The sequence below is a fragment of the Triticum urartu genome, chromosome 7 (genome assembly GCF_003073215.2).
Source record: "Triticum urartu cultivar G1812 chromosome 7, Tu2.1, whole genome shotgun sequence".
Taxonomy (NCBI): domain Eukaryota; kingdom Viridiplantae; phylum Streptophyta; class Magnoliopsida; order Poales; family Poaceae; genus Triticum; species Triticum urartu.
The window spans coordinates 235,720,129-235,792,217 of NC_053028.1; the positions used below are offsets into that span (position 1 = coordinate 235,720,129).

Below are 72,089 nucleotides of genomic sequence, written 5' to 3' on the forward strand. Positions count from 1 at the left end.
CAAGATATTTTTGTAATTTTTGGTTTATAGATCTAAAAATATATGATGGAAAAATAGACCCGGGGGCCATAGGTTCCACTAGAGGCGTCTCTCTTGAAGGCAAATAATACGGTGGGTGAACAAATTACTGTCAAGCAATTGGTAGAAAAGAGCAAAGTTATGATGATATCCAAAGCAATGATTATGCATATATGCATCACGTCCATGTCAAGTAGATCGAAATGATTCTGCATCTACTACTATTACTCCACACATAGCCCGCTATCCAGCATGCATCTAAAGTATTAAGTTCATAAGAACGGAGTAACGCCTTAAGTAAGATGACATGATGTAGAGGGATAAACTCAAGCAATATGATGAAAACTCATATTTTTACCCTTGATGACAACAATACAAATACGTGCCTCGCTACCCCTACTTTGTCACTAGGTGAGGACACCGCAAGATTGAACCCAAAACTAAGCACCTCTCCCATTGCAATAAGAACCAATCAAGTTGGCCAAACCAAACCAATAATTTGAAGAGAAATACGAAGATATCAAATCATGCATATAAGAATTCAGAGAAGATTCAAATAATATTCATAGATAATCTGATCATAAATCCACAATTCATCGGATCTCGACAAACACACCGCAAAAGAAGATTACATCCGGATAGATCTCCAAGAACATCGAGGAGAACATGGTATTGAGGATCAAAGAGAGAGAAGAAACCATCTAGCTACTTGTATGGACCCGTAGGTCTGTGGTAAACTACTCACGCTTCATCGGAAGGGCAATAGAGTTGATGTAGAAGCCTGACGTGATCGAATCCCCCTCCGGCAGGGTGCCGGAAAAGGTCCCAAGATGGGATCTCACGAGTACAGAAGGTTACAGCAGCAAAATAGTGTTTTGGTGGACGCTTCTGGTCGTTTGGGAATATTTCTGAATCTATAGGCCAAGAATTAGGGTTGGAGGACTCCCGGGGGGCCCACAAGCTAGGGGGCGCCCCCCTAGGGTGCACCCTGAGGGCTTGTGGAGTCCTCAGGACTCTTCTGACTTCCTCCTCAAGTCCTACGTGTGTCTTCTGGTCCAAGAAAAATCATCGTAAAGTTTTATTCCGTTTGGACTCCTTTTGATATTCCTTTTTGGTAGAACTCAAAAACAAGGAAAAATAGAAACTGGCACTGAGCTTTGGGTTAATAAGTTAGTCCCAAAAATAATATAAAATAGCATATTAATGCATATAAAACATCCAAAACAGATAATATAATAGCATGGAACAATAAAAAATTATAGATACGTTGGAGAGGTATCAAACGTCACCTCCTCGAACCCAGTTTGAGTCGGGGTAGGGGATTAGGCACCGACTCATAGGAGCTCAAGGCCAGTGAGGGCCTTGGAACACCCTTATCAGAGTCTTCCTTGCCCGGCAGATCATGTGGGACTCTACAAGAAATGAGGAATATGAAGTTTATGATTTAGTCGCCTTACTGATCGGAGTAAGTATGTAAAACTACTCACCTGTGGGCAGATGGATGGTCACGAGGACGAGTCCTCGAAGGATCCTGAGCTGATTTTCTCAACTGGTGCCGATGATTGGCCTGTCGGGGTCGCATGGGCTTTTCTCGGACGCTTGTAGATCCGAGGAGGAGCCAACTCCTCGACATCCTCGAATGTCACCCTCTCCCTCTTCCCACCTTGGGAGGAGTGGACCCCGCTGGATTCTTCCATTGGTCGGAGCTGGAGTTGGACTCCAAGTCCTGCTGGCTCTCTTGAAGAACATCCAAGGTACTACCTCGGATGGTTAGGTTCCTTGCCTGGTATTCTTTGTCCCCTTCTTCTTTTTGGTCATGACTGAGACCTCATAGGAGTCTTTGGCCAGCAACCCCTCTAGCATAATATTCACGGGTTCTTCCTATTGAGGTGTCGGGAACTTGATCGCCTTGGCGCGTTTGCGCCAATCCTACAAAATCGAAACATCTAAAGACGACCATTCCATTAAAGGATGTAATGGAAGCTTAAGTAGTAGATTAATGCGTTAAACATAAATTTTACTTCGGTGGTGAGGCGTTCTTGGCCGTAGCCGATGTCATCCTTCTCAGTCTGGAACCTGTTTTCCTTGGTTTTTAATAGGATCTTCAACATCCCGCCTAGGTCCTTTCCTCAGAAAAAGTTTCGGAATACCGTGTCCTCACCCCTTGGTGTATACCTCCATCATGGAGATGCACGGGCTTGAAGGGGATGGACCCCACAATGGAGCATCACGTGGATCATCCACCGGAGTAACGCCCCCATCGACGATGGCCTTCACTCGGTTCTGGAGCTCGACCACCTCCTCCTGGTTCCCCCAATCAAGGGCCTTAGAGGTCCAAGAGTGCAGCCTCCTCAGATGTGCGACTGAGAAAGCAGGGACCCCCTCCTGGCCCCCTAATGACATGTTGGTCACATAGAACCATTCTGATGCTGCCACAGCTTCACCATCTCGATGAATTTACCTTTCAGCCAGGAGATGGTGTTGAGCTTGCTAATCATGGCGCCTCTGCACTCCGTCAGTTTGAGGCTGTTGCTTTGCAGTTTGACGCAGAACAGCTTCAGCCAAAGCTCAAAGTGGGGCTCAATGCGGAGGAAGGCCTTGCAAAAAGTAATAAAGGTGGCTGGGGATGGAGTTCTGGGTAGATGGTGGAATTGGAGCTTGTAAAAATACAATAGGCCAAGGGTGGATGGAAAATCCCAGTCCTCAGATGAGGTGGGAGACAAACACAACCCACTCGCCCTCCTGAGGATCTCAAATCTGGGAGGCCGAGCAGATCTCACTACCAACAAGGGGGCGACATTTGACCACTCCCTGAGGAGGGAGGTAGCCGCTCGCCCGTAGCTCTGTAATGTTCCCCATCGTGATAATGCAAGGCATCCATAGCCCTCTATTGCTTGCTACCTTCTCCTCGGTCGCCTGAGCGGTGGTACCTTTCCCCATGCCGACCATCTTTGGAAGATGGTGGGGACGGGTTTTGGAGAGGGGAAGTGGTGTGAGTCATGGGTATCCTGGTGTTGGAGCTTGGGAGTTTGGAGCGATGGATCAAAGGAGGAAGCGTGCGGTGAATTGGATTCACCCATTCCCTTCTTATAGCCCTATAACAATACCAAGGGGAACCACACCACACAATTAATCCGCCAGTTCCTGATACAACATGTAGTCACGGCTCAAGGGATCTTGTTTATGATGTTGCCAAAAATCTGGAGCATGATCCCTTTATCGATGGGATGTGAATGGAAACGGCCTCGAGCCACGGTAAATTCGGCTTAATGACTATGGATGGGACCTCTCGGTTCTACAGTAAGAGGTGGTGGTTCAAATTTTGGCAAGTCGTGGTATAAACCAATTGGCCCACTACTCTCACATGACAATCATTTGTCATTAATATAAAGGTGTCTTTGGATCCAATAAAGAAATACAGTATTTTCATAAAGGGCCTTGTTAAAAGACACCATGATTACCTAGAGTATATCATTACTCGGGTTTACCCATGAATGCAGTAAAAGAGGAAGCCGAACATGGAAGGATAGAGAGGGCTTTGGATCCCGAGGATTCCTCAAATATGGAGTCTATTTGGAAGATCGAACTCGCCTATGAAACTGAAGACCCGAAGAATAAGTTGTATCGAGGAGTCATTCACGGTCCTCGGCTTGAAGACTAGTTCAAGGGCTATTGAAGGTGTCCTGAATGAGGAGATACTCACCACATCAGCCTGTCATTCATGGGTTGGGCCGAGGACCACCAACAACCGAAGAATGGGCCATGTAAGCTATGGCTCTTGGTGTACTCAAGATGGAATCCTTTGAAGACATAGCGTATACTTAAAGGCATATTCAAACATTTGGCATGTTTATCTGTAGATGCAACTGACCCATGTGTAACCCTAGGTACCCCTCGATCCCTATATAAGCCGATGGTTTTTGTCTATAGGGGCGAGGTTAGATTCATTCATATGATCTCCAGGTAGATCATCTTGTACTTTGTACCCATCCACAATCAATACAATACAAGCAGGACCTAGCGTTTACCTCTTCGGGCTCAAACCTGGGTAAATATTGTGTCTCTCTACTTCTTGTTACCATCAAGACAAGATCACCAGCTCGGGACCCCCTACCTGAGATCTGCCTGATTTAGCTCTGACACCAGGGCGGATTGCGGGCTTCGACATGGAGGAGACCATAGAAGAGTTCATGGTCGCCCAAGTAGCGGACATGTAGGAGTAGCAGGCCATTCTAGAGTCCATCCAGGATGAGGCCTATGTCGATACCAATCATCGATTCATCCGATAAGAATGGGCAGCAACCGACTAGACGCGGAGGCCGATGCGGAGGAGCCACGGGAGATGGAGTTACAACTGCCACCAGAGCCAGGAACGAAGATCGTGGGCATCTCCGATGAGGGCTAGGGTAATGTAGATTATATGATCTATGTAGTACGTAAGTTTTCCTATTTTGCATGATTTGTATGGATTTAAGGTTTCAAGTATAAGGTATCAAATTTCAGGTGTGGCCGGTCATTTTCACGAACACACCCAGGGCGGGTCCATGGGCGTTTGAGGGCCCGGATTTGCTGTTTGCGGATGTAGATGCCAATACTCAGTTTGTGTGTGTGCGTTACGTGACGTCCAATATTTGCCTAAAAACATGTTGTTGATAATCCCCAAGTGCAGGGAATCATCATAGCAATTCCCAAAGGTGATAGTGATAAGTATGGAGCATCGAACCCACAAGGAGCTAAAGGTAAGATCAATATTCTCTCAAGTCCTATCTGCCACTGATATGACTCTACGTACACCGAACGTTTGCTTCCAACTAGAAACGAGAAATAAAACTACATTGTGGGTATGAAGAGGATAACTTTGCATGATATCGGAGAGCAAAAATATGAAAGTAAGTGCTGTTATCATAAAGTTAGAATATATTACTAAATATTATAAATAGCGAGTGTGGAATAATGATGGGTCGGTGTGCGGAATTATCCTAGGCAATCGTTAACAAGACCGGTGGTCGTCATTGCAATTTCATATGAGGGAGAGGCATAAGCTAACATACTTGCTCTTCTTGGATCATATGCACTTATGATTGGAACTCTAGCAAGCATCCGCAACTACTAAAGATCATTAAGGTAAAACCCAACCATAGCATTAAAGCATCAAGTCGCATTTATCCCATACGCAACAACCCCCTTACTCGGGTTTATGATTTTGTCACTCAAGCAAACCACTATAAGCGAATCATGAACGTATTGCAACACCCTACAGTGGGAATCCCTCACGCTTGCGAGACATGGAGGGCACAATAGGAGAGCACCAAAAAAACATACAACTCATACCGATCTAGATCATCAATCCACCCAAAGACAAAGGATATCTACTCAAAACATCATAGGATGGCAACACATCATTGGATAATAATATGTGGCATAAAGAACCATGTTCAAGTAGGGATTACAGCGGGGCGCGGGAGAGTGGACCGCGTAAAAGAGATGAGGATGGTGATGATGACGGTAATGTTGATGAAGACGATCACCGCGGCGATGATTCCCCTCCTGATGGCACTCCGGTGCCATCGAGAGAGGAGGAGGAGAGGTTCTCCCCCTTGTGCTTCCTCCTCCATGGCCTCCCCCTGGATGGGGAGAGGTTCTCCCTCTGGTCATTGGCCTTCATGGTGATGATGGCCCCTCCGGGATCCTCCTCCATAGCCTCCGGTGATGATGGCCCCCTCCGGCAGGGTGCCAGAGAGGGCCTAGATTGATTTCTCGTGGCTACAGAGGCTTGCGGCGGCGGAACTTCCGATCTAGGTTATTTTCAGGACGTTTGGGCATTTATAGGAGAGGTTGGTGTCGAGGACAAGTCAGGGGCCCCCACGGGAAGTCCACGAGGCACAGGGGTGCGCCCCAGGGGGGTGGGCGTGACCCCCACCTCATGGGGCCCATGGGACTCCCCTCTGGTAGATTTTTGTTCCAGTATTTTTTATATTTTACAGAAAAATTCTTCGTTGATTTTCATCGCATTCCAAGAACTTTTATTTCTACAAAAAAACACCACGGTAGTTCTGCTGAAAAAAGCGTCAGTCCGGATTAGTTCTAATCAAATCATACCAAAATCATATAGAACTATTTTAAACTTGGCATGAATACTTCATAAATTATAGATACGTAGGAGATGCATCAGTTGTCGAATATGGGACACCATTCGCATCCCTCGATTCCTTCTTTTCTCAGCAGCCCGACCAAGATCTAACACTCCACAAGCATCTATTCTGGACAAATTGCCCTAAAAAATATTCCGGGAAAAACCAGCTTCCACTTAAATGCCCAAGCTGACAATATGTACTTTTTTTAATCACGACGACGATCTCGATCAATCTGATGCCTCTAGTAGCGCCACGTTGTCCTCTCCCCCTTATTTCACACCGTGGGCTCATTTCGTTCAATCTCATACAAATTTACTTCTAAGGTCCCACTATCAATGACTATTTGTTGGCTATAATTATTTGACACCTTCGTCCCCGAACCCCGTGTCGCTCCCCATGGGTGAGGGGCAGCAAACCTAACCCTAGCCGCCAGGCCTCCGCCACCACCACTTCCTTCTCACCGCCGCCTTGTCGGTGGGAAAGCCCACGTGGCCACCAAGGATGGCAGCGGAGGGACATCTTCCATTGGTTGCTTCTTCTAGTCGTTTGGGTGTGTATGTTCTAGCTGAGCGTGGTTGCCTTGTGTTGCTTCGATGGCTTTCCAGGGGTCATGTTTAGATGCAATGCATGCTGCATCAGGTCGATTCAGGTGTGCATATGTTTCCTCGCCCCTCCCCCTAGCCTATTGTCTCGGTCTTTACTTGCTAGATTTGGTGGAGGTTCTGTCAGATCTGGTGGGGATTCTACCAGATCTGGCGGAGGTTCTGCCAGATCTGGCAGTTCTTCCTCCTTGTGGCTCGTCTCCGGCCAGTAGTGAGTGGGATTCCGTCGTTTGATTTTCCTCCCCATTGATTCTGCCGCTGATTTGGTCATTAATTGTCAGCTCGTCTCCCGTCGCTAGTGAATTTTGGATTTGGTAATTGGTCACTTATGCTTGAAGGCTTCTTGTTTGTGATGGTGTAGACGCCATTTTCTGTTTGATATCTTCCTCAGATTGTGCGGCAATTCCCGATTCAGGTCATCGGCCGTGATGGTTTTCATCACTGGTACTTTCCTGTGCTCTTGCTCCCCACCATTTGGTTCTTGTCCACCTCCTCGGCCCCTCTTCTATGGCTTTGGTAAAGTCCGATCTTGTAGCATTGGAATGGCCATGGATTTTGCAAGAAGTGTTGTCTTATGGTTGGTTGTTGTTTGGTCCTTATGGTGCTTGTCTACCTAAGTCATTGTCGCCGTAGGTCATCGTGGGTGTTTAGGTCGTGTTGTAGTTGACCAGTGTTCAGGCTCTTGCATCAGATGTTTATCGCTTTTCATGTTGTATGGCATACTTTTGCTCTACCTTAGGTTGGGTTTGGTCATTCTTGCTTGTGGATCTTGATCCTTAGGTTGTTTAGATTCTTCCTTTTGGGTTGTGCCTCTTTGGTGTTGTATGGTACGCGCCTTCTTTGCCAATGTATCATTTTCCTCTCATAATGAATTGACATGTGGCTCTCCTGCTAGTTCAGGAAAAATGATTATGTGACTTAGCTTACTTCATTTTGGTATCAAAATAAAAGAATCATAGAATTCTGCAGTCTTCCATTAGAAGGATTCTTATAAACTTTTTTCATGGAACTCCCGGTCTAAAGTCTCAAATATGGTATAAGCAACTCTAGAGGGTGTTACAGCTTCAACAAGATCTATGTGGGCCTCGTTTGGAGCCACTCCTATAAATTCATATTTGTGTAGAATTAGGTTGTCTAGTTTCTAACCATATATTGTAAAACACATTGACACGCTCAATAAATTTGGAAATTTTAACCAGGTTTCTCTTCATATGGCATTATAGCCATTTGGCCAGGTTCCATTGCAAAAGATGTAACGGTACAAAGTTTAACCAATCAAGCAGTGGCCGACCCAAGATTGGGGCAAACAAGGGTTATTGTCAGGTTATTCAACGGAGCAAGCTACCTCACCTACTCATCACTAGCGACTGCAAAGCTATCAAGCATTGTCATCGTCCTCGCCCTGGCTAACCTCAATCTCTGAGTCCGCCATTAAAACCAAGTAAGTTCTTGCTTCAAACCACACCTTTGACAAGATTCCTTCTCTCAAATTACACTCAATCTATCACAATTATCTTAGCCAAGCCAAAGCATAGCTAAGAATTTTCCTGGGCTTAGATCTTAAAGGTAAATTCCAAATTGAGTTTTCTAGATTGCTAAAATCATGCGTTTTTTTAACTATGTCAGCCTTAATTAAACAATAGCCATGTTTGTTGCAAGAGATGGGATTAGAATGTCAGGAGGATGTTCACGTCGTTCCTTTGAAAGTTTCTCTTTATAACTTGCTCGAGCTAGTGAATGTGCAACAACATTGCTCTCTCGGGCACAATGTGCAATCGTTGCCTTGCCAAAAGAACTCAACAATGTAGGGAAATCATCGATCACCATTGACCCCGAAGCACGGCACTCTGAAGGATCTAGGATGGCATGCACAAACTCCATTCAGTCATATTCTACCACCACCGAGTAAAATCCTCAACTCATCTACCAAGCGCAGCCCCTCGAACAACATGAAAGCCTCCATCAAGGCATCCATGGAGAACTCCTAATGTAAACAATATGCAGTAATGAACTTCTCATTTGAGTCCCAAAGCAAAGCTCCCGCCGCACCAGACTCTGGATGGAAGCTAGCATCAACATTCAGTTTTATAGTTCGTGAAGTCGGTCCAATCCACTTCATTTGCCTCGTTGGTTCCTTTACCTATGTTGCTAACGCATTCACCACAATCCCCTTGATGCTTAAAGCCTATTGTACAGGGGGCATTTTTACCTCATGGGTGATTTGCAACAATCCCACTAGATGTACCATCATGCCACCATGATACTATGAATTACATTACAATTGGGATGCCCGTTCCTGCTGGGAGCTCAATACATACCAACTCTTCAAGGATCATTCCCCAGATAGCTCTTGAACAACAACTGATTCAGTATAGTCCCTAAGACCAGGTTCCTCCCACACCTCCGTAGCTCTGTCACAAATAAAAACCATGTGCCAGAGATCCTCCCGATCAGTACAATAGACTGTATAGGCAACTGGAGTTTAATACGTTGATTCGCCAACGTCCAACACCAGGGAACTATGTCGCGCAAAACCCTTCAGTTGAAAATATGAACTTTCGAGGATACATGTCTTCCCCAGAAAAACTTCCAAACCAGATGTGGACCCATCCTTCCTTCTCCCACATTAAGTATGGCCCTCGATCTATATTTTTTTCCTCCAAGCCACATGGTGAAGCATCTTGACTTGGTAAATTGCCATGCAATAAAGTTTGATTGACCATGTGAAGGTAGAGGGATTTGAAGAATTATCACAACGTCAACTGGCCAAAATTATCCTCGATCATTTGCTCATCCTAGTTCCCTAAAATTGGATCAATTAAGTCATGAATTGTCTGTAACAAACACCGCCCCCATGAGTAATTATCTTGTGATCATGGCTCATTGGGGTCCATCGTCCTTCCAAAAATTAATCGTCGCACCATCTCTAAGTCGCCATTAGCTCCATGCTTAAGAGTTTTCAAACCAAATAGAATGTTCCGCCATGTGTATGACGATTCGTTCTTCAACATAGCCTTACATAAGTCCTAATCCAGGTAATACTTAGCTTGAAGACCTGAGAACATGGTGATTATGGTTCAAACAATAATCTCCAACACTGTTTTGCTAGCATTGCTTTTTTGAAACAATGTAAGTCTTCAAACCCCATGCCACCTTTATTTTTTGGAACACACATTTTCCACCGCGCCTTCCAATGCAGTTTTCGTTTACCTTGAGTGCCACCCCCACCAGAATCTAGCAATAGCATCACACACAGCCTGACATGTATTCTTCAAGATATTAAAAACAGTTAGCATAGACTAGGATTGCCTATGCAACTACCTTCAGAAGTATCTCTTTCCAACTAAAAGATAACATCCCCCCCCACAGCGAAGAGATAACATCTTTGATAGCCAACCATTGTTAAGTGCCCAGACTCTATCAAAAAGATGTTGGAAGCAATCACTACGGTCAAAATGGTGGTAATCTCAAATACTTATCAGTCAATGCCTCTGAGCCGGTGTCAAGCTATGCACATACCTCATCTCTTAGGGCTGGAAAAAAAACAATGGTCTTTGCATTGCGGACCAACTACCCAAAGCTTGCACGATACATATCTAGAGCATTCGGGAGTGTCGTGGCATTCGACGCATCCGCTCTCATCAAGATTAGGAAGTCATAAGCAAATAACAAGCGTGAAACTGATGGTGCACTACGGCACACCCTAAGCCCTTGGATACCGCCAATCTCCTCCTCATGTGCTAGAAAACTAAATAAAACCCTCACCACAAAATCAAGAACAGGCAAGGCGACAAGGGATCCTCTTGCCTAAGCCCCCTCATAGGGGTAAATATATATGTTTTATTTGAATTGAACTAAACCCTGTAATGAGCCCATCATACTCTTCAATGATCATCGGCTGGTGCCTGAACAACCACTGTCCTCATGCATTGCAATATTCCACTTACCAAAGCATAGAAACTCAGTTATGATTGTGTAGTCATCCAAGGGCCTGAATTTGACCTGCTTTGAGCACCCCCCCAGCCACTTGCAAGGCGGTGAAAAGTATCGTATGGCTGAAGGAAGCTCAGACACAAACCCTAAGAATCATCGCCCAAAGCATCTCACATGTGGGCGTTCCGATTAGTCCCAAGAGATCCAGCACCTCCCTTTCCTCTTCCGTGATCTCCATCCTTTGGAGAAGAGCATCATCTTTGTTGCTGGGTTAGGTCCTATGTTCTTTGTCGAGGCTTCCGCTATCCTGCTACCCCTGAATTCGATGTTGCCGATAGAGATGCAGCCAAGGTGACGCACACTCGCCGTGTGCGAAGATTTTCTAACCCTAGGGCACTACTCCGACATAGGAGAGGGCGGGATGTCCTTCCCTAGATTGGCTATGGTGGATTCCTGCAAGGTCGCCACAACGCATGAGAAACCTAGGATGCTAGGGGGGGCAGCCATGATCATCACCTCCGCCACGGGATTGAACTTGCAATCGTGCGATTCTATTATCGGGATTGTTAAATCTCAATCCATGCTATATTCTCGAGATGTTACGTGGAGATCCATGCAAAAATTTCTTTGAATTTCTCTCTCTTTCTTTTTTATATCTTCTGTCACTTGACTGAGACTTGGTTAAATCTCAGTTGAGTTGACTCCACACCCTTCTAAATATTTGCCGCTCCTAACCGTTCACGCAACCTCCGCGGATGCTCTAAACTAATCTAAAAATGTTCTAAACTGCTTAACGTCGCACTTATACAGTAGAAAAGAAAATCAGAATACCACAAACCATTCAGACTTCAATACGACGAAAACCACCAGGGGTAAGGTACTAAGGTAACACTGCTACTGCTGCTAGTATAAACTGGGGCAACCATTCCTCCCAATAATCAGCCATGCAATTGCATCTTTAGCTACAAAATTACACATGTGACTGCATGCTTCGACTTCCTAGCTACATGTAACGGCACGGTTCCAACTCCAAAAAAAAAAGTATCCACGGTTTTGCGGAATTTCCTACTGTTGCGGCGGTCCTCCCGCGTTTTCCTCCTCCACGCCCTCCGGCGCGCGCGCGGCCACCGCCGCCGACACCGCGGCGTCGTACCCGTCCGCCGATGCCGCGGCGAACTCGGCCATGGCGCCGGTGACGGCTCCCAAGCCGGCGCACAGCACGCGCCCCGCCATGCCCTCCATGCCCGCGGCAGCTCCCGAGCACACCGACCCGACGCCGGCCACGAAGAAGTCCAGCCCGTCCATCACCCGCGCCTCCGACGCCGCTTCGACGGCGAGCCCCCACTCCATGCACACTAGGAATGCCGGCGGCACCGTGCGCGGCGTGGCGGCGTCCGCGCCAATGCCCAGGCAGCGTCGTGCCCAGGCGGCCAGGGCGCGCGCGTACGCGCGCTGCGCCGACAGCCAGGCGTCCAGGGCTCCGCGCCAGGCTCGCACCTCGCACTCGAGCGCGACGGCGGCGGGAGGCGGCGTCGTCGCCTCCGGAGGACCGAGAGCCACGGTGGTCGCCGCCGATGCGCGGTGTTGGAGAAAGAGAAGCTTGGCGTCGTCGATGGTCCGCTTCTGAGCCTCGTGGCGTTCAGCCATGGCTCGCCACATCCGCGACAGTCTGCACAATGCAACAACAGCTCTGTTATTATCGAAGGCTACGATCAGGCAAGATCCCTTAAATTCACGTGCATTCCTACATCAGCATGCCTACTATGATCAATAACCCAACAGCTATTCACCCTTTGTTTGCTGAAAATTTTAGCCATATCATATCATCAGTAAATTCCAAGTATAGGAACTGTGGCATTTTAAGTCGTGACTGCCTGGCTGGCCATCATCTACTCTTACTTGATTGGATTATGCCCATTGTTTGACCAATTAACATATTATTTATGAAATGTTGGCTTATAAAAATGGAGGGAGTACTAAAACTTCTCAATGGTGAGCAGAAGCATACCCTTGGATAAGCTCCATAAGTTGAGGGTGCAACTCCTCGTCTCTTAGAACTTCAATTCTTCTTGATATTGACTGAACAGTTTGTATTGACACCTTCATCCGAGTTTGTAAGCTTCTCAACGCTGAACGAGTCTTATCGACAGAAGAAGGCTCCTCCCCTTTCACATCCTGGTTCCGCAAATGTGCCATCCTCTTCTCATACTCAAGTCTTAACCGCTCACCCACCTACAAGTGACAAACGCAAGCATGACTTCCGCTAGTCGGTTCTACTGACCTGTTGGTATAGGTTCGTGACGGTGACAAAGACCATACCTTTACTTCTTTGTACAATTTCTTCTCCCATGTATACAGTCTATCCAGAGTGGAGTGATGACTTCCAGACATTGTGCTGCAAGATTCTTCAGAGTAACAGCTGCTTGTATCATTGTCAAAAAGATCATCTATTGAGCCAGAGGAAGCAAGAAGGAAGCGGGAAGATGATGATCGAATTGATGCAGATCGCAAAAGTGCGACTGGGTTTAGCATCTTTACTGCATTAAAAAAATCATGAGGAAGTTCAGCGACTGAAATCTGAAACATTTTAAATAATAACTTCAGTATTGGTTTATAAAAGTGGTACCAGAGAGATCATTTGAGGTTGAGTATTGAGCTCGACTTGCCTCCAGCATCCGTGAGACTTCCTGAGCAGCGCTACAGATCCCCAAAAACTGACTGTCAATATCTTTCATAGCCTCGACCAAACTCGTTGGCCTTCGGTTCAGATAAACAGTGAAACCTGGGGTTTCTTCTGCATTTGCTACTTTGTTCCTCATTAGTTCTTTCTTATGTGCCTTGATCTCATGATCTACTGCATTTCGGGGCTCGGATGAGCCTGCGCATTGAACACCTTTGGATTGATGTCCCTTTTGTTCTTGCTTGACATTGACTTCAGATTTTCCTGGGCGAGCCTCGTTAGAAGCCATACATCTTTGGTCATCTGAATGCTCACATTCATCAGATTCTTCTTCTTCATCATCATCCTCATCAGATTCTTCTTCATCATCATCATCCTCCCCCTCCCCCTCCCCCTCTTTGTTGTGCATTTGTTCATGTTTTTGACATTCATCATCTTCCTCTTCGAGTTCTGGGATTCCTTCCTCCTCTCTTACCCGCTGTAACCGTGCCAATTCATCGTCAGTGACCACATTGTCATAGCTACTCCGAGGGCGCGGGTACGGATAGCTGTCCAGCGACGAGAATGGATTCCAGAAGGAGTCCCACGGTGATGATTCTGGTTCCTGGGGTGATGAGGGTGGGTAGTTTGGCCTGTCATGAGATGCGTAAAAAGATGTCCTCCTTGGATCCTGGGGTGGAGCAGGTGGATAGCTTTGCCTGTCATAAGGTGGCGTGTAATAAGAGGAATTCCTCACTGGCTCCTGGGGTGATGGAGGTACGTAGTTTGGCCTCTCATAAGGTGGCATGTAATAAGAATTCCTCACTGGCTCCTGGGGTGATGGAGCATAAGGTGGCATGTAATAAGAAGAATTCTTCACTGGATCCTGGGGTGATGAAGGTACGTAGTTTGGCCTTTCATAAGGTGGCATGTAATGAGCATTCCTCACTGGTTCCTGCGGTGATGGAGCTACATAGCTTGGCCTGTCATAAGGTGGCATGTAATAAGCATTCCTCACTGGTTCCTGGGGTGATGGAGCTACATAGCTTGGCCTGTCATAAGGTGTATAGTGAGAAGATGGCCTCATCGGTGAGGAATTGGCTGGGAAGAATCTATCTGTGCCACCATAGCCATCCACAGGGTAATGTGACTCAACACGGATTGTTTCCACGGGCCGTGGAGCCTCTTCAACTGACACTGATGGGTTTGGTCCTGACATCAAGTACTTCGCGACATGAACAGTCCTCTTCTCATACGAACCATAAGGAAGGCCGAGCATCTCTGGCTTCTGTTGCTTGACAGGAGAAATGAATGGGTCAAAAATGAGCTCGTGCCGATCATCTCCAGCAACGAACCGCTGCAGGGCCATCGAGACACATTTCATGGATTCGATGTAGGCGATGTGAGAGGACGCAAAACGGTTGCGCTGATCCAGTGCCTGCTTGATGAAGTCCCTCCTGTCCCGGCACATCTTGACAGCCTCCTCATCTTCCAAACGGGAAGCAGCACATCCCATGTCTCCAGAGCCTTGTGTTTTCAGGAATATGTCATGCCCGGGCCAGAACTTCGGAGTCTTAACATGTCAAAACACAAGAAAGGAATGTGACAGGTAAGTTTCAGCTCCAATAAACCAAGTATCATGTGTACGTGCAGAAATTACCTGATACTGTACAGTGGTCAATTGTTGGCAACCTGTGCATTGCAGCTCAAGCCAATGAATTGGAAGATGATTCGTACCAACCTACAATCAGGCAAATTTCAGACATTTCAGAAGCGAATTCCATACATTTATTCAGTAGCAAATTCCAAACATTTCAGAAGCATGAGCGATCAAATTGTGTATCAAAAGGGAACTCAGAGACAGGCTAATCACCAGCAACAGGCAATCAATCAGGAGTGTTGAGATTGACTACTTGGGATCAAACATGAAATGCAGCTACTTCTCACAAGACCCAAAAAATTCTCTTCTCAAAAGACAGCGAGAGCTACAACACCACAGAAAGACGTCCCTTTGGAAATGAAATACCCCACTGACAAAACATACCCTACACATTTTTCGGTTAGCTAGCAGCGACATTCCTTCCTCCTAAACGAGGGCTAAAAAAGCAAGAAAGTTAGGAATGTAACCCTTGGCCCAGCAAGACATAAACGGTCCTACTGCCTACTTGCGTAATCATGGCCACGGGAAACTGGAATTCAGTCCAGTACACTGAAGATATAGGGATTCAGTTCAGTAAACTGGAATTCAGTTCAGTACACTGAAGGTAACAGAGTCAGGACGGTGCTGGGTAAAACTAATGAAACATTGGAATTCGAAACAGCATTTTTTTTCGTGCAGTGAAATCAGCACAGACAACAATCTTTTACCGTCCACAAATCACAAGCAGCCAGAAAAACACAATGCAAAGATATCTTGAAGGTGAAATGAGGGGTCAGCCTCCGAAGAAGTGCCCAACTGTACACCGCAGGCAAACAGAAGTGTTGGCCCTGGATGGACTAAATTCCCACAGCTCCATGGTGGGCTGATTTTCCGGTGCTTAAGCAGTTGGCAAAGGTAAAAAAAAAATGCTGTAACAAGAAGAAAATTACAAGAAAGCTCTGAAGATGATGATGGGTAATAATAACACTTGTCTCTTGGTAAACTGCCCACAAGGGAAAGAGTACTACTAGTAGTTCCAATCCCCCAACCAAATGCTCAATCGCTCTTGCCAACCTGCGAGTGGAACCACGGAAGGGAATGGAAAAATTAAGGATTTGCTGGACAGGACAAAGCACAGGCGCATCAGTGCTCGTTGCATCTTGCTTAACCAGGGCACGGAACAGATGGATAAATTACGGACCCCAACCAAAAACACAACGCTTGCAGAGGCAAGGCAGTTCTCGCTCTGAAACTTTCAGAACCAGATGAAGCAAGGAGAATTGAAGGGAAAATAAAAGTAAAAAACAGGGAAGTGCATTAGACTACCTCCGTTATCCGCTACAGAACCTAAAGAAACTAGAACACGGCATCTGATTCTGATGCAGGAGGGGAAGGCGGAGACGACGAAATCTCGCGTAGAAAAGAAGAGAACATCAAAACTGTCGCAGTAAAAAAAAGAAGAGAACAGAGCACCACAGCTGTAGCAGCAATAATCAAACAAGAAACGGCCGCTGAATTCCCGTCTGGCCACATTAAAGAGCAGGCGAAATAAAAATCGCATGGAAAAAGATCAGGCGCACAGTACAGGAACACATCATTCTGAAGTGTGGGTGAAGCAAAGACAGGGGAAAACAGAGAGAGGGATGCAGAGGGAGGGGGAGAGAGAGGAAACCAGGGGCATACGCATACTACTAGATAGATACGTACATGTTCTTGGAGCACTCAAAGAGGGGAATCACGAAATTCTCTCTCTAGGGACGAAGAACATCTCTCTCTCTCGAGCACACAAACACGCACGCAGCACTTTCTCTCTCTACTTTGGCCCCAGGACAGGAGAAACCTCTCATCCAACCGCATCAATGGCCAACATTAAACAAAACAAAAGGGAAGGTGGGGACAAAAGGAGGGGCAGGGCAATGCGAACCTACACAAGAAGAGATTAAATATAGGATCAGGTGAGGGAGGTCTATACCTGTTACCTGGGATTGAGGTTGAAGGAGGACCTTCTCAAACCCCTTGGGTGGGTGTGTACAAGAACAACAAGGGGTCGAAGGAAGATTTGTGGGGAGGGAGAGAGAGAGAGAGAGAGGAGTCTGGGTGGCAGTGGCAGAGGGGGGAAGAGAGAGAAGAGAGGCGAGGGGAGGGGCAACAACGGTCAAAAGACTCCAAAGGGGGGGAGGTCACCGAAGGAGGAGGGGAGAGAAAAGCGGGGGCGGACGGGTGGATGAATTGGGGTATGACCCTACGCTTGCTGTTATTTCCCAATAATGCCCTACTCATTCATTTTCCTCTTTTTTTAGCCCTACTGCTCATTTATTCTCTGCCATTTTATGGAAAAATTCGGGCTCAGTAGGTTGGTTTGTGCACTTGAGGAAACTTCCGGCTCGGAGAACTGTCTTTTCTCGCGCAGGAATTTTCACATTTTTGTTACTTGTTACAGAGAGAGGGGGGGGGGGGGGGGGGGGGGTGTTTTTTTTTTAGTGAAAACTTGTGACGAGTGCGAAAACTCATGGCGTTTGGAGGCATGCAATGCGACAGCACCTGTGGCGCTACGCAAATTAGGAACTGAAGTATGACCGTGACGATGGGTTTTGGATCCTTGCGAGGGAGTGGGGGTATCCGGATACCCCTGCGATATCTCCAGGCTTCAATTCAATGCATTAGTGGGAGATTTGGTGTCATGGGTGTAGGAAATTGGGTCGGGCATGCAAATTAAATTCCTGCAAATCGAAGAGTTCTGTGATTCATGCAAATTAAATTCTTGCGAATCGAAAAGTTCTATGATTCATGCAAATTAAATTCTTGCGAATCAAAGAGCTCTATGATTCATGCAAATTAAATTCTTGCGAATCAAAGAGTACCATGTTTTTTCCCTCAAAAAAAAAGAGTACCATGTTTTGGTTCATGCCAAACAAACGAAGCTTCTCGCTTAAGTATTAGTGTAGTAGTATATGGTGGTCAAGTCGGTTCATGCATGCATGCCGCTCTGCACGCCTCACGCTTCTCACGTTCCCTAGCTAACCAGCCGAGGATTCAGTTGTGGTTGTGCCAACAAAACAAAACAAAAACTCACAAGCGCCATCTTTTTTTTTTTTGAGAAAACTCACAAACGCCATCTAAGAGCATCTACAACCGGACTCGGCAAATCCGCCCCCTATATGCATGTGGGCGCGTCCGCCGGCCCCTCGTATGTTGCATCGCACATCCATATACCTCAAATTCCGATCCTCGCACGTAGATCATGCGATACAAATTGTTCGAATTCAAAAGTTCAAAACAAAGCAAATTTAATCGTAATTCAACAAAGCGGACATGTCAAAATGAAATCAATATCCGTGACGGATGGCCTCGAATGACTGGGCGAGCGTCTGCTCCAAGCGGAATGTGTCGTGCTGCAGGCGGAATGCGTCCTGCTCGTCTACTCCGCCTACATCCGTGCCTCAGCCGCCCTCGCTGCCTCGTACTCTCTATGTTCGTTGATCTCCTTCTTGTCCGCAAGCCACTCCTTCGTATGCTCATCCAAGAGGGTTTCGTCCGCCAACATAATTCTCGCATCCTTCGCGTCTCCTGCAAGTTGCAACCTCTCCTTCTTAAGCTCTATGTCACCAAATGTCTTGGCCTTCTCGAGTTCCCATTTGATGCCGCATGTTGCTTCTCCAACTCGCTCTTCTCCCTTTCAATATTGAGTTTCTTCTCCGCCCTATTTCGGTCCCACTCCATTCTTTCCTTTTGCGCACCCAACATGGGTTTGTACCTCTCCTCCTTGTTCTTCCTCGCCAAAAAAAATGCCCGACCATGTGGACGACATTTTTGTAGCCGCGACGTTATGGGAGGCACGTGCCTTCTCTCACTTGTTTCCCATGACTTAGCAGTTATCCTTTGGCACGTTGGCTTTTTCATTCGTCACGACAACATCGTCATTTCATCGTCCAACCCAATTGATTGGTTCATGGTTGGAGCTGCCGGTGCCCGTGCTCATCTGCGCCCAAACGAGCTGCGGCGAGTCACATACGTCGACCAGCGGCATCTGCGTGGGCGGAAAGCTCTTCGAGGTGGGCCAGTGGGCCATCGAATCCTCCTCTGTCCCAATGGGGGCGGAAGGCATAATCTGCGTCGGCGCTCGGATGGAAGGGGTTGGGGATACGGGCGCGGCGGGGGAGACAGCTGCTCCACCATGTCCGAACCTCCCTGCGTCGCTGCCTCCGTCTCTCGTTTCGGCGTCGTCGCAACTTTCGGGCAACGTTTTCCGCCTTGCAAGTCATAGCTGACAAAGGGACCCCGCCGACGGACGAGGCGGACCATGTCTTCGTCGCGGCTGTCTGGGTCGGGCTGGACAGCTTGGACAACATCTCCGACGATGGATCGGGACCGGTGGTGAGGATTGGGAGCAAGGGTGAAGGACGACGAGGCTCCGAGCGCGGGAAAGGTTGGAGGGCGGTTGGAGGAGGAGAAAGGGTTTGATGGATTTGATGCAATTTGCGATGGAGTCAAGCTGTCGGATCCGACGCGACGGGTAGGCCCGGATGGTCCATATCCGCCCAATATTTAAACTAGATATAAGAGGTGCCGGTCAGTCCGAACGTTTGATGCTCATTTAAAGAGCTTATCTGGATGAAAAAATCATGACCGATCAATGACCCGACGGTCCTCCCAAATGTGTAAAACATGTAAAACGGGTTTGCGGGCGCCCAGCTGTATGCCGTAAGGCTCTAACAAACACTTCGAAGTGCAAACCAAAAGAAACCGGCCTGATCATCTCCTCCTGCACGTCAATGGATTATTCTGACCAGGGAAAGAAAATAAAAAGTAATTAATGGATTATTCTGACCAGGGAGTAGTAGCACTGCATGTGCCACCTGGCAGCCATGCATGCATACGCATGCGTAAGGTACCCCACACGCAATTTTGGCCTTGGAAAAAATAAATTAAATTACGGTGGAAAAGCAAGACCGACCCAAGAGAATAGAATAGGATGCCCATCTTTCTTTTGTGGCTTACTCAATTTCAGATGAAGGTTCGTTTATGCCCATGCACTAACTGGTGGCTTGGCTTGCACCAGTATTTTTTTTTTCAGCATATAAAGGAATAATAATCTTCTAGTCCATGTGTTCGTTGTTCTACCATCTGCTACACCACGGTGCATCTATCTAACTATGCTTTGTAGCAATAACACCGAAAGTAAGAAAAGAATATCACGCCCTCTCCACGTACACGGTATCAGCTTATCAGGGCGACGGCGACGACAAGAAGGTTCCGTACGTGCACTCATGGTTAAAAACGAAGTTTGTTTTCTCAGCCGGGACGCTTGCGACATGACACAACACATGATATTTCTTCTGCCAAAGAAGAACATTTCCTCTCTTTTTTCACCCCCCAAACCGGCTTGGAAAGTCTCTTCCATCGTATGGACGGGGACGGAGATGGAGAAGGAGAAGAGCGTGCATGGGAATTTTCAAAAAAGATAAAGCACGGTTTGTTAGCATGCATCTGCATGCCTGTCGCAGAAGAGCAACCAAGAAAAGCAAAAGAGGTGAAAGATTCCTCCGCATGTCCTAGCTCCTTCCGAGCCTTTATCTTGCCCTAGCATGCTTTTAGATTGGTGCCTGCCCGTTCGTCCAAAACCCATGCCCCTGCCCATAGGTCGACAAGCAAACTGTGATCCTTATTTGTCTTTTACTATAATCTTTTTCCCAAAAGGAAACTTGGCAAGATGAAAATGCTGCTGGCTGAAAGATGGCCTTACTTTTCACCCGGTTTTCTCACTCAAAGACAGCCTTTTCGATCAGTTATTATTATCTCCCATGATCATTACAGAACTGTGCATGCAGATGAATGGCCATGCGTCTTCAGATAGTAGTAATATATAGATTATCCCAGCGCAAATTGAGAACGCAAGAAACAGAACAAATATAGTCTTTCAGAACTGTCCGTCTAATAACTCTGAAGCTGGAATTTTTAGGTGGTTATTAACTGAAGAGACGCCGCTATACATGGAAATGCCACAAAACGTGCATGCTAAGCCAGACAAATAAGGTCTTTACCTGGCATGAGAACCTTTTATTTTAATATGTTTGTGCCCATTTCTTGCTTGAAAAGAAAAGAGAACAAATAAGACAATATAACAGTTCTTCATCTCACACCAGCACTTGGCTAGATCACTCTGGCCAGTTTAGAGTAGAAGCTGAGAAATGACAAGCGCAACAAGCCACAGCAAGCTTTCCCCAAAGTCGCGTGGATCGCCCGAACAAGAAGACATGATTGCCAGAAACATGGCCAAATGTGTCCTCCCAGCTAGTTAACTAATCGATTTACTGCCGCTAGATCCACAGCACAACAGGGCAGAACCAACCCTTAATCAAATGCCCAGCCCCGAGGACGCAGCAAGAATCTCAGCCTGCTCTTTCCATCAGTGCAACGTGGGCCAATCCATCACAGTTGAAATATAAAAAGAGGAAAAGAAAGACTGGAATTATCTGCGAGGGCAACTAGTAGGAGTGGTAGTACTAAACTCCACCCGGCAGTGCAGTGTCCAATCCGCACACATGCGCCCCTGCTGTAGCCTCCTCGGCCCGCCGGTCAATTTGCCATCCATTGGATCGGGCTCGCTCGCCTTTTCCCCTAACAGCGGCTTTCGCGTTGAAAATGCAGTTTACCAGTGGGTGCAGTACTGTACTGGGCTGGACTGGGCATGCATTTTTGTGAGATCGGCTGGGGTAAATGATCAAGAAAACCCTGCAGAAGAGAAAAGCTGACGGTAAACTATTTTCTACTCCCCCCATCAGTGAGACCAGGGCTCGCACCTGCACGGGTTTATGATGGCCTTGTGTTGGCACTGTGCCTCCGGCGAGTAGAGTAGATCTGCTGCTCATGTTATACTGCGTGTACTGTTGCACACTGTATCTGTGTGTGTCGTACTGGCCTAGTTGGACTGCAAGCTGGACTGACTGGTGCACGCACAAGTCACTCACTGCCAGCCAGCCAGCCAGGAAGTCCAAGGCTTCAGGTACGGCTGCCCGTGGCATGGCTACAAGGACTACGATCCAAAATGAGTTCATCTGTACTTCTCCACTCCATGTCCTGTATTTGGTTTACTCCTTTTTTCTCATGCATGTTACCTACCAAAACGGTCGTTTTATGAAATCAAACCGCCTGCATTGCTTCCTTCCCTCTGAGGAGAAATAGAAACTGTGTTTGCTGCTCTGTCACTGGTGAAAACTGTAGAGCAACTAGTACTATAAGAAAGGATCGAACTAGTAAAGTGTCCCTACTCTTTCTGTCAGTCAGCACTCAGCACTGAAGAATGGCTACTCCTGCCTTCATCACATGACCTGTTGCGTCCAGTTGGTACGTGGGAGTACATGGCAAGCCCTGCATTACACCGAGGAATTCCATTAAGGCTACTGTTGGAAGATGCCATCGCCGTCAGATGCGGCTCTCGAGGAAAGTCTCAACAAAGTTTCCAAATGGGATCGGCAGGGAAAGAGTAATGCTAGTGTGACAGTGTCAATGTCAATGTGGTCCATGGAGGGAGAGAGAGAGATGTGAATCTGCACGCACAGTGAAGTTTTATGGCACATGAATCGCAGGGCACAGTGAAGGATCAGTTTGCTTACACTGCCTGCATGCATGCAGTGCAGCCAGGCACACACACACAGCCGCATTGATGACCCCCACCATTGAAGGCCGTGGCAGCAGGAATTTGGTGGTAGCCATTTGCTGCCTTCATGAGCTTTGGCTGATGCTGGTTCTGGCTGTGATGATGCGCGGCACATTTTAGCTTCGCTTGCAAAGGAGGCCCACCATTCAGCTGAGAAACTGGCTTGCGGGGGTCCAGCACAGCTCTGGTCCCAAGCCCCAACATGAGACAAGCCTTCTTCATGTGCCAATACCTGCATATGCAGCTGAATTTTTTTCCGTTCACAGCTTGCAACGGTGTCCGGAATTTACCAGATGTTTATTTCTGAATTTACCAGCTGGTTTCCATAGGCTGTTGCCATGCTGCATAAAAACCCCAAACTAATGCAGAGCAACACAACTGGATTGGAATGGAACACCAATCTCTTTTTAGGTGCTAGGGTACTACACTTGACTTTAGTATAAACATTCCAGCCTAAGATGTACATATATCGGCCCAGGAAGCAGCCATGCTTGCTTGCTCTGCGAAGGGGCCAAACGAACGAACACTAACTAGCATATGTCTGCCAAAGGAAATGCGTCAGCAGGGGAAGAGGATAGGGCATCCATCCCGCCGCAGCTTGTTGTCGGAGAGGTCCAGCTTGCTCATCTTCTCCTCGCACCACAGCAGCTGCTCCTTGCTCAGCTTGGCCATTCTCAGCACCCTCGACACCACTTTGATGTCCGTCAGGGCAAACAGCAGCTGCACTTCCTCCATTGTGGTCGGCCAGGTCTTGCTCTTCCATCCCTTTTTCTTCTTGAACAGCTCTTTCACCTTCATCTCCTTCTGCGGATTTGGAGATATATATATACGCATTAGAAAGGAAAAAACAGTATCACGTGAACGCTTCAACTGCCCATATGCTGACAGCAACTACCATACCCGCAAGGATATGCTTCAAAAGTTCATTTCATATTCAATGAACATCACAGGTGCGTTAGGAAAAATGCATTCTACTGATAGGTGGATTTTAATAGTATTATCATTCAACAAAGAGATCATATATTTAACCAACACAATGAAAGGTAGAGACAAGGAACTGAAAAAATACCCGGTAATAAACTGAACTGATTTTTAAAGCCTTATTAGGACGAGAGTTATTAAGTCTAAAACCTTATCCAGAGAGGATTGAACTTGCTGAATCGAACTTCCAGTATGGCCATGAACGCCCATGAGGACACTGCTCTTTTTCTTGTCCTTCTTCAGGAAAACACGAAAAGTTAAGATACACTCCTCTAATAATTTCATGAGGTCAGGTGCCAAGATTGGTTCCGTCTGGTCTTCAGCATTATCTTTCCCGTCTGCAACTGAATAGACAAAAAAGGAACAAAAAGCGATGACATATCAAAATGCGTATAGCAGCAAGTGTACAGAGAGATGCCAAAAGTATGTTATACAAGCAGTGGTAGGAGGGTACTGTGACAGTCAGGATGCAAAGATAGAAAAAATAGCTCTAAAATATAAGCACAACATAACAGACAAAAGCTTACTTCTCCATATCAAGGAAACGGAACTACGATGCAGCAAAAATAGAAACATTAAGAGTATTGCACTCAGGACTTGCCTTACTGGATGATCAAATTAAAATCAGATCAAAGGATTTTGCAACGGGATTTTACACACATTGCACATAAGCACATTACATCAGTAAGAATCTATCGCTCATTTAGCAAAAGCATTATATGGAAGTAAAATACTTTGTTCCAACTAACACATTAGCTGCAGCATCTACTTAATAGAACTTTTAACCAAGTCCTGCAGCCAGTCCAGACTGACAAAATTCTTGGAATTTATATGCAATCAATGAGGAAGTTCATGGGCATGGCAATTGACAAATCTTAAATTTGCAGGTACAGCTCCTAAACTTCTCTTGGCCACTTAGTCATACGCTGAGCATATATATGGATCTTAAAAGTAGGCAACATGTGGCTCTTAGGGTTCAAGTGTTTCCATCATCCAAGTTATTGAATGATGTTACAAAACTGACTGGCCACAGATGAATGCGAAACAGAAAAGAACCCAGATTCACCAACCGTACATTATCAACCATTAATGGTGCCAGTGTACAGAAGATTTAATTGGCTTGTAGCATGTGCATTATGTGTACGCCATTCAATGATAATCTACTTACTGTCCTATTCACCTAGTAGTAGCCAAAGAGAACCACACTCAAAATAACGCAAAGGGACCCAGTATGATCTCATTTGATATGACAAATACAATCCATGTGTGTATAAGTATAAACAAGATGTCTGAGATCTACCAACCATTCCCCTACAACATAGTAAAGCTTAACAATTTCCACCATGATTAAGACTGTAGGGAAGTAAGAATAACTGAAGCTGTTGCAAATTAGCTTGTACTTATGGGGGACATATTTCCATGTATAGAACAGCATACACATAGCAATTATCAACAGTAGGAATCATGCAGCCTCACAACAATATGAGAATTATCTCGCTACCCACATTGTCTCGTACAAGCATGAGCTTTATCACGCCATTTTTTCAGATACAACTTCCTGGATATCAACATGGCTCCCAAAGTGATCTTTGACCAGTAAATTCCACTGTACTATATTTATAACAAACGAAATTTTAGAGTTACTTCATAAGACCGAATTTACGCCTGTCGCAAACAATACCAAATGACAGTGTATGTTATTCATGTATCCAAACTAAACAGTTGAACAGATATTGGGAGCCAAATTTTGACTGAACGAAACCCCAAACTGCATCCATTTGGGCTAGAGGAAGTGCTAGGAAACAATTATAACCATATACCAATATTCTTATGGTGGTAAGGTGTCCCAAGGCAAGCACTGACCACCTTGATGCCTAAGCGCCTAAGGTGGTTAAAATTCTATGGTGTTGCCTAAGCGTCCAAAGCGGGATGCCTTAAAAACAATGCCATATGCACCTTCTTATTTGAAAATAAGTGGCATTTGAAACCGAAACTATTAGGCATGCTTTCACCGTAAGTGACATTTAAGATATGACCTATTCACTGAAACATCCAAGCTGTTACTCTAGTACCGACTATACCAACAAATGCACATCAGAACAGTGTTAGATCATATTGGACATCTGAGTTGTTCTCCGTCTTAGTTTACTTACTCATACCCAATGTATCCACAAACCATTGTGTGCATTCACTGCCGGTATTTTCAAAATACATCTTTCTGTTACATCTTAGTACCACGTTCATGTATGAAAGGGCAATACCAGCCTACATAATCAGATAGAATGTACTTACTAATGTACTCCCTTTGTAAAGAAATATAAGATCATTTAGATCACTAAGAAAAAAAACAATTTGATATAAGATGTATCGGTAAAAACAGAGTTCATCTTTCAGGTACATGACAAAATAAAAACCAATACAGCAAACAAGTAAAATTGCCATGATGTCACAACATACTATATATAGTATCTTCAATGCTATTCATTCCCAAGCCGTCAGGGTAGCTATCAAACTCCTTGGTGAAAGTGAAATGAATGACCTCGCTCTTGTCTCAGTCCAGAGCTCACAGGAGTCCCGTCGATGGCCTTATGAGATTCACATGGACCATTCGGTGGCTCCAAAACGTGCACAAAGTCAGCATGAAACAAGCTGGACCCAGTATGGAGATTGGGTGAGTCTGCAAAGCTGGTAGGCGGGGGACCTTACAAGTAGATTTGAAAGAGACAAAACAAACTGAGCTAACAAAGTGCAACGAGGGGAGAGGGTAACTGGCGCAACTAGAGCCATCGAATCGAGATTGTGGGCAGAGATTAGAAATTATAGATTGTCAACTTTGGCATTTAAGTGGAAGCTAGCTTTGATCGCCCCTGCAGCATTAGATCTTGGAGGGATGGCTGAGAAAAGGAAGGCTCGAAGGATATTAGTGTTGTCCCATATTGGAAGTTCCGTGTGCAGTATGAACCCTATAAGTCCAAATCCCGATGGTTTTGGACGTATCTATGGCGACATCCACCCCTGCAATAAGGAATCCTCAATCATACCCACCCCCGATCCAGATCCCAGTCGTCTAGTTTCGTCACACGGCCCCTGCCTCATGGACGGTTTAGGCCTTGTGTCAAGTAAACATAGGCAGTAGTACTTCTAAATCTGCAATGTACTTATGTCTTGTGATGTATTCCAATGGCAAACAATTATGTAATGCACATAGTCGATCATGATGTGTATTTACGACTGTTAGAGCTTGTCACTGCCCACTACATATCTCAGAACTCAGAAGGCTAAGTGTGGTTTGTTGGTTGTCACTGTATGATCCATCAGAACTAAGAATAAGACACTGATTCTTGACCAAGCAAAAAATGACAGCTATTACAACAAGTTGCAATGTGGCAATGCAAATAGATTAAATAACAAATCAAATAAGTTGCCACAAGGACTCAAGAGTTGATTGCACTAGCATCAGTAGTGAATTTCATTGTCAAATGATAGGATACATTTGTGTTAAAAAATGCAATAACTATAATCCAAGTGTCGTACCTTGAAAAGTGGGAACCTGAAGCAATTTCGACAAGGAGCTCCGAGAACGTGCATATATCTCAAAACGTGAACCTTGCTCAAATGGTTCATTCTCAACAAATCTCTGCAACAGAACCTGAAACTGCTGAAATGCTTGAGCAGCACAGCTATAGGTGGTGGGATTCTCCGGCTGTGCTGCCAGTATCAGACTCAGGTGCATGTAGGTACAGTGAATAGCCTCCCAGCTTAAAGAAACCTGTGCAACATAAGCAGTCTCGAGTATTTGGTAAGGGTCATCCTCGCTCTGCTGCTGCTGAAGATTCTCACAGTCCTCCTGAAGCTCATCCCTCCTTTTGAATGATAGACTGCGCAAGGTTGATGCCAATTTTGATGCTGATCTAGGCGACTTTTTTGAGATGTTGAATGACCCTGGGAAATTTGTTTATCAACCATTAGAAAGTTGAAAGGAACGGTTTGTGGATTATCTGCACTTACAGAATAGCAAACAAATTGTCTTATTTGATTTCACACGTGCATAAGAGAAGCATATTACACAAGAAAGAGGAGGTGCAACCCTCAAGTTTCCTCAAGTCCCAAATAACAATCACATAAGCAGCAACACATGCAGATAAGAAATAGTACACGCTTTAGTGACATTCCAAAGAGTTATGTGTACACGACATGTTTTTTTAAGTACAAGGAGAAAGACAACAAAAGTTTTATGGAGGCAACCTACACTCGGCACCAAAAGGTGAAAATCATGAAATTGCTCAAACAATAGAACTGTTGGAGATGACAACTGCTGTCATACCAAATGATAACCGTCGGCTAGCATAAGAATCTATATATGGTTGACCATCAAAGCTCGTAAGATGCTCAGTCACCATGTAGATTTTCAGAATCTATCATGTAAAGCAACAAAAAAAGAATGGTGCACAGTACTGGATGGGCTAATTAATGAAGTTATGTAAAAAATGAAGAGCAATAACTGACATGGTACTTCAAGACTAACGTGGCCAGCCAGATAGCAGCAACAAAATAGAACACATTGTGTGGGATTCTAAGGATAGAAGATGTCAATTCTGTCTGCTATTTCACATAGAGTGCAGATAGCAGATGCCAATTTGGGTGCTGATTTAGGCGACCTTGTCAAGATGTTGAGTGACCCTGAGAAGTTTGTTATCAACCATTTGAAAGTTGAAAGGTGTGGTTTATAGATTATCTGCACTCTAGAGAGCAGTAAACAAATCATCTAATTTCATAAGATTTTATACACACATAAGAGAAGCGTATTACGCAAGAAAGGGGACGTGTCATCCTCAAGTCCCAACTAACAATCTGATAAGCAGCAACACATGCAGAAAAGAAACGGTATGTGCTTTAGCGACGTTTGAAAGAGTTACTTATGAGTATGCAACAAATTTTTGGAGTGGAGAACGACGACAAAAGTTTTATGGAGGCACACACTCAGCACCAAAAAGTGAAAATCATGAAATTGTTCAAACAATAGATCTGTCGAAGATGACAACATACCAAATGATAACCATCAGTTAGCACAAGAATCTATCTGTGGCTGATCATCACAGCTCATATGATGCTCAGTCACCATGTAGATTTATAGCATCTATCATATACCCCCCAAAAAAACGATGGTGCGCACTTCTGGATGGGCTAAATAATGCAGTTGTGTGACAAAAATAGAGGGATAACTGAAATGTTGCTTTGAGACTAATATGGCAGACCAGATAGCAGCAAAGTAAAACACATTGTGTGGCATTCAACTCAACATGCAAAAACTATAAGCACCCATACAAAAGACTACAACGTGCTATATTTTTCACCGTGTAGATTTTTAGAACCTACCATATACCAAAAAGACAAAATCAATGGTGTGCACTTCTAGGTGGATAAAATAGTGCCGTTATGTAGGAAATGAAGACTGAAATGTTGCTTCGAAACTAATATGGTCAGTCAGATAGCAGCAACAAAGTAAAACACATTGCGTGGCAATGTGGCATTCAAGTCAACACGCAACAACTCTAAGCACCCATACAAGAAACTACAATGTGCTATATTTTTCACCTGAATCCTTAAAGATCTGTGTAATCGTCTTATCAAACGCCACCATTCTCTGAGAGTACTTATCATAGAGCGAGTCGAAGCCACATAGCGGGAACCCTTCGCCGACGTCGGACTCCATCCACTCCCTGGAGCTACTCCCTTCCTCTTCCTCCTCCCCGTCCTCATCCTCCTCCACCTCAGCATTCTCCTCCTCCGGGATGAGCACCATGAAGGTGTTCTTCCTCATCTCCTTGAGCCGCCGCTTCACCTCGTTGGTGATGAAATCGTCGTCCTCGTCCTCCTCTTCCTCACCAACCTCCTCTCCTCCATTGGCCACACCAGCCCCTCCCCCATTGGCCACACCAGCCCCTGCGGCCGCCTCAGGATTCTGCTCGGAGATGTCGCCCTCCGAAGCCACATTCCCTCCGTTGGCGTCCTCGTCGCACTCCAAGGCCTCTCCCTCACGCCTGGAGCCCTTCCGGGCCTTGCCGAACTTCTTGAGCTTGAAGAAATCCATGAGCCGGGAGCTCCTAAAGCCGAAACCCGAAGATTCTCCCTCCCCACTTCGCCTTTCCCCGGTTGGTCCAAAGGCCGCGCTCCCTTTCGCCTCCCCTGCAAGCAGCACGAGAATCGCCCGGTGCGTCAAAGGACCGACAGGGACCGGAGAATAAAACGAAAGGGACAGGACAGGAACAGGACAGGGGCGCCTCGCTAGAAGAACCCTAGCGGATCAGCGGCGCCGCCCGGAAATACCTCGCGGAATGGAACGATCTGCGGCCTGGGCTCGCGGGATCGGCCGGTGGAGAGCAGCGGGGACTGAGAAACGAGATCGACGGGCCGGACGGCGGAGAGAAAAACGGCTGCGCGGCGTCGCCGGGACGGACCTCCCTCACGCCGGCGACCTCTCCCCCGCGATTCAACCGCCGTCTGCTGCAGGGGCTGCGCCGCCTGCTGGTTCTGACTCCGCTGCTGCCGCTCCTCGTGAGCCTCGTCGTCACGCTCTCTCGCCTCGTGAGGGGAGGAGAGGGGAGGTTTAGGGGGGCGGCGGGTTTGGGGCTTGAACTGACACGGCGCGTCGCCGACCACTTTTTGGCCTCTCTCGGCCACGGAGTTTAACCACGGGGGGTTGGGAGGGGTTTAGGCGGCGCCGTTTGAATCAGGTGGGGGATTTTACCGCTTTACGGCTTGATTAGGATGGTCAAAGCGAGGGGTTCATCGGAGACCGAGCTGAATGGTACGATGCCTGTCGTCTCGTCCGCGCGATTATAACAGTGGATGGATGAGGACTACGGCAAAGTTTCTGATCGTGCAGATGGAACCCTGAACCTGCCTTTTTCTTTTTCATTCATGAAGGAGTCACGGGATCTTTTTTTTCTTTTTGAGGGATTTCACGGGGCCAATCTTATTCGGCCCTATACACGCTGGTTACAATTGTTTCTTGCAAACCGGCGCCTGCAGCGCGTTAGTTGAGCTCGGCCCATTATCTTTTTGTTAGCAATCCTGCACTGTTTGTGTTTCGATGAATTCCAGAAAAAGTTGCCGGGCATGGGATCGAACTCACGACCTCGTGGAATCTTTCTTCGTTTCCCTATTTACTTGTTCGTCACTTCGTTTTATTCTTTTTCTTGTTTTTCTACTTCTTTTCCTTTTTCTTTTTTTTCTTCCTAAAATGCATGGTTTTTCAGTTCGTGAACTTTTCTTCGAAACTGATGAACTTTTCTTTTCAAATATAATGATCTTTTTTCGAATTCGATGATTTTTTTTGCAAAATCGATACTTTTTTCAAATCGAATGAACCTTTTTCAAAATTGATGATTTATTATTTCAAAATCAGTAAAAAAATTCAAATTCGATGAACTTTTCTTCAAAAGCGGTGAGTTTTTTTAAATCCAATGATTTTTTTGAAAATCGATGAACTTTTTCAAATTGAATGAACTTTTTTTCAAAATTGATAACTATTTTTTTCAAAATCGGTGAACTCTTTTTAAATTTGATGAACTTTAAAACGGTGAATTTTTTTTCAAATCCGATGAACTTATTTCAGATTCATTTGGAGCTATTTTCTAACTGACTCATTGACATGAGAGATTGGATGCGATGCGCCAGTCACTCGTACTACAGCGGACAAAGGTCACCAGCAAACAGTCACAATGGAACCTGGCACTACCGTTTGCCCTAAGGGCCAACCCACCTTTTCAGACAAATAGACACATGACATCACTGTATTTTTTAAAAAATAAGAACTTTTTTCAAAATCAATGAACTTTTATGAAATTCATGAACATTTTTAGAAATTTAATGAACTGTTTTCATTAAATAAAATAGACATTTTCCAAATTGTTTTCAAATAACTTAAAAATCTAAGTGGTACAGTAAATGGTTGAGTAATAAATAGCGCGGTTGCATTAGTTCTAATACAATTCGTGTTGCTTTTGTTCACTAGCATTCTGGTGGTGTAGTGGTTTAGCTGAGCAGCGACAGGGTCGTGTGGTATGAGATCGATTTCCCATGGCGCAAATTTTTGTCGTGGTCTTTTCGCGAACCACGCTTAACAAGCCCACAGGTGATGCCTACAGCGCCGAATAGGTTCATGATGCTGGTGGCTTGGCTCGAAGGGTTTGTGTGCTGCTTTTTTTAGGCAAATGGTGTGTGTTGCTGGACCGCTAGAATAGGAGCCCGGCTCACTTGAGGGATAGAGTGTCATAAGTTCGACCTGTTTAAGCAAGATTCTTTAAGAAAACATTTTTTAACAACATCTGAAAATATATGACCCAAAACATATTTTTCAAAAATATGACCCGGTCTCCATTATTATCAACACTCGCATCATATGTTGGGGAACGTAGTAATTTAAAAAAATCCTACGCACACGCAAGATCATGGTGATGCATAGCAACGACAGGGGAGAGTATGTCTACGTACCCTCGTAGACCGAAAGCGGAAGCGTTTATCAACGCGGTTGATGTAGTCGTACACCTTCACGATCCGTCCCAATCAAGTACCGAACGTATGGCACCTCCGCGTTCAGCACACGTTCAGCTCGATGGTGTCCTCGCCTTCTTGATCCAGTAAGAGGGGCGAAGTAGTAGATGAGTTCGGGAAGCACGACGGCGTGATGACGGTGTTGGTGAAGAACAATTTCCGCAGGGCTTCGCCTAAGCACTACGAAAACTATGACGGAGGATAAACTAGAGGGGACGGGGTTGCCGGCACACGGCTTGGTGTTTCTTAACGTGTCTTAGGTGCTAGCCCTACCCCTCTATTTATATGTTGAGCCTTGGGGTCAAAACTTGGAGTAAAAGTCTCCACAAAGTCGGTTTAACCCGAAAGGCAAGAGTCCTTCTCGGACTCCAGGGCCAGACGCCAGGGTTCCCGGCGTCTGGACCCGGACCCTGGCGTCTGGACCCAGACGCCAGGGACCCTGGCGTCTGACCCCTGGACTCCGTAAAATTTCCTTTTGCTCTTTCCAAAAACCTTGTGGGCTTTCCCCTTTGGCTCAAATAAAGTGTTCTCGTACCCAAAAATTTAGGGAAACATTCGGAACCCCTTCCGGTGAATTCCGGAACCCTTTCGAAGACCAAACACTATTATCCCATATATCAAACTTTATCTCTGGACCATTCCGGAGTTCCTCGTCATGTCTGTGATCTTATCCGGAACTCCGAACAACATTCGGTCACCAACATACATAACTCATATAATACTATATCGTCAACGAACGTTTAAGCGTGCGGACCCTACGGGTTCGAGAACTATGTAGACATGACCGAGGCACTTCTCTGGTCAATAACCAATAGCGGAATCTGGATGCCCATATTGGCTCCTACATATTCTATGAAGATCTTTATCGGTCGAACCGCATAACAACATACCTTGTTTCCTTTGTCATCGGTATGTTACTTGCCTGCGATTCAATCGTCAGTATCTCAATACCTAGTTTAATCTCGTTACCGGCAAGTCTCTTTACTCGTTTTGTAATGCATCATCCCGTAACTAACTCATTAGTCACATTGCTTGCAAGGCTTATAGTGATGTGCATTACCGAGAGGGCCCAGAGTGACAAATCCTAATCTCGATCTATGCCAACTCAACAAGTACCATTGGAGACACCTGTAGAGCACCTTTATAATCACCTAGTTACGTTGTGACGTTTGGTAGCACACAAAGTGTTCCTCCGGTATTCGGGAGTTACATAATCTCATAGTCATAGGAACATGCATAAGTCATGAAGAAAGCAATAGCAGTAAACTAAACGATCAAGTGCTAAGCTAACGGAATGGGTCAAGTCAATCACATCATTCTCCTAATGATGTGACCCCGTTTATCAAATGACAACTCATGTCTATGGCTAGGAAACTTAACCATCTTTGATCAACGAGCTAGTCAAGTAGAGGCATACTAGTGACATTTAGTTTGTCTATATATTCACACATGTACTAATTTTTTGGTTAATACAATTCTAGCATGAATAATAAACATTTATCATGATATAAGGAAATATAAATAACAACTTTATTATTGCCTCTAGGGCATATTTCCTTCAGTCTCCCACTTGCACTAGAGTCAATAATCTAGTTCACATCGCCATGTGATTTAACACCAATAGTTCACATCACCATGTGATTAACACCCATAGTTCACATCGCCATGTGACCAACACTCAAAGGGTTTACTAGAGTCAGTAATCTAGTTCACATCGCCATGTGATTAACACCCAAAGAGTACTAAGGTGTGATCATGTTTTGCTTGTGAGAGAAGTTTAGTCAACGGGTCTGCCAAATTCAGATCCGTATGTATTTTGCAAATTTCTATGTCTACAATACTCTGCACGGAGCAACTTTAGCTAATTGCTCCCACTTTCAATATGTTTCTAGATCGAGACTTAGAGTCATCTAGATCGGTGTCAAAGCTTCCATCGATGTAACTCTTTACGACGAACTCTTTGTCACCTCCATAACCGAGAAACATTTCCTTATTCCACTAAGGATAATTTTGACTGTCGTCCAGTGAACTACTCCTAGATCACTATTGTACTCCCTTGCTAAACTTAGTGTAGGGCATACAATATATCTGGTACACAGCATGGCATACTTTATGGAACCTATGGTTGAGGCATAGAGAATGACTTTCATTCTCTTTCTATCTTCTGCCGTGGTCGGGCTTTGAGTCTTACTCAATTTCACACCTTGTAACACAGGTAAGAACTCTTTCTTTGACTGTTCCATTTTGGACTACTTCAAAATCTTGTCAAGGTTTGTACTCATTGAAAAAATTTATCAAGCGTCTTGATCTATCTCTATAGATCTTGATGCTCAATATGTAAGAAACTTTATCGAGGTCTTTCTTTGAAAAAACTCCTTTCAAACACTCCTTTATGCTTTCTAGAAAATTCTACATTATTTCCGATCAAGAATGTCATTCACATATACTTATCAGAAATGTTGTAGTGCTCCCACTCACTTTCTTGTAAATACAGGCTTCATCGCAAGTCTGTATAAAACTCTATGCTTTGATCACACTATCAAAACATTTATTCCAACTCCGAGAGGCTTGCACCAGTCCATAAATGGATCGCTGAAGCTTGCACACTTTGTTAGCTCCCTTTGGATCGACAAAACCTTCTGGTTGCATCATATACAACTTTTCTTCTAGAAATCCATTCAGGAATGCAGTTTTTACATCCATTTGCCAAATTTCATAATCATAAAATGCAGCAATTGCTAACATGATTCAGACAGACTTAAGCATCGCTGCGGGTGAGAAAGTCTCATCGTAGTCAACCCCTTGAACTTGTCAAAAACCTTTCGCAACAAGTCGAGCTTTGTAGACAGTAACATTACCGTCAGCGTCAGTCTTCTTCTTGAAGATCCATTTATTCTCTATGGATTGCCGATCATCAGGCAAGTCAACCAAAGTCCACACTTTGTTCTCATACATGGATCCCATCTCAGATTTCATGGCCTCAAGCCATTTTGCAGAATCTGGGCTCACCATCGCTTCTTCATAGTTCGTAGGTTCGCCTTGGTCAAGTAACATGACCTCCAGAATAGGATTACCGTACCACTCTGGTGCGGATCTTATTCTGGTTGACCTACGAGGTTCGGTAGTAACTTGATCTGAAGTTTCATTATCAACATCATTAGCTTCCTCACTAATTGGTGTAGGTGTCACAGGAACTGGTTTCTGTGATGAACTACTTACCAATAAGGGAGCAGGTACAGTTACCTCATCAAGTTCTACTTTCCTCCCACTCACTTCTTTCGAGAGAAACTCCTTCTCTAGAAAGGATCCATTATTAGCAACGAATGTTTTGCCTTCGGATCTGTGATAGAAGGTGTACCCAACAGTTTCCTTTGGGTATCCTATGAAGACACATTTCTCCGATTTGGGTTCGAGCTTATCAGGTTAAAGCTTTTTCACATAAGCATCGCAACCCCAAACTTTAAGAAACGACAACTTTGGTTTCTTGCCAAACCAAAGTTCATACGGTGTCGTCTCAATGGATTTAGATGGTGCCCCTTTTAACGTGAATGCAGCTGTCTCTAATGCATAACCCCAAAACAATAGTGGTAAATCGGTAAGAAACATCATAGATTGCACTATATCCAATAAAGTACGGTTATGACGTTCGGACACACCATTATGCTGTGGTGTTCCAGGTGGTGCGAATTTGTGAAACTATTCCACATTGTTTTAATTGAAGACCAAACTCGTAACTCAAATATTTGTCTCCGCGATCAGATCGTAGAAACTTTATTTTCTTTTCACGATGATTTTCCACTTCACTATGAAATTCTTTGAACTTTTCAAATGTTTCAGACTTATGTTTCATCAAGTAGATATACTCATATCTGCTCAAATCATCTGTGAAGGTCAGAAAATAACGATACTCGCCGTGAGCCTCAACACTCATCGGAACGCACACATCAGTATGTATTATTTCCAATAAGTCAGTTGCTCGCTCCATTGTTTCGGAGAACAGAGTCTTAGTCATCTTGCCCATGAGGCATGGTTCGCAAGCATCAAGTGATTCATAATCAAGTGATTCCAAAAGCCCATCAGCATGGAGTTTCTTCATGCACTTTACACCAATATGACCTAAACGGCAGTGCCACAAATAAGTTGCACTATCATTATTAACTTTGCATCTTTTGGTTTCAATATTATGAATATGTGTATCACTACAATCGAGATCCAACAAACCATTTTCATTGGGTGTATGACCATAGAAGGTTTTATTCATGTAAACAGAACAACAATTATTCTCTAATTTAAATGAATAACCGTATTGCAATAAACATGATCAAATCATATTCATGCTCAACGCAAACACCAAATAACATTTATTTAGGTTCAACACTAATCCCGAAAGTATAGGGAGCGTGCGATGATGATCATATCATTCTTGGAACCGCTTCCAACACACATCGTCACTTTACCCTTAACTAGTTTCTGTTCATTCTGTAACTCCCGTTTCGAGTTACTACTCTTAGCAACTGAACTAGTATCAAATACCGCGGGGTTGTTATAAACACTAGTAAAGTATACATCAATAACATGTATATCAAATATAGCTTTGTTCACTTTACCATCCTTTTTATCCACCAAGTATCCAGGGTAGTTCCACTTCCAGTGACCATTTCCATTGCAGTAGAAGCACTCAGTCTCAGGCTTAGGTCCAGACTTGGGCTTCTTCACTTGAGAAGCAACTTGCTTGCCATTCTTCTTGAAGTTCCCCTTTCTATCCCTTTACCCTTTTCTTGAAACTAGTGGTATTGTTAACCATCAACACTTGATGCTCTTTCTTGATTTCTACCTTCGTCGATTTCAGCATCGTGAAGAGCTTGGGAATTAGTTTCGTCATCCCTTGCATATTATAGTTCATCACTAAGTTCTATAACTTGGTGATAGTGACTAGAGAACTTTGTCAATTACTATCTTATCTGGAAGATTAACTCCCACTTGATTCAAGCAATTGTAGTACCCAGACAATCTGAGCACATGCTCACTGGTTGAGCAATTCTCCTTCATCTTGTAGGCAAAGTACTGTCTGTCAGAGGTCTCATACCTCTCGACACGGGCATGAGTATGAAATACTAATTTCAACTCTTAGAACATCTTATATGCTCCGTGGCGTTCAAAGCGTTTTTGAAATCCCGGTTCTAAGCCGTAAAGAATGGTGCACTAAACTATCAAGTAGTCATCATACCGAGCTTTGTCAAACGTTCATAAACGTCTGTATATGCTCCTGCAATAGGTTCGTGTAGGATCGAAAGTATGTCTAGAGGGGGGGTGATTAGACTACTTGACCAAATAAAACTTATCCTTTTCCCAATTTTAGTTCTTGGCAGATTTTAACAACTTCGGACAAGTCAAGCAGTCTTAACACAATTCAAGCAAGCATGCAAAGAGTATATGAGCAACGGAAAGTAAAGCATGCAACTTGCAAGAATGTAAAGGGAAGAGTTTGGAGGATTCAAACGCAATAGGAGACATGGATGTTTTTGTCGTGTTTCCTATAGGTGGTGCTATCGTACATCCACATTGATGGAGACTTCAACCCACGAAGGGTAATGGATGCGCGAGTCCACGGAGGGCTCCACCCACGAAGGGTCCACGAAGAAGCAACCTTGTCTATCCCACCATGGTCGTCGCCCACGAAGGACTTGCCTCACTAGCGGTAGATCTTCACGAAGTAGGCGATCTCCTTGCCCTTACAAACTCCTTGGTTCAACTCCACAATCTTGTCGGAGGCTCCCAAGTGACACCTAGCCAATCTAGGAGACACCACTCTCCAAGAAGTAACAAATGGTGTGTTGATGATGAACTCCTTGCTCTTGTGCTTCAAATGATAGTCTCCCCAACACTCAACTCTCTCTCTCACAGGATATGGATTTGGTGGAAAGAAGATTTGAGTGAAAAGCAACTTGGGGAAGGCTAGAGATCAAGATTCATATGGTAAGAATGGAATATCTTGGCCTCAACACAAGTGTAGGTGGTTCTCTCTCAGAAAAAGGTAAGTTGGAAGTGTAGGTCCATTCTGATGGCTCTCTCCACGAATGAAGAGGAGGTGGAGGGATATATATAGCCTCCACACAAAATCTAACTGTTACACACAACTTGCCAATCTCGGTGGGATCGAATTGATAAACTCGGTCGGACCGTTTTAGCAAATCTAGTGACCGTTAGGATTTTCGGTGGGACCGACATGCAACTCGGTAGGACCGATATGGTTAGGGTTAGGGCATAACGTAATCTCGGTGAGACCGATTACACAAACTCGGTGATACCGATTTTGGTAATAAGCTAACCAGAGAGTTGAACAGGTAAACTCGGTGGGACCGATTCGCTCATTTCGGTGAGACCGAAATGTTACGAAAGGGAAATAGAGAGTTTACATTGCAATCTCGGTGGGACTGATCGCTCATCTTGGTGGGACCGAAACGTTACGAAGGGAAACAGAGAGATTACAATCCCATCTCGGTGAGACCGAGATCCCTATCGGTGAGATCGATTTGCCTAGGGTTTGTAGCAGTGGCTATGACATCTGAACTCGGTGGCGCCGGATAGAAAGAATCGGTGGGGCCGAGTTTGACTTTTGGTTTAGGTCATATGTGGATGTGAGAAAGTAGTTGAGGGCTTTGGAGCATATCACTAAGCATTTTGAGCAAGAGCCTCATTAAGCAACACCTCATCCCTCCTTGATAGTATTGGCTTTCCTATAGACTCAATGTGATCTTGGATCACTAAAATAGAAAATGTAGAGTCTTGAGCTTTGAGCTTGAGCTAATCCTTTTGTCCTTAGCATTTTGAGGGGTCCACTTTTCTCATCCATGCCATGCCAATCATTGAGCTTTCCTGAAATATTAATCTTGAAATAGCATTAGCTCAATGAGCTATATGTTGTTAGGAATTACCAAAACCACCTAGGGATAGTTGCACTTTCAATCTCCCCCTTTTTGGTAATTGATGACAACATATAGATCAAAGCTTCGACAAATGATAATAAGAATGAAAAACATTGTCGCTTTGAGAAGTATGTGAAAAGCAAGAGCTCCCCCTAAATTTGTGCATAGTTTAAGATTTGCTTTGGACTGCAAATGCACAATGAGTTAGGATCATGGGTTACTCTTCCATGTCACATACATCTTGGTGGAGCGCTCAAAATGATAATAATTAAATACATGCACTCATCACCAAGCAAAGTGAATGATCATATGGGGATATAAAAGGATAATGTCATCCAACAAGCATTAAGGTAGCATATGATCAAACACATGATCATCCAAGTATCACACAAAAGCATAAAGTATCTCAAACAAGCAAATAACAAAGTTCAACCACCAAAAAAACAAGAGAGAACAAAGAGCAACACTCTCTCTCGAAGCCTATGATCTATACATTTTCTCCCCCTTTGGCAACAAGTTACCAAAAAGTTCATAAAAATGCATAGTGCTAGATCGACTCTCAGGTTTGGTCTTCAGGTGGTGGTGTAGATAAGACTCCAAGGACGAAGGCATCAGTTGAGTATATGGAGCTGGTGGAGTGGGTGCTGGAGCTAGTGGCACTGAAGCTATAGCTGGTGTAGATGAAGTTTCTTTGGTGTCTGTAACTGTCACTGCAGCAGATCTCTGTCCTCTGGGCACTCTAGAAAAAGCATTAGTGGTAGACTTGCCCTTCTTCTCCTGCACTTCATCCTGAAGTTGCTCAACAACTGACTGTATCTCAGTGACCTTCACATCTAAATCATAGAACTTCTCCTCCATGATCCTCTCCAAGCTCTCCTGGTTTTGAGTCAGGGTGGCCAATCCCTTCTCAATCCTCAGAGTGGAGGCAATCAAGTAGCCAAGCTGATCTTGCTTGCTCTTCAGAAGATACTGAGATGCCTCATCAATGGTTGGCATCTTTGCAGCCTTTTCAGTCCTTGCCTTCTCCCTCTTTGCTTGTGCTTGCACAGAAGATGGTTCATTCTCATCCATTACCACAGTGTTGTCTTCAAAGTCTGGGTAGATGGGCATATGTTCCTTGTCCAAGAGATATGTGCCAGTGCCCATCTTGGAGTTGATTAGCTCCTGGATCTGTGGGGCATACCCTCAACTTCTCTTCTGATCTGCAACTGTTCTCTTTATAGTTTCCACAATTAGGCTCATGACTTTGAACTTTTGAGGCACATCAAATATGTGAAGCAGGTTAATTGCATGGCCTCTGATCATCTTGTGATCACCTGACTTTGGCAATAGAGTGTGCCTGAGGATCCAGTTGATTGTTGGCAAACCTTACAGAAGGTAATGTACTGATCCAAATTTGTGTGTCTCAAGAGCGGCATCTGGGATCTCTTTGTACATATGTGCCATGGTGTTGTGATCCTTCTTCTTCTTGGCATAGACATCCAAGTCATCTTCATTCTCCTCAAGAGCATTGATCAATTTTGCCCATTCTTCAACTGTTGACTGGTACCTAGTACCTCCAGACATCCAGACAATCCTTCCATCTGGGTAGAAATGAGCTATGGAGTAGAACTGCATAATAAGCTCATCATTCCACTTTGTGAGCTTCTGCCCAACAAAGTCCTCTACTCCACAAGACTTGAAACTAGCATAGACTCCAGGATAGTGTTCTTCATTTTCCCTGATGTACTCCCAGTCCACCCATCTCATATCACAGACTATAGGCTTCTTGTCAAGCAACACTGTCTCATAGAAGTCCTGTTGTTCCTTTGTATGGAACCTGTAGTCCACAACAGTTCTTCTCCTGACTGCATAGGGATCAGTCAATCTCCACTGTCTGAGTCCTGCACCCTTCCTGAGCTTCATGTCCTCAGCTACTGGATGAGCATCATTGTGATCTGGAATTTTGGGCTTCAACTTCCTCAAGACATGTGACTCATCATCATCTTCTTCTATAGCAGCTTCAGGTATTGGGGCCTTGTTCTTCTCTGCAGCTGGAATATTCCTTGTACTCCTCTTGGGTGCAGCTTTGGGTTTTGGAGCAGCTGCCTTGGGAGCTTATTTGGGCTTAGATGGAGCAGCAGTTGTGCCATATTCCTTTTTCAGAACTTTCTTCTTTGAGGTGGCCTCTTCCTCAACAGCCACATAGTCCTCATCCTCAGAATCTGAGGTTCTCTTCTTTCTGGCCCTGGTGGCTGCCTTAGGCAAGTTGCTGGGTGTACTCCTGCTTCCCTCATCATAACTGCTAGAGGGACTAGTGCCCTCACTCATGTGAACTTGCTCCTCAGACTTGTTCTAACTGTCACTCTGATCTGACATGATGCAAACACTGACAGCAGACCCTGTGAATAGATATAGATGAGATAGATTGGATGAGCATCACAAAGTACAAAGGTTTTTGCAAAAGAATGAGTTAAAAACTTAGTTTTAGTTTTCCAGAGAAAGCATTTCGGATCTACCGATTTGAAAACTCGATGATACCGAAGCAGCTTTTGGACCTAAACTAGTGAACTCGGTCAGACCGAGTCACAGTTCGGTGGCACCGAGACTGCTAGGGTTTCACAAAGAATTGAACTCGGTCACACCAATTTGCAATTCTCGGTTAGACCAAGAATCACATGTGCAATGGCCTTAGCCAAACCGGTGGAACCGATTTCAACAACTCGGTTGGTCCGAGATGATTTCGGCGGAAACCTAACCCTAAATTTTCAATCCACAACTAAACTGCAGAGTGATTTCGCTGGATAGAGTGATCTCAATTGTGGCAAGATACATGGCAAAAAAATGTGCTAGGAATCGGAGTGAGATTAGCACAAGGATCAAGTCCATACCCTAGGTGCGGCGATGGACCTGCTACGGCGGCAACGGCAGAGACCAGCGGCGGGAGGCAGCTGGCGATGAGGAGGACGATCCGGAGACCAGGGAGGCAGAGCAGGCTGAGCGCGGGCGAAGGGGTTCGAAGAATTTTCCAGAATATATATAGCCTGACCCTGTCGGTATGACCGAGTGGAACAACTCGGTGGCACCGAGATGCATAACTGCAAGCAGTTACTGCAACTCGGTGTGACCGAAAAGTTCAAATCGGTTGCACTGAGATTGAAAACCTAGATCAACTTAGTGATCTCGGTATGACCAAAATGGATGAACCGGTCAGACCGAAACGCACAAAGAAGTTTTGGAAGTTTAAGTCTATGATGAATCGGGGACTCCGAGTGCTCCTCACACAGAGTGGTTCGAATCTGACTTGATCAAACTTTGTGATGTGGCATGAATAGAGTTTGAGACGAGAAAAGCATAGATAGCTAGAGAAGGTTCTTAGGCATTTTTGTCCATCCACTTGGCAAAAGAAAAAGGAACCAAACAATCAAAACAACAAGTGGATGTCCTCGAATGAGTAAATTATGCAACCAACATGCTCACACAATAAAATGGCAAATGAAATATGTGGCAAAGCATGCACAACCAATTCTAGCATCTATCAAGCAATTGGCGATGACTAGGTCATCTATATATGAGTATATTGACTTAGGAGTCAAATGAAAACATTTGATCATAGGTCATACTCATCGTTTAAGCACAAGTGGGGTTACCACTTTTACATAAAGCATTGTTGTGTTCACACCATTAGAGTTACTTTAGCTCAATTCTTATAGTAAAGCTCCCCTAGATGTGAGATCCCCCCTAAGAGGGATGAACTAACCTTGGGTTTTGTCGATGATGACTTCATGTAGGTGTTGAAGATGTGGATGCTCAATGTTGATGTAGATCATTTGGAGCAATCCTTTGGAGTGAGTTGCACTTTCAATACCTACACGGGTTAGTCCCACAAGGAACAAACAAGGATATCCATAGACATAGAGTGATGCACACACAGGATGATGTCTATGATAGCATTAGGTTACCTTGTCCCTTGTCTTGCCAACAAGAGGGTTTGTGACTCCTTGAACTAGTGCAAGATGTGGAAGTTGATTGCACTTGTTCTTGCCAAAACGATAAGAGTGAAGTATGTTGGCGGAGTCACCCTCAAGAACTCTTTAGTTCTTCTTCTTTTGGATCCACATCATCTTGATGGGAATCCTTGGAGTTGTAGTCGTACTTGATGAAGTAGAACTTGATGTAGTCTTGGGAACCCACTTGACCAAGGCCTTGGGTGCTTCTTCAAATGCATCAATTTCCTCTTGAAGCTTATCCTTGCCTTTTTGCTCGTGGTCTTGTGGTGGAAGATCATATTGAGCTTGTGTCCCTTTGAAGTAAGTAGGATCATACTTCTTTTGTTGAGGAACAAACTTAGTCTTGGGTTATTGATCTTCTTCCCACTCAACTCCATTGGCATTGAACTTTTGTTCAGAACCAACACCTTGGTTCTTCCGATGCCTTCCTTGCTTGCATACAATTTCCTCGAATTGCTTACTCCCGGCAAGGCTCTTGTAAACACCTTTCTCTATAATTCCCTTCAATAAGCTATTTTCTTGCTCAAGTGTAACTTGGCTAAGAGAATCATTAGTGGAATCAAGAGAACTATTAGAAGCAGCAACATTGGATTTGGCATGATTATTGTTACTACTAGAGGAAGAATCTTTCTTGTTCTTATTACTAGACTTGACTTGAGGCATGTAAGTGGATAAGAGTAAATGCTTGGCAATGTAAGAAGAACTTTTCTTGCGAAGATCATCACTAATTGCCTTTAAGAACTCATGCTCTTGCTCAAGGTTGAGCTTTTCAAAACGTAATTTCTCATGAGTCCTTAAAAGTTCTCGATGATCTCCTAAGATAGTTTCATGAGATAACTTAAGAGTGTTTAGTTCTTTAGTTAGAATCTCAATCTTCTCCTTATCATTGTCATTCGTTTTATCTTGATTAGCATGATTAATTGAAGTTTCATCATAGTATTCATCACTAGAGTTGTCAACAAGTAAATCATCATCACCTAACAAGTCATCTTCATCACTATTGAAATCAACATACTCGGGGTGTGATACCTTTGGGCCTTTAGCCATGAAGCATCTTCCAAGTCCTTCATTTGGTGAATCAAATATGTCGTAGGAGTTGGTTGACACAAGTGCTAGACCGGCAACACCTTCATCTTGAGTATATTCGGAGTCGGAGTGATAGCTTCTCTTGGAGTGATTGTCGGAGTCGGAGCCGGATACCCATTCACCAACATGAGCTTGATGTCTTCGTTTTGTGTAGCTCCTTGATGACTTGTCCTTCCTTTCCGAATCCTTGCTTCTCTGGGATGTTTTTCGTTCATAACGACCATCTCTACTCCTTCTCTCTCTTGATGGTGATTCTTCTCTTGTACTTCTTCTTTTTGGAGAATCTTCTCTTCTCTTGTAGGGTGTCGTACACTCATTGGAATAGTGTTTGGGTCTTCCACAATTGTAGCAATTTTGCTCTCGACTAGAAGATCTTTTGTCATTGTAGGACCTTGACTTGGGACTTCTCTCGTTGCTTCTACTCTTGTAGAACTTGTTGAAGTTCTTCACCATTAGGCTCAATTCTTCATTGAAGGTTTGTTTCTCACTTGATGATGTGGGAGCTTCACATGAGGCTTTGTAAGCACCACTTGACTTGTTATGGATCTCCTCCTTATCCTTGAGTGACATCTCATGAGCAACAATTCTTCCAATGACTTCCGTTGGCTTGAGATCTTTGTAATTGGGCATCATTTGGATCAATGTGCATACGATATCATATTTTCCGTCCAAAGCTCTTAGGATCTTCTTGATGATGAATTTGTCGGTCATCTCTTCACTTCCTAAGCCGGCGATCTCATTTGTGATAAGAGCAAGCCTAGAGTACATTTCAGCGACACCTTCACCATCCTTCATTTTGAACTTGTCAAGATGACTTTGAAGCACATCCAACTTGGATTCCTTGACGGAGTTGGTACCTTCGTGCATATCAATCAAAGTATCCTAAATTTCCTTTGCATTCTCAAGACGGCTGATTTTGTTGAATTCTTCGGGGCACAATCCGTTGAAGAGGATATCACAAGCTTGAGCATTGTATTGCAGCATCTTCAACTCTTCCGCGGTAGCTTCACGGTTCGGTTCTCTCACATCAAAGAATTCACCTTGCAAGCTGATGTCTACTACACAACCTTCTTCTTGTAGACGTTGTTGGGCCTCCAAGTGCAGAGGTTTGTAGGACAGTAGCAAATTTCCCTCAACTGGATGACCTAAGGTTTATCAATCCGTAGGAGGCGTAGGATGAAGATGGTCTCTCTCAAGCAACCCTGCAACCAAATAACAAGGAGTCTCTTGTGTCCCCAACACACCCAATACAATGGTAAATTGTATAGGTGCACTAGTTTGGCGAAGAGATGGTGATACAAGTGGTATATGGATAGTAGATAAAGGTATTTGTAATCTGAAATTATAAAAACAGCAAGGTAACTAATGATAGAAGTGAGCGTAAACGGTATTGCAATGTGTTGAAACAAGGCCTAGGGTTCATACTTTCGCTAGTGCAAGTTCCCTCAACAATAATAGCATAATTGGATCACATAACTATCCCTCAACATTCAACAAAGAGTCACTCCAAAGTTACTAATAGCGGAGAACAAACGAAGAGATTATGGTAGGGTGCGAAACCACCTCAAAGTTATTCTTTCCAATCAATTCGTTGGGCTATCCCTATAAGTGTCACAAACAACCCTAGAGTTCGTACTAGAATAACACCTTAAGACACAAATCAACCAAAACCCTAATGTCACCTAGATACTCCAATGTCACCTCAAGTATCCGTGGGTATGATTATACGATATGCGTCACACAATCTCAGATTCATCTATTCAACCAACACATAGGACCTCAAAGAGTGCCCCAAAGTTCTACCGGAGAATCACGACGAAAACGTGTGCCAACCCCTATGCATAGGTTCATGGGCGGAACCCGCAAGTTGATCACCAAAACATACATCAAGTGAATCACGTGATATCCCATTGTCACCGCAGATACACACGACAAGACATACATCAAGTGTTCTCAAATCTTTAAAGACTCAATCCGATAAGATAACTTCAAAGGGGAAACCCAATCCATTACAAGAGAGTAGAGGGGGAGAAGAAACATAAGATCCAACTATAATAGCAAAGCTCGCGATACATCAAGATCGTACCACCTCAAGAACACAAGAGAGAGAGAGAGAGATCAAACACATAGCTACTGGTACATACCCTCAGCCCCGAGGGAGAACTACTCCCTCCTCGTCATGGAGAGCACCGGGATGATGAAGATGGCCACCGGAGAGGGATTGCCCCCTCCGGCAGGGTGCCGGAACGGGTCTAGATTGGTTTTCGGTGGCTACGGAGACTTCTGGCGGCGGAACTCCTGATCTATTGTGCTCTCGGATGTTTTTAGGGTATATGGAGATATATAGGCGGAAGAAGTACGCCAGGGGGGCCACGAGGGGCCCACGAGGGTGGAGGGTGCACCCAGGGGGGTGGGCACCCCCTACCTCGTGGCCTCCTCGAAGCTTCCCTTACGTGCACTTCAAGTCTTCTGGGCTTCTATCCTTCCAAAAATGGGTTCTGTGAAGTTTCAGGTCAATTGGACTCCGTTTGTTTTTCCTTTTCTTAAAACCCAAAAACAAGGTAAAAACAGAAACTGGCACTTGGCTCTGGGTTAATAGGTTAGTCCCAAAAAATGATATAAAAGTGTATAATAAAGCCCATAAACATCCAAAACAGTAGATAATATAACATGGAGCAATCAAAAATTATAGATACGTTGGAGACGTATCAGCATCCCCAAGCTTAATTCTTGCTCGTACTCGAGTAGGTAAATGATAAAAACAGAATTTTTGATGCGGAGTGCTACTTGGCATAATTTCAATGTAATTCTTCTTAATTGCGACATGAATATTCAGATCCATAAGATTCAAGACAAAAGTTTAATATTGACATAAAAATGATAATACTTCAAGCATACTAACTAAGCAATTATGTCTTCTCAAAATAACATGGCCAAAGAAAGTTCATCCCTACAAAATCATATAGTTTAGTCATGCTCCATTTTCGTCACACAAGAATGCTCTCATCATGCACAACCCCGATGACAAGCCAAGCAATTGTTTCATACTTTAGTGATCTCAAACCTATAAAATTTCACGCAATACATGAGTGCGAGCCATGGATATAACACTATGGGTGGAATAGAATAATGAGGGGGTTATGTGAAGAAGACAAAAAGGAGAAAGTCTCACATCAACGAGGCTAATCAATGAGCTATGGAGATGCCCATCGATTGATGTTAATGTAAGGAGTAGGGATTGCCATGCAACGGATGCACTAGAGCTATAAATGTACGAAAGCTCAACAAAAGAAACTAAGTGGGTGTGCATCCAACTTGCTTGCTCACGAAGACCTAGGGCACTTGAGGAGGCCCATTGTTGGAATATACAAGCCAAGTTCTATAATGAAAATTCCCACTAGTATATGAAAGTTACAAAACAAGAGACTCTCTATCATGAGGATTATGGTGCTACTTTGAAGCACAAGTGTGGCAAAGGATAGTAGCATTGTCTCTTCTCTCTTTTTCTCTCATTATTTTTTATTTGGCCTTTCTTTTTTTATGGCCTTTCTCTTTTCTCTTTTTTTGGGCCTTCTCTTTTTTTATGGCCTTTCTCTTTTTTTATAATTCCTCACTTGGGACAATGCTCTAGAAAATGATGATCATCACACTTCTATTTATTTACAACTCAATGATTACAACTCGATACTAGAACAAGATATGACTCTATATGAATGCCTCCGGCGGTGTACCGGGATTGCGATGAATCAAGTGTGACATGTATGAAAAATTATGAACGATGGCTTTGCCACAAATACGATGTCAACTACATGATCATGCAAAGCAATATGACAATGATGAATGTGTCATGATAAACTGAATGGTGGAAAGTTGCATGGCAATATATCTCGGAATGGCTATGAAATGCCATAATAGGTAGGTATGGTGGCTGTTTTGAGGAAGATATAAGGAGGTTTATGTGTGATAGAGCGTATCATATCACGGGGTTTGGATGCACCGGCGAAGTTTGCGCCAACTCTCAATGTGAGAAAGGGCAATGCGCGGTACCGAAGAGGCTAGCAAGGATGGAAGGGTGAGAGTGCGTATAATCCATGGACTCAACATTAGTCATAAAGAACTCACATACTTATTGCAAAAATCCACAAGTCATCAAAAACCTCGGCACTACGCGCATGCTCCTAGGGGGATAGATTGGTAGGAAAAGACCAGCGCTCGTCCCCGACCGCCACTCTTAAGGAAGACAATCAAATAACACCCCATGTTTCACATTTGTTACATAACATTTACCATACGTGCATGCTACGGGACTTGCAAACTTCAACACAAGCATTTCTCAAATTCACAACTACTCAACTAGCATGACTTTGATATTATTACCTCCATATCTCAAAACTATCATCAATCATCAAACTTTTCTTAGTATTCAACACACTCATAAGAAAGTTTCTGTTTTCAATCCATTATAAGAGAGTAGAGGGGGAGAAGAAACATAAGATCCAACTATAATAGCAAAGCTCGCGATACATCAAGATCGTACCACCTTAAGAACACGAGAGAGAGATCAAACACATAGCTACTGGTACATACCCTCAGCCCTGAGGGAGAACTACTCCCTCCTCGCCATGGAGAGCACCGGGATGATGAAGATGGCCACCGGAGAGGGATTGCCCCCCTCCGACAGGGTGCCGGAACGGGTCTAGATTGGTTTTCAGTGGCTACAGAGACTTCTGGCGGCGAAACTCCCGATCTTTTGTGCTCTCGGATGTTTTTAGGGTACATGGAGATATATAGGCGGAAGAAGTACGTCAGGGGGGCCACGAGGGGCCGATGAGGGTGGAGGGCGCGCCCAGGGGGGGTGGTCGTGCCCCCTACCACGTGGCCTCCTCGAAGCTTCCCTTACGTGCACTTCAAGTCTTCTGGGCTTCTTTCATTCCAAAAATGGGTTCCGTGAAGTTTCAGGTCAATTGGACTCCGTTTGGTTTTCCTTTTCTTCGAAACCCTAAAACAAGGTAAAAACAGAAACTGGCACTGGGCTCTGGGTTAATAGGTTAGTCCCAAAAAATGATATAAAAGTGTATAATAAAGCCCATAAACATCCAAAATAGTAGATAATATAGCATGGAGCAATCAAAAATTATAGATACGTTGGAGACGTATCACAAGCCAATACACACAATAGCCCATACGGCGGGGTTATGTCCAAGAATATGCATTTTCATCTTATGCTTCCAACTAGCAAAATTAGTACCATCAAAGTAAGGACCTCTACGGTGGTAATTTCCCTTGCTAGACGCCATACTCTCCTAGGTTGTGAAACCAAGGCTATGACTACCAAAAGCTATGGAAATCAAAGCAAATGGAGACCAAAGCTCTGATACCACTTGTAGGATCGAAAGTATGTCTAGAGGGGGGGGGGGTGATTAGATTACTTGATCAAATAAAACTTATCCTTTTCCCAATTTTAGTTCTTGGCAGATTTTAGCAACTTTGGACAAGTTAAGCAATCTTAACACAATTCAAGCAAGCATGCAAAGAGTATATGAGCAGCAAAAGTAAAGCATGCAACTTGCAAGAATGTAAAGGGAAGAGTTTGGAGGATTCAAACACAATAGGATACACAGATGTTTTTGTCGTGGTTCCGATAGGTGGTGCTATCGTACATCCACGTTGATGGAGACTTCAACCCACGAAGGGTAACGGCGGCGTGAGTCCACGGAGGGCTCCACCCACGAAGGGTCCACGAAGAAGCAACCTTGTCTATCCCACCATGGCCGTCGCCCACGAAGGACTTGCCTCACTAGCGGTAGATCTTCACGAAGTAGGCGATCTCCTTGCCCTTACAAAATCCTTGGTTCAACTCCACAATATTGTCAGAGTCTCCCAAGTGACACCTAGCCAATCTAGGAGACACCACTCTCCAAGAAGTAACAAATGGTGTGTTGATGATGAACTCCTTGCTCTTGTGCTTCAAATGATAGTCTCCCCAACACTCAACTCTCTCTCATAGGATATGGATTTGGTGGAAAGAAGATTTGAGTGGAAAGCAACTTGGGGAAGGCTAGAGATCAAGATTCATATGGTAAGAATGGAATATCTTGGCCTCAACACAAGTGTAGGTGGTTCTCTCTCAGAAAAAGGTAAGTTGGAAGTGTAGGTTCGTTCTGATGGCTCTCTTCACGAATGAAGAGGAGGTGGAGGGGTATATATAGCCTCCACACAAAATCTAACCGTTACACACAACTTTCCAATCTCGGTGGGATCGAATTGATAAACTCGGTCGGACCGATTCAGCAAATCTAGTGACCGTTAGGATTTTCGGTGGGACCAACATGCAACTCGGTAGGACCGATATGTTTAGGGTTAGGGCATAACGTAATCTCGGTGAGACCAATTACACAAACTCGGTGAGACCGATTTTGCTAATAAGCTAACTAGAGAGTTGGTCAGGTAAACTCGGTGGGACTGATTCGCTCATTTTGGTGAGACCGAAATGTTACGAAAGGGAAACATAGAGTTTACATTGCAATCTCGGTGGGACCGACCGCTCATCTCGGTGGGACCGAAACGTTACGAAGGGAAACAGAGAGATTACAATCACATCTCGGTGAGACCGATTTGCCTAGGGTTTGTAGCAGTGGCTATGACATCTGAACTCGGTGGCGCCGGATAGAAAGAATCGGTGGGGCTGAGTTTGACTTTTGGTTTAGGTCATATGTGGATGTGAGAAAGTAGTTGAGGGCTTTGGAGCATATCACTAAGCATTTTGAGCAAGTGCCTCATTAAGCAACACCTCATCCCTCCTTGATAGTATTGGCTTTTCCTATAGACTCAATGTGATCTTGGATCACTAAAATAGAAAATGTAGAGTCTTGAGATTTGAGCTTGAGCCAATCCTTTTGTCCTTAGCATTTTGAGGGGTCCACTTTTCTCATCCATGCCATGCCAATCATTGAGCTTTCCTGAAATATTAATCTTGAAATAGCATTAGCTCAATGAGCTATATGTTGTTAGGAATTACCAAAACCACATAGGGATAGTTGCACTTTCAGTCCGTCACCTAGCGGTGCATCAAGGACATAATACTTCTGTGCAGCAATGAGGAAAATCCTCAGATCACAGACCAAGTCCGCATTATTGCTACTATTATCTTTCAACTTATATTTCTCTAGGAACATATAAAAAATAAACGGGGAGCTACATTGCGAGCTATTGATCTACAACATAGATATGCAAATTGATCTACAACATAGATATGCTAATACTACCAGGACTAAGTTCATGATAAATTAAGGTTCAGTTAATCAAATTATTAAAGAACTCCCACTTAGATAGACATCCCTCTAATCATCTAAGTGATCACGTGATCCATATCAACTAAACCACGTTCGATCATCACGTGAGATGGAGTAGTTTTCAATGGTGAACATCAATATGTTGATCATATCTTCTATATGATTCATGCTCGACCTTTCGGTCTCCAGTGTTCCGAGGCCATATCTGCACATGCTAGGCTCGTCAAGTTTAACCCGAGTATTCTGCATGTGCAAAACTGGCTTGCACCCGTTGTATGTGAACGTAGAGCTTATCACACCCGATCATCACGTGGTGTCTCGGCACAACGAACTTTCGCAACGGTGCATACTCAGGGAGAACACTTGTACCTTGAAATTTAGTGAGAGATCATCTTATAATGCTACCGTCGATCTAAGCAAAATAAGATACATAAAAGATAAACATCACATGCAATCAATATAAGTGATATGATATGACCATCATCATCTTGTGCTTGTGATCTCCATCTCCAAAGCACCGTCATGATCACCATCGTCACCAGCGCGACACCTTGATCTCCATCGTAGCATCGTTGTCGTCTCGCCAACTATTGCTTCTATCTATCTCTACCGCTTAGTGATAAAGTAAAACAATTACAGGGCGATTGCATTGCATACAATAAAGCGACAACCATATGGCTCCTGCTAGTTGCCGATAACTCGGTTACAAAACATGATCATCTCATACAATAAAATATAGCATCATGTCTTGACCATATCACATCACAACATGCCTTGCAAAAACAAGTTAGACATCCTCTTTGTTGTTGCAAGTTTTACGTGGCTGCTACGGGCTTCTAGCAAGAACCGTTCTTACCTATGCATCAAAACCACAACGTGGTATAGTGATTGCTTTTTGATCTTCAGATGTAGCGACCCGACCCGAATGGGTCAAGTCTCTATGCTTACGTGTCATCCCTGGATCGGTATGCTGACACACACAGTACTCGAAGTATTTATAACAGAGGTAAATCACATGTATAAAGTAACGTAAATACTATTACCTCAATCCAAATAGCGGAAGCAACAAGGTTGTGGATTCCCATCAACACCAACGGCAAAGTTGAGTGTAGAAATCGTAACCCTAACATATCACTTACTCGTCGTAAGAAACCTGCAACATAAGACGTTGCAGCCCGAAACGGGTCAGTACATTGAATGTACTGGCAAATTCACACCATAGAGAATGATGAACAATGGCTATCACTACATGCATATTTGGCTGGTGGAAAAGCTCTATGGTTATAAGGTTTTTGCGTAAAGCCAATTTTTCCCTACTGCAAAGGAATAAATTTATTTAACTATCATGGTGGTTGTTGAACATTGAGAATGGTTGACAGCATCCTCAATCCCAATTAAGTAACATCATTAAACCCAACAATATTCATTAGAAGTAACATGATGAGATTCACATGATATTCAAGTACTAGATACTCAAGATGTCCATGACCGGGGACACGGCTAATCATGATTAGTTTGTACACTCTGCAGAGGTTTGCGCACTTTTCCCCACAAGACTCGGTCGCCTCCGTTGGATTTCTCGCACTACACGGTGTTTGAGAAACGGATGACCGAGACATAGTCTTTCAGAGGCGCTAGCACCTTACGATCGGGTAGACCGGTACACCTACATCCCCTACATCTGCTAGTCTACCACTGTAAGAGTTCGCACAACTTAGTCAACTATGCCAGAGCCCATAATGGCTTGTGGCTGCACACGGAAGTTTCTAGCATGAAAGATCTTATGATCCCTTTGAGCCTGGGTGGCGGTCCAAAATAAAACAGGCAAGTCCCGATAGACATCAGGTGCCTCAATCCACCCAGATGTGTGTTTAAGTTGCCACCTTAGATAAACCATTAAAATTATCAACTCACATCTGTCATGGAATATCACTCACCCAATCCACGTCTACTAGCATAGCATGGCATAATAAGCAAACGCAGAGGTAACTCCCAAAGGTTTGATAATAAACAGGTAATAGGTACTACCTCATCTACTTCCCATCCCACAGTTTAATTAGATCCTAATCATGCAATGTGTGAGGATTGATCTAATGCAATAAAACTGGGTTGTAGAAAAGGTATGATCAAAGTGTGAACTTGCCTGCAATGTTGATGAAGATGATTCACACTCAAAACTCTTGATAGCTCTACTCGTCACACTCCGGTCAATCTATCGTAAGCAAACAATAGTAACCACACAATAAGTACTCATCTAATGCACAAGTAAAACTCGAACGAGAGAACGAACCAGAAAGTTCAACTTAAGAACTCCGATTGCAAAGAAAGAACGAACCGAACAAACGACGGAAAACAAACGGCGGAAGAAAACAACTCGGTTCTAGCAAGTTGAAACTAGGTCAAATTTTACCATAGCAAAAACTTGTTCAAGTTGATTAGACGGAACGGGCGGTTTCGAGACGAAACTCCAGGCGCTTGAATCACCTGATTCCGATAAACGAGCGAGAAGATAAGACTAGAAAGAAGATCGGATCTGAGATCGCGATCGCGGAATAAATCCGACGAAAAGAAAGAGACGAACGGTTAAACGAACGGGCGTCGTTAACCGGGATAATCGGTGATCACGTTCGTTGAGACGAACGGTCCGAAAGAAGAACGAAAACCGATCTAGGGTTTTCGGAAAAGAAACCGAAAAGAAAACGGAAAACCGATCTAGGGTTTCGGAAAAGAAAACCGAAACAAAAAACCGATCTAGAAAACAAATCCGAAGAGAAGAAAAGAATCGGAACGATTAGAAGAAAACGATCCGAGGAAAAGAGACGCGGGGCAACCTCCGGCGAGGTCTCTGGCGAGGGGCTCCGGCGGCGTGGCGTAGGGCGGCGGTGTGGGCAAGGTGCGGCGGCGGTGCTAGGGTGCGGGCGTGGGGTGGCGCGGCGGTGGTGTAGGGCGCGGGGTGCGGTGGAGGGCTTGGGGCTTGGGGTTTGATTTGATGGGTTTAGAGGGGGGGTGTTGGGGTATTTAGATTGGGGAGGGGGGGTTTACTTGGGGTAGGGGACAAGAAATAGAGTAGGAAAAGGAAAACGAAACGAAGGAAAAGGGGCTAACCGGCCAGAGTCCAAGCCGGACTCGGCTTAGAGCGAGGCAGCGGCCTGGCTGGCGCCTGGCGCTAGCACGCGGGAGGCTGGGGTGGCCGGCCGGCTGGGCCTTTGGCCCAGGCGGGGCGCTGCTCCTTTTTTTTCTTTAAACGGTTTCGCGCGCAGAAAAACAAAAGAAAAGAAAACTAAACGGGCTCCAAAAAAAATCTAAAGTAAATTTTCCCCGACTCCTAAAAATGAGTCGAACAAAATGAACTTTTCTCCGGACCTAAAATGCAATTTTCGAAAACGCGCATTTTTCCCTATCCAAAGAAAAACAAACAAACACCGGAAAACGAAATTTGATCTATTTATTAAATCTTCATTTTTCCTATATTTTGGGAAAGTCATATTATTCCCTCTCTCATATTTTGATATCGGAAAAATAATTGAAGATGAAATAAATAAATCAAATGATCCTCTTTTCAAATTCGAGAAAACTCTCAAATATGAAAAAAAACGAAATCTCCAACTCTCTCCGAAGGTCCTTGAGTTGCGTGAAATTTCTAGGATCGACCAAAATGCAAGAAAATAAGATATGCATGATGATCTAATGTATAACATTCCAAATTGAAAATTTGGGATGTTACATCAGAAAGAACCCTCTTCATTGAAACCGGTTCAACTAAAGTTGAAGAAACAGACACCCACTAGCCATCTGTGTGCCAAGCACGTCGGTAGAACCAGTCTCGCGTAAGCATACGCGTAATGTCGGTCTGAGCCGCTTCATCCAATGATGCCGCTAAACCAAGTAACAACTAGTAACGACAAGCAATATGTATATACACACACCCACAACTCCTTTGTGTTCTACTCGTGCAAATAACATCTATGCATAAACTTGGCTCGGATGCCACTGTTGGGGAACGTACTAATTTCAAAAAAATTCCTACGCACACGCAAGATCATGGTGATGCATAGCAAGGAGAGGGGAGAGTATGTCTACGTATCCTCGTAGACCAAAAGCGGAAGCGTTTATCAACGCGGTTGATGTAGTCGTACACCTTCACGATCCGTCCCGATCAAGTACCGAACATACGACACCTCCGCGTTCAGCACACGTTCAGCTCGATGACGTCCTCGCCTTCTTGATCTAGCAAGAGGGGCGAAGTAGTAGATGAGTTCCGGTAGCACGACGGCATGATGACGGTGTTGGTGAAGAACAATTTCCGTAGGGCTTCACCTAAGCACTACGAAAACTATGATGGAGGATAAACTAGAGGAGATGGGGTTGCCGGCACACAGATTGGTGTTTCTTAATGTGTCTTAGGTGCTAGCCCTACCCCTCTATTTATATGTTGAGCCTTGGGGTCGAAACATGGAGTAAAAGCCTCCACAAAGTCGGTTTAACCCGAAAGGCAAGAGTCCTTCTCGGACTCCAGGGCCAGACGCTAGGGTTCCCGGCGTCTGGACCCAGACGTCAGGGACCCTGGCGTGTGGCCCCTGGACTCCGCAAAACTTCCTTTTGCGCTTTCCAAAAACCTTGTGGGCTTTCGCCTTTAGCCCAAATAAAGTGTTCTCGTACCCAAACATTTCGGGAAACATCCGGAACCCCTTCCGGAGACCAAACACTATTATCCCATATATCAAACTTTATCTCCTTACCATTCCGGAGTTCCTCGTCATGTCCGTTATCTTATCCAGAACTCCGAACAACATTTGGTCACCAACATACATAACTCATATAATACTATATCGTCAACGAACATTTAAGCATGCGGACCCTACGGGTTCGAGAACTATGTAGACATGACCGAGACACTTCTCTGGTCAATAACCAATAGCAGAACTTGGATGCCCATATTGGCTCCTACATATTCTACGAAGATCTTTATCGGTCGAACCGCATAACAACATACGTTGTTCCCTTTGTCATCGGTATGTTACTTGCCCGAGATTCGATCGTCGGTATCTCAATACCTAGTTCAATCTCGTTACCGGCAAGTCTCTTTACTCGTTCCGTAATGCATCATCCCGTAACTAACTCATTAGTCACATTGCTTGCAAGGCTTATAGTGATGTGCATTACCGAGAGAGCCCAGAGATACCTTTCCGATAATCAGAGTGACAAATCCTAATCTCGATCTATGCCAACTCAACAAGTACCATTGGAGACACCTGTAGAGAAACTTTATAATCACCTAGTTATGTTTTGATGTTTGGTAGCACACAAAGTGTTCCGCCGGTATTCGGGAGTTGCATAATCTCATAGTCATAGGAACATGTATAAGTCGTGAAGAAAGCAATAATAGTAAACTAAACGATCAAGTGCTAAGCTAACGGAATGGGTCAAGTCAATCACATCATTCTCCTAATGATGTGACCCCGTTTATCAAATGACAACTCATGTCTATGGCTAGGAAACTTAACCATCTTTGATCAACGAGCTAGTCAAGTAGAGGCATACTAGTGACATTTAGTTTGTCTATATATTCACACATGTACTAAGTTTCCGGTTAGTACAATTCTAGCATGAATAATAAACATTTATCATGATATAAGGAAATGTAAATAATGTAACATCCCAAAATTCTAAATTTTTGAATGTTATATTAAATAGATAGATTTGATTGATTGTGTGAAATTGAGTGGATTCAAAACTTTTGAAAGTTAAATGAGAGGGAATAAAAAGACTGTCCCAAACTTTCATTTTTGCATTTATGACCTCCATGAATTCAAATTCTTTTCAAATACAAAACCCTAGAGAGAAGATGACATGACTTCTTCCATTGAATTAAATGAAAACGACATTTTAAAATATTTGAATTTCATTTGGAACTATTTCCAATTCAGAAACTTTATGCAACTCAATGATTTTCACGAGAGAAGATAAAATGACTTCTTCAAATAATATGAAATATGAGTTGGAAGTTTCAAAGAAACCAAATTTAAAGTCCTTTGAAATTATTTTCAATTTGGAGTTATTTGGGTTTTATTCAAATTATTTTTCTCCAAAAATAAAATATATGGAAATTAGGGTAAAATGATTCCCTACAATAGAAAATTGGAGAGAAATAAATTTGAGATCATTTTGGTATTTTTAAAATGTTTTTATTGGATTTTATTAGAGTAGTAGCACTCTTTGCTTTATTTAAATTTGTGTTGATTTTATTTGACGTTATAAAAATGTTCAGCTTGTAGGAATTATTTTTCTGAAAATTTTGATATATAATATGCCTATACTATATTTTGCTTCTATTTTCTTTTGTTTTATTTTTCCCTTGTCCGTGTTTAAAAAAAAAGAAAGGTTCCCTCCGCCGGACCGGGCCGGCCCAGCCCACCTCCTCGCCGTCCCCGAGCACCCGAGCGGGAGAACAGCGCCGCCACGACAGCGCTGTCGCCGCCGTGTCCGTCGCGGACACCGCGCCCCGCCGCCTTTGCCCTTGCCCCCTCCTCCACGCCTCTCGAGGCCTCTCCTCCCCTTAAATACCGCGCCCCCGGGCCCCCTTCTCTCTGCTAGTGCCGCCGCCCGCTCCCGCATCTCGCGCCGCCGCCACCGTTGCTTCACCGTCGGAGCTCGCCGCGCCGCACCCTCGCCCCGCGTCGCTCCTCGCCGCCGCCGTGCTGCCGTTTCCACTCGTCGTTGGAGCCGCCGCCTGAGCCCCTCGCTGCCCTTGCTGGAGACGCCGCTCCACTGATCGAAACCACCGCCGCCGGTTTTTTGCCGAAAACCTCCCCGAAACGGTACAAAACCGTCCCGGTTTTCCTTTTTGTTTTTCCGGTTTTTCCCGATTTGGTTATTTAGTGAATGCTTCGTTAGTTAGGATTCGTAGCGAATGGTTTTCGTGCGTTAGTGTTCTGTAGCGAGCGTTCGCTCGATAGATTTTTCCTTTTTCTTTTTAATTTCCGACCAGGGACTTAGATGCAATTACTTTATTTTACAAATTAACCCCTAGACTTCAAACCTTCACAACTTTTCGCTCATTTGTCCAAATCCAACGAAACCAACGCCCACTTCTTCGATATGATCCCCTCTAGCCAGTAAAACAACTTAAACATGTTTTTGAAAGTTTTAAAATTTGTATTAGAACAGATTTGAATTCAAACTTCTTTTGTTCACAACCTGAGTTTCGTAACTCCGATTTAGTTGATTCTTTTTGCAAATTAAAGCTCTTGACCTAAACTTTCTGATAAGGACAAATTCACATAATTTTGGTACTATTAGAAATTTTTTTATGTTGCAAGAGTTATTTGCTTGGTTTTGATGTTTTCCGAATTGTCTTCTTCGTTCTTTCCGTTCTTTTGAGTGATTGCTTATGTGTGGTTACTATTGCTTGCTTACGATAGATTGACCGGAGTGTGACAAGTAGAACTATCAAGAGTTTTGAGTGCAAATCATCTTCATCAATAGTACATGCAAGTTCACACTTTGATCATACTTTTTATTACCTAGTTTTTATGCATTAGTTTCAACCCTCAAACACTGCATGGTTAGGACGTGATAACATGTGGGTATTGGGAAGTAGTTGATGAGGTAGGAACCTATTGTCCTGCATTCAAACCTTGGGAGTTACCTCTATGTTATGCTTATACTGCTATGCTATGCTCGTAGATGTGGTTTGGGTTTGAGAGTATTCATTACAGATGTGAGTTATTAATTAATGGTTCAACTTAAGGTGGCAACTTGAATACACATCTGGGTGGATTGCTTGTGGGCACCTGGAGAATCCAGTGTTGTCCTAGGATATTCCAGAGGACCCGTGTGATCATCCTATGGCCCGCCACCCAGGCTCAAAGGGATCATAAGATTATTCATGCTAGGAACTTCCGTGTGCAGCCACAAGCCATTATGGGCTCTGGCATAGTTGAGTAAGTTGCGTGAAGCTCTCGAAGAGGTAGACTAGCAGGTGTAGTGGGTTGTAGGTGGTACGGTCTATCCAGAGTAGAGAGTTACCGCTTCAGAAAGACCGTGTCTCGAATCTCTAACCATGGATGCATTCGAGTCTTGTGGGGAAAAGTGCGCAAACCTCTACAGAGTGTATAAATTAATCATGGTTAGCCGTGTCCCCGGTTATGGATATCTTGAGTATCTGGTACTTGGACTATCATATTGATCTCATCACGTTACTTAAATAATTTTTTGGGTTATTGATGTTAATTTGGGATTGAGTTGGAGGGACCTTCTCAAAATTTTCAACCAACTTTGTAGTTGAATAAATTATATTCCTTTGCAGTAGGGAAAAATTGGCTTTTCGCAAAAACATTATAAGAGAGCTTTTCCACCAGCCATATATGCATGTAGTGATAGTTATTATTCATCATTATCCTATGATGTGAATTTGCTAGTACATTCAATGTATTGACCCTTTGTGGCTGCAACGTCTCATGTTGCAGGATTCTTACGATGAGTAAGTGATACGTTAGGGTTACGATTTCTACACTCACTTTACCGTTGGTGTTGATGGGAATCCACAACCTTGTTGTTACTTCCGCTATTTGGATTGAGGTAATAGTATTTACGTTATTTTATACATGTGACTTACCTCTGTTATAAATCCTCGAGTACTGTGTGTGTCAGCATACTGATCCAGGGATGACACTTAAGCACAGAGACTTGACCGTCTGAGGTCGGGTCGCTACAAATAACAACTTTATTATTGCCTCTAGGGCATATTTCCTTCATCATAGTCGTCGCCCTAGCATGCAACAACGGTCGCTGTGTTTTGACACAACTTGGGAAGGCCCATGGTGGCTTCAACAATGGCATTTGGGGGAGGGGTGTGAGGGGCAACCTGCTTCACGGGGTGATAGACATCCACGGCTGAGATCCAGGAGTAGACAAAGGGAGCGAGGTAGGAGATTTTAATCAGGTGGGGGATTTTACCGCTTTACGACTTGATTAGGATGGTCAAAGTGGGGGGTGCATCAAAGACCGAGCTGAATGGTACGACGCCTATCGTTGTCTCGTCCGCGCGATTATAATAGTGGATGGACGAGGACTACGACAAAGTTTGTGACCCTACAGATGGGATCCTGAACCTGCCTTTTCCTTTTTTCATTCAAAAAGGAGTCACGAGATCTCTTTTTGTTTTTGAGGGATTTCACGGGGCCAATCCTATTTGGTCCTGTAACATCCCAAAATTCTAAATTTTGGAATGTTATATTAAATAGATAGATTTGATTGATTGTTTGATTGATTGACTGAAAGTGAGTGAATTCGAACTTTTTGAAAGTTAAATGAGAGGGAATAAAAGGACTTTCCCAAACTTTCATTTTTTTCATTTATGATCTTCGTGAACTCAAATTCTTTTCAAATATAAAACCCTAGAGAGAAGATGACATGACTTCTTCCATTTAAATAAATGAAAAGGGTGTTTGAAAAATATTTGAATTCCATTGGGAAATATTTTCCAATTCAGAAACTTTATGCAACTCAATGATTTTCACGAGAGAAGATAAAATGACTTCTTCAAATTATATGAAATATGAGTTGGGAGTTTCAAAGGATCAATTTCAAAGTCCTTTGGGAATTAATTTTCAATTTGGATTTATTTGAGTTCTATTCAAATTATTTTTCTCCAAAAATAAAATACATGGAAAATAGGGTAACATGATTCCCTACAATAGAAAATTGGAGAGAAATAAATTTGAATTCATTTTGGTATTTTTAAAACTGATTTTTTGTTGGATTTTATTAGAGCAGTAGCACTCTTGGCTTTCTCTAAATTTGTGTGGATTTTATTTGACTATAGAAAAATGTTCAGCTTGTAGGAAAAAAATTTCTAAACTTTTTGATATATTATATGCCTATATAATATTTTTTATTTTGCCGTTATTATCTTTTGTCTGGAAAATGGTTTTTTTAAAAAACTTTCCCCGACTGGGCCGGCCCAGCATCTCGCCAGGCTGCGGCCCAGCTCACCACTGCCGTCCCTGCCGTCTCCGACGGGGACTCCTCCCTCGGAGTCCGCCGCGCCGCCGCCTCCTTTGGCCCCTCGCCCACGCCGCGCCCCTCGCCTCCTTAAAAGGCGGCCCCGGGCCCCGCCTCTCTCTCTGCCGCGCCGCGCCGCCCCTCCCGCAGATCACCGCCGCCACTGCCGCTCCGTCGCCGCCCTTGCGCCAGCCTCCGCAGCCGCAGATCGCCGCCGCGCGCCGCGCCTCGCGTCGCCGCTGCTTCCGCCGCCCCGCGCAGCCATCGCCGTCGTCTCCGCCCATCGCCGCCGACCCTGGAGCCGCCGCCCGATCCAAACCGCCGCCTCGCCGGAGTCCGCAGTCGCCGGAGATCCGCCGCCGGTTTTTCACCGAAGAACTGCCCCGAACCGGTATAAAACCGCCCCGATCCGGTTTATTTTCCTTTAGGTTTACTTCGGTTTTCGTTTTAAAAACCGGTTTAGTTTTTTTGGTTAGATCTATTTAGAGAACGTTCTCTGTTTAGAACTAGTTAGCGAACGTTCGTTCTTGTTAAGTTTAGTTAGGGACCTATTCGTAATTAGTTTCCCTACAATTTAGTCCCTGAATTTCAAACGATCATTACTTTTCGCTCATTTGTCCAAATTCAACGAAACCAACGCCAACGTCTTTGTTATGAGCCCCTCTATCCATTAATCCAACTCAAACATGTTTTTGAAAAGTTTAAAATTTGAATTAGACCAGATTTGTATTCAAACTTCGTTTGATCATAACTTGAGTTTCGTAACTCCGTTTCAGTTGATTCTTTTTGCAAATCGAAGCTCTTGATCTAAACCTTCTGATAAGGCCAAATTCACATAATTTTGGTACCATTAGAAATTTGTTTTATGTTGCAAGAACTATTTGCTTGGTTTTGATGTTTTCCGAATCGACTTCTTTGATCTTTCTGGTCTTTTGAGTGATTGCTTATGTGTGGTTACTATTGCTTGATTTCGATAGATTGACCGGAGTGTGACCTGTAGATCTATCAAGAGTTTTGAGTGCGAATCATCTTCATCAACATTGCAGGCAAGTTCACACTTTGATCATATTCCTTTCATACCCAGTTTTTATGCATTAGTTTCACCCTCAAACATTGCATGAGTAGGATTGATAACATGTGGGTATTGGGAAGTAGTTGATGAGGTAGGAACCTATTGCCCTGCATTCAAACCTTGGGAGTTACTATCACATTATGCTTATAGTGCCATGCTATGCTCGTAGACGTGGATTGGGTTTTGAGAGTATTCATGACAGATGTGAGATTTTTAATTAATGGTTTACTTAAGGTGGCAACTTAAACACACATCTGGGTGGATTGAGGTACCTGGGTATTCCAGGAATGCCTGTCTAGGCACCTGGGTAGACCAGGATTGCCTTTTTTTATGGACCGCCACCCAGGCTCAAAGGGATCATGAGATTTTTCATACTAGAAACTTTCGTGTGCAGCCACAAGCTATTATGGGCTCTAGCATAGTTGATTAAGTCATGCGAACTCTTACAGGGTAGACTAGCAGATGTAGGGGAAAGTAGGTGTAACGGTCTATCCATCGTAAGGTGCTAGCGCTTCTGAAAGACTATGTCTCGGTCATCCGTCTTCTCAAACACCATGTAGTGCGAGAAACCAAACGGAGGTGATCGAGTCTTGTGAGGAAAAGTGCGCAAACCTCTGCAGAGTGTATAAACTAATCATGATTAGTTGTGTCCCCGGTTATGGACGTCTTGAGTATCTAGTACTTGGATTATTATGTGAATCTCATCATGTTACTTTAAATTAATTTTGTTGGGTTTAATGATGTTACTTAATTGGGATTGAGAATGCTGTCAACCATTCTCAACGTTCAACAACCACCATGATAGTTAAATGAAATTTATTCCTTTGCAGTAGGGAAAAATTGGCTTTTCGCAAAAACCTTGTAACCATAGGGCTTTTCCACCAGCCATATATGCATGTAGTGATAGCCATTGTTCATCATTCTCTATGGTGTGAATTTGCCAGTACATTCAATGTACCGACCCTCTGTGGCTGCAACGTCTCATGTTGCAGGATTTCTTACAACGAGTAAGTGATACGTTAGGGTTATGATTTCTACACTCAAGTTTGCCGTTGGTGTTGATGGGAATCCACAACCTTATTACTTCCGCTGTTTGGATTGAGGTAATAGTATTTACGTTACTTTACACATGTGATTTACCTTTGTTATAAATCCTTGAGTACTGTGTGTGTCAGCATACCGATCCAGGGATGACACTTAAGCACAGAGACTTGATCCATTCGGGTCAAGTCGCTACAAGATGGTATCAGAGCACATGTTGACTGTAGGACGTGACCCTAGAAACTGGCAAGCCCATAGGAAAAGATTTTTCTCTAAAACTTTACTCTTCAAAAAGATCTTTTACCTCTCTTCTCTTCTGAGCTTATTCAAAAATCCCCTTTTAGTGAGACCATACCCCATTTTCCCTTTTGACCACTCGAAGATTCGACGGATGAGACCACTCCAAGAAGTACAAGATATTGGACAACTAAGACCGCTTCGGAATGAAGAGTATTTTCCGTGCATATGAATAATGGAAACTACAACGGTTGAAGACCGAAGACAAGTTGAATTTGAAGGCTCTGAAGAATTCCCAGATTTGTATGACCTAGGAAGGCTACCCTTAAGGAACTTGGCAGACTATGGAAGTTGTCAATACCCAAGATCAAGGTGTATCGGAGAAAGACCGGAGCATGTAGAGTTAAGAACTCCAGGATTTGTCAAGGAAAACCCTAAGGCAGGAGATATCAACTATGGAGAGATAGCTCATGGAAATGACAAGAGTAGAAACACGGTTATCCGTGATGTCATTACCCGCTTATGCTATTTGCCACCGGGCTGAGTTAAGCAGGAATTTCTTCGGAAGGATTGGATGGTAGAAGGCGGATGGAGCATCTATCAGCAGAGATGAAGTTTTAACCTTAGCCGGTGTATCACCAGGATCTGGAGTGTTACATCAAGAAGTTAAGATGGAGCTACAAGAAGCCACTAGTTGGTTGCCCGTGCGTTGCCACGGAATACCACAAAATATAGTGAGAAATAATTGCTTGAAATGACAAATGTTTGTCGAACATGATGTCATGTAATATCCATTCAACTTGACAACATGATTCTTTCTCATGCTCTAAAAAACAAAGGAGGCATCATGATTCGGTCTGAGAAGGCATGTCTGATGCTCTAAACTAAATGTCGCATGATGATATCAATATCACGAGGATCATTGTCCTCATATGTCGGCCCTTGTGTATGGAAAAATGTTTATGTAGGTCGCATCCCTCCTTCACATGCATTGTATATAATACTCTCTCTCCTCATCTCTGGTGTATACCACTTGATATGTAATACTCTCCCCCCGCCCCCACCCATCTGTGGCAGGAGCATCGCGGCCACATCAAGCCAAATGGCGACAACAATTTCCTAGTTTTCTTTCTTAAAATTGATGTCTACATAACTCTAATTGTACCTCCATCACAAACAACCCTTTAATAATAAAGATATATAATCATAGTTTATATTTCTTAAACTTGGTTATTTGTTTTGTGGTGATTTGGCTTTGTGAAAATAGAAATCAGAGGGATATAGTAAATTCATGGTGGAATAAATCACCTGAAAATACCAAAACCCTGTTTCTACTCGTTATTTTCCGTTCTCCTTTTTATAGTGTGGCCATGTGGTGAGTACAAAACATGCATCAGGCGCTAGAAATATATTTATACGTCATACGCATACATATTATATGAAAAAGATGCGATAAGTATAAACTAAATTGACTATACGAAGAATGAGCTGATGATTGTCGTCCACAGACCAACATTACACTTCACGTATGGATTTTGCTTGTAAGGATCTTCATTTAATTATTTATATGTGAAATCTCAGTGATAAGACGACTAAATACACCAGCAATCTGTGGACCCATACGCATACATATTATATGAAAAAGATGCGATAAGTATAAACTAAATTGACTATACGAAGAATGAGCTGATGATTGTCGTCCACAGACCAACATTACACTTCACGTATGGATTTTGCTTGTAAGGATCTTCATTTAATTATTTATATGTGAAATCTCAGTGATAAGACGACTAAATACACCAGCAATCTGTGGACCCATACGCATACATATTATATGAAAAAGATGCGATAAGTATAAACTAAATTGACTATACGAAGAATGAGCTGATGATTGTCGTCCACAGACCAACATTACACTTCACATATGGATTTTGCTTGTAAGGATCTTCATTTAATTATTTATATGTGAAATCTCAGTGATAAGACGGCTAAATACACCAGCAATCTATGGACCCACAATAAGATCAAGAGATATCCAACGGTCAATCCGAAAACAATAGATCTCTTGATATGGATGTTCTATGTAATGAAATTCTCTCGAGAAAGTACTCCACTGGTCATTCAAATTCTTTATAGGGAAATCATTTCACAAGGAAAACTGCAGCAAAGTAAAGGATGCTCATAACAGTTTAATCAGTGTCGCTTATAAGAGATGCACTGCAGTAGTAGAAGAATGGCGTATGATCATATAAAAAATGGAATGACATTCCCTGGAATATCTATTCAGGTTAGCAAAATAAAGAACCTTTGTGTACAATTCGAAGCAAATATTACGAGCTGAAATCTTCCATGCGTCCAACTTGTACCACCGACGCTCTTACACTCTCGGTCTCTCGCACAAACTCTTTCTACACCTATAAAATCTGTAAAAGAAAAACAACATTACCAACATTAACATAATGTAGAATTTTTAAGGACATGAAGCAAAACAACATGATATAGAGTAACATGGTCTCTTCTGTTAGGGAAAGGATCTTTTGTTAGTAATAGACTTTGTAAATATTAACCCCTCATCATGTAAATGTCAAATTATGTTTTAAAAACCGGGACAAGATGATACATTGCATAAATCAAACTGAAACCGAAATGGAACATTGCCATCTACAGATCTACTGAAATATTAGTAATCATTTCTGGAAACAGAGAATGGCATTTGTAGTCCACAATTGTTATCTACACATGCTTATCCTGTATATATGCTATCCACCCAGCACGATCTTTCATAAGAGAATGTCACCTTCAAATATCTTTTACCAAAAGAAAAGGTGCAAGCACAAAAAGAAAGCCCAAAATTTCTTGTCGAGGATCAAAAACAGAAATATTTCAGTAGGATACACCCCTCCCCCTTTTCTTCGTATGCCTACCCCATCAACAAGTTCTATTTGCACTGAACTCAGTGCTTAGCCTTTTCTCTTGCACATCTTGTCTATCTATAAAATAAAAAGAAATCCTATGTTGCTGAATACTGATGAAACTTCTGCTTGATACATCATTGCCTAAAATTGAAACTATATTATAGAAGTGTGACTGCGTATAAGAGAAAATGCATGATAACTATAGGGGTGCATTTTGCATCCTGAAAGAATACCAGCTTTGGATGTAAAAGGTGAATCAATTTTTACCAAACTTAGACACGGAGAAAAATAGAGCGGCATCCTGTAGTGAAAACAATCTTGGGATGTATGTAAAAATGCAAATGCTAGAAGCTTGTCACATGTGTGCACTGCTTAAAGGCAATGAACCTCTTTCAATGTTGTCTACGCCTTTCTGCAAAGGAAGATTTAAATCTCGTGAAAATACAGATAAAATTTCACGGTATACAAGAGCGTGAAAAGTAAACGGTGCACATAGAAAATAAAATAAAAACAAGATGTAGTATTTCTGTAAGGACTTGTCTAATGATTTTATTAGAACATTTACCTTATGCTTCTGCGGATGCAAAACAATTAATAGCGTGGAACTTTCTAAACACACATAAATATGATATTTCTGAACTAAACAATAGATGCGGTTAAGTAATCCTCATAAATGTTCTCTTATGTTTCCCCATTGTATTGATCACATAATATAAGAAACAAATTATTTTTCCAAACTACAAAGCTTACAGTGAAATGCGTATCTCTCATAGTTTTGTTGTGTGCACATGAGATTGCAGAATGCATGTATCATTAGAACTTTAGGTACATGCCCTCCATTATCTCAGAAAAGATGCGTGCCTCAACCCAACCTACTTGTAATGTGAAGCAGTGCATGAATCGAGAGAAGGGAGGCACAATCTTTCATGGCGTGCTAGTCTAATCTGATATGAACCCCAATGAATGAATGAAGAACAAAATGAACACAGATAGAAGGCAACCCTGGGTATACACTGTCGGATAGCATCTGGCGGCACGAATCGTAGCTAAACGCGCCGAGGACACCTTCCTCGTCGCGCCGCTTCAACCGCAGAAGCAAAACCACCATCTCCGGCGGCGGCGGAGCAACCGCATGGGTAGAGGAGGAAGGGGAGGGGTCGGTCGTCAATGTCACGGACCTGGATGACGATGATGGAGTTAGCCCATGGGTAGCCATAGCGATCTCTGATTTCTCCTCGTGAGATGCACGAACAGGGGCCAGCAGCGCTAGCAAGGAGGAGGGCGAGCAGCGCCATGGTCGCGTCCCACGACGTTAGGCACCAGGGCGCTGGACGGTGAGAGCTTCGCCCAGTGCGCCGCTGGCTCACCGCGCTGCAGCACGTCCTTGGAGAAGGCCATCAACTGGAGGCAATGCCGGGCTGTAGCTATCGTCGCTCTTCTTGGCCTTCATGAGACTTTGAAGCCGATGACGTACCCATCACCGTCGGCAAACCCAGCATCCATGATCCAGCGAAGGAAGGAGCTTGGTTGACGCCATTGCCATGCCACCACCGCCATATTGGAGCATGGCCTCCCAGTCCTTGCCTCGATGGTGATGGGGGGCTCCCACACCATGATCGTACTTTTTTTGTGCAAACCAGTGTGAGAGGCGATGAGAGGGTTGGGGAAGATCGGGCATCGGACGTGGGTTCCTGCATCGCAGGAGAGGGGAGATCGTGGGTGCAAGCATCGGGATAAGACGGAGGCGTGGATAGCGTCTTTTTTAGGAAGGAATCATGAGGACTATCGATCGTGAGGCGGGGGAAGGAATCGTGTGAGGACTATCGATCGCGAGGCGGGGGTAGCGAAGGGGGGCGAACCATCACGACGTTCGATCCTCCTTTAATAGTAGAGATATTTTGACAAGGAGCATTTCGTGAAGAACTTAGGACCCAGAAGCTGAAGTAGCCAAGCTGGAGGAGCAAAACCTCGAGAAACCGGAGATTCGTCAGGAACTAGACCATGGTTCATCCAAGGATGATGAAACCTAGAAGTTTGAAATACAACTCCAGAATATTAAAGGATGTCACGAGAGATTTCACGTCAACAGAGATGATCTGGCAAAAAAAAGAACTTGAGAAGACAAGCATGATTGGAAGAAGCCATTGGAGGCATGAACAAGGCTTGAAGAGTTTGGAGAAGTTAAAGATTTATTGACCTTTAGAAGACCAAACCCCTGTTATATACCTACGTTAGATGCGACGTTTGTGAGCTGTCATTTGTTTGATGTTTTTCCCGACGGCCACAAATAAAATCTGTCTTTTCAAAACTTTTGTTTGTATTGTGTGTATCCCTCTCTATCTCTCTTATCTCACCCCAAACCCTTGGACCCAATAGAGGATGAATGGAGATGAGCTTGTATTTTCTGGACCGATGAGTCAGTTGGAGACAGGACCGATGGATTCAGAACATGGAGGATCATATGAAGAATAACCCTATAGTTGAAAGGATATGGCAGCATGCTCTTCAGTGCTTTGAAAGAGTGCTGCTACTTGGTGGAGGATGTACCAAACCATGAATGGATGGCAAGGAGTAACCACTTCTTGGAAAGAATTTAAGTTGACTCAGCCAAAGTCTCGGCTTGTTTCCCAGAAGTTGAAGCCTTATGGAAAGGACATGAAGAAACCTTGTGCATGCAAGATTTGTGGAGAAATCAGACACACCCATAAAGAACACAAGGATGAATGCCCTAATTGTGAAGGAAGTCACCCAGTTGAAGAATGCCCAATTAGGCAGATTACTTGTTTCTTGTGTGAAGGGACTACCCACTATCCTGCTCAGTGTCACATTTACCCCATGGTACAACGAACCATCCAGCAGAAGAAAGAAGTAAAGGAAGGAGCCCTTATGAAAATTTTAGGAGAACCCGTGATGAAGGAAGAGATGGAGGACACGCCTAAAGAAGACCCGAGTAAACCCTGCACTAAGTCTTGCTATTCATGTGGAGAAGAAGGACACATCTCCCAAAATTGTTTGAATGGGGATCTAGTAGAATTCCCGACAGAGGAAGTAGAATATGACCCACAGGAAATAGAAGCCCTGATTGAAATGGAAAAGTCCAGAAAGAGAAGCAGAGTGGATTCCAGGAAGGATCTGAGTCATATCACATGTTATAGGTGCAAGGAGTCAGGGCACTAGCTCAACAATTGCCCCAAAAAAGAAACCTTGATACTTGTCAGAAGTAATATGTTTTAGTTGTAATGGAGCAGGGCACTTTGCCAGAGAATGCCCCAAGGAGAAGGAAACTGGTGCTAGATAGTTGAGTTTGCAACAAAAGAAATGGAGTAGTAGAAGTGAGAACATTTTCTTTTATATTGAGGTGTTGAGTTGAGACATGTAATGGAAAAGCGAGAGATTGTAATCAATTGAGAGTGAATAAAGTTAGCATCGTTGGAACTGATATGGATTTTATGAGTTGTTACCCTATGAAGAAGAATTTTTGACCATTTTTGAGGATATGAGAAATATGGTCTATGGAAGATTTGTGCATTTTAAGGGTGGTAGTACCCTGTAAGAACCCTTGACCCCTGGAAAAGATAAGGATAATCCACTGAGTGGATTTCGGACAAAATGAATATGAGTTTTGTCTCGATATGTGTGATACCCCAAGAGTGTGTGGGATGAAGTTGGAGACCGTCAGTTGTTGGATCAAATGTGATCAAGGAGTCAGAAGAGAATGTTAAGTTGATTCGAGATAGACTAAAGGTAGCTCAGTCCAGGCAGAAGAGTTATGCAGACTCAAAAAGTCAAGGAGGTAGTCTATGAAATTGGAGGCAGAGCATGTCTTCGTGTGTCCCCTCTCTGAGGAGTTAAACGATTTGTAGTTAAGGGAAAGTTAGCCCCGAGATTTGTAGGACCAAACCGAGTTTTGGAGCGCATGGGAGAAGTGGCCAACAAGTTGGAGTCACCCGAAGGACTGTCAGGAGTTCAAGATGTGTTTCACGTTTCCCAGTTGAAGAAGTGCCATGCAGAGATGGCCAATATTCCCCTGTAAGGACGCTTGACCCTGGAAAGGATAATGATGTGGAATATGGACTCCATAAGTATAAGTTTTTATCTCGATATGTGGGATATCCCATGAGGATGAAGAGATAAATTACTATTGGATATAAAGGAGGTATGATGTCGGAAATATGGATCAATGGAAACTCCATGATGAGTCTGAGTAATCATGTCCTAGTTTGGTGCCAATAGAAGGAAGGAAGACAATACAATTGGATGGATTTAATAATACTAGGAAGTTGGAAGTTGGAATAATGATCAGTTGCCCGATGATAAGTTCAAGGACTATAAGTGATGAGATGGGCCATAACCCACAGGCCCCAGGACCTGCCAAGAAGCAAGCACATTCTTGCAGAAGGAAAAACCCTAGAGGAAGATACGATGTTTATCGGCAGCCGATTTTATAGGAGTAACGCAAAACCTGAGAGTTGTGAAGGAACGATAGATGTTTGTTTGGTTTGCAGAATCAATGGATTTATCCGAACCTTGGTTCGTCGACTAGAGAAATTCTGCAATGCTTGTGAGGATGACCGAGTGTTAGAATGCGAGATTCACTAAAGCATATACAGGGTAATGATTTGGGTGCGGGACGGATTGATCACCATAACGACTTACTCTTATTATTAGCCTTGCTATATGGGATGGTAAATCTGAGTGACTTACCTATAGTAGAGAGACGACGATCACAACCCTGTTTAAGCTTAGAATGGTATAAGTATTTTTCCCTTGTACACGGCAGTTGTTGCCAACCGTAGGTTATACGGTGAGGTTCAACCCAGACCCATTTCCTGCAGGAGAAACCATAAATTGTTGACCACCATGAGATATCGATAGTGGTTTAGTTTTGGCGCCAGACCCGTTAGGTAAGAAGACCCAGTCTCGGAATAACCTTACCTAGATGAAAGACAGAAGAATTGTGGTAAAGGTTATGCCACTACCGAAAGAGCCCAGATAAGGAATTATCCTGACGATCTGAGAAGACCGACACTGTCAAGAATAAGAATGGAGTATATGAGTTTTGATGGAACCGTAACCATGCTTCTAAGGGTGGTAGCACCCCGGACCCCGGTGATGATTGATGGATTTTGAGGAGACCCCCAAACCCTAACCTTTTCTTGCTAGCCTCTCCGAATCTCGAGGACGAGATTCATTTTAAGGGTGGTAAGTTTGTAACATCCCAAAATTCTAAATTTTGGAATGTTATATTAAATATATAGATTTGATTGATTGACTGAAAGTGAGTGAATTCGAACTTTTTGAAAGTTAAATGAGAGGGAATAAAAGGACTTTCCCAAACTTTCATCTT

The 72,089-nt window shown here is 43.8% G+C and overlaps 2 protein-coding genes across 5 annotated transcripts; both read right to left on the minus strand.

The window, feature by feature from the left end:
* Positions 1 to 11,563: 11,563 nt before the first annotated feature.
* On the minus strand, positions 11,564 to 17,137 carry LOC125520247 (protein ROLLING AND ERECT LEAF 2-like). 4 transcript variants are annotated; one of them, XM_048685114.1, is made up of 6 exons: positions 16,965 to 17,137; positions 15,007 to 15,087; positions 13,314 to 14,919; positions 13,007 to 13,224; positions 12,696 to 12,919; positions 11,564 to 12,356 (listed from the first exon to the last, which is right to left on the minus strand). In XM_048685114.1, the coding sequence occupies exons 3-6, from the start codon at positions 14,860 to 14,862 to the stop codon at positions 11,753 to 11,755; spliced, it is 2,595 nt and encodes an 864-aa protein (XP_048541071.1). In that variant the 5' UTR covers positions 14,863 to 14,919; positions 15,007 to 15,087; positions 16,965 to 17,137; the 3' UTR covers positions 11,564 to 11,752. The 4 variants fall into 4 exon arrangements, with proteins under 4 accessions (XP_048541071.1, XP_048541069.1, XP_048541070.1 ...); XM_048685112.1 differs by having other exon boundaries at positions 16,958 to 17,137; XM_048685113.1 differs by lacking the exon at positions 16,965 to 17,137 and adding an exon at positions 16,693 to 16,910.
* Positions 17,138 to 22,918: 5,781 nt separating this feature from the next.
* LOC125519879 lies at positions 22,919 to 30,381 on the minus strand. The gene is made up of 5 exons (XM_048684654.1): positions 29,951 to 30,381; positions 29,219 to 29,809; positions 27,158 to 27,565; positions 23,774 to 23,967; positions 22,919 to 23,446 (listed from the first exon to the last, which is right to left on the minus strand). Exons 2-5 carry the CDS (start codon positions 29,712 to 29,714, stop codon positions 23,201 to 23,203), a joined length of 1,344 nt encoding a protein of 447 aa, XP_048540611.1. The 5' UTR covers positions 29,715 to 29,809; positions 29,951 to 30,381; the 3' UTR covers positions 22,919 to 23,200.
* Between the last annotated feature and the right edge of the window lie 41,708 nt (positions 30,382 to 72,089).

Bases quoted from the DNA above. Each gene is read 5' to 3' on its own strand.
- LOC125519879 (XM_048684654.1), bottom strand. From the start codon at position 29,714: ATGGATTTCTTCAAGCTCAAGAAGTTCGGCAAGGCCCGGAAGGGCTCC. The intron at 27,566-29,218 runs GTGAAAAATATA...CAAATTTCCCAG, and splicing joins ACAGATCTTTAAGGATTCAG to GGTCATTCAACATCTCAAAA. The intron at 23,968-27,157 runs GTACGACACTTG...TTGTCTATTCAG, and splicing joins TCAGGTTCCCACTTTTCAAG to TTGCAGACGGGAAAGATAAT.
- LOC125520247 (XM_048685114.1), bottom strand. From the start codon at position 14,862: ATGGGATGTGCTGCTTCCCGTTTGGAAGATGAGGAGGCTGTCAAGATG. The intron at 13,225-13,313 runs GTACCACTTTTA...TTTTTAATGCAG, and splicing joins AACCTCAAATGATCTCTCTG to TAAAGATGCTAAACCCAGTC. The intron at 12,357-12,695 runs GTATGCTTCTGC...TGCATTGTGCAG, and splicing joins CTTATGGAGCTTATCCAAGG to ACTGTCGCGGATGTGGCGAG.